The 72,089-nt window shown below is 31.7% G+C and overlaps 5 protein-coding genes across 5 annotated transcripts; 4 read left to right on the top strand and 1 right to left on the bottom strand.

The window, feature by feature from the left end:
• Positions 1-3,321: 3,321 nt before the first annotated feature.
• Positions 3,322-4,757, top strand: LOC122589942 (heat stress transcription factor B-4-like). Its single transcript, XM_043762274.1, has 2 exons — positions 3,322-3,579; positions 3,731-4,757. The coding sequence occupies exons 1-2, from the start codon at positions 3,322-3,324 to the stop codon at positions 4,586-4,588; spliced, it is 1,116 nt and encodes a 371-aa protein (XP_043618209.1). The 3' UTR covers positions 4,589-4,757.
• A 17,030-nt stretch (positions 4,758-21,787) lies between these two features.
• On the top strand, positions 21,788-24,368 carry LOC122587121 (probable serine/threonine-protein kinase At1g01540). Its single transcript, XM_043759205.1, has 7 exons — positions 21,788-22,485; positions 22,748-22,852; positions 23,089-23,211; positions 23,295-23,465; positions 23,563-23,692; positions 23,766-23,975; positions 24,053-24,368. Exons 1-7 carry the CDS (start codon positions 21,824-21,826, stop codon positions 24,164-24,166), a joined length of 1,515 nt encoding a protein of 504 aa, XP_043615140.1. The 5' UTR covers positions 21,788-21,823; the 3' UTR covers positions 24,167-24,368.
• A 9,669-nt stretch (positions 24,369-34,037) lies between these two features.
• LOC122588579 (E3 ubiquitin-protein ligase MBR2-like) lies at positions 34,038-38,317 on the top strand. The gene is made up of 6 exons (XM_043760718.1): positions 34,038-34,308; positions 35,692-37,226; positions 37,325-37,375; positions 37,464-37,562; positions 37,654-37,791; positions 37,903-38,317. The coding sequence occupies exons 2-6, from the start codon at positions 35,760-35,762 to the stop codon at positions 38,035-38,037; spliced, it is 1,890 nt and encodes a 629-aa protein (XP_043616653.1). The 5' UTR covers positions 34,038-34,308; positions 35,692-35,759; the 3' UTR covers positions 38,038-38,317.
• A 6,213-nt stretch (positions 38,318-44,530) lies between these two features.
• Positions 44,531-47,420, top strand: LOC122589858 (transcription factor PIF3-like). Its single transcript, XM_043762178.1, has 6 exons — positions 44,531-45,068; positions 45,848-45,940; positions 46,045-46,110; positions 46,235-46,300; positions 46,689-46,973; positions 47,059-47,420. Exons 1-6 carry the CDS (start codon positions 44,832-44,834, stop codon positions 47,119-47,121), a joined length of 810 nt encoding a protein of 269 aa, XP_043618113.1. The 5' UTR covers positions 44,531-44,831; the 3' UTR covers positions 47,122-47,420.
• A 7,694-nt stretch (positions 47,421-55,114) lies between these two features.
• On the bottom strand, positions 55,115-56,706 carry LOC122589439 (WUSCHEL-related homeobox 4-like). The gene is made up of 3 exons (XM_043761730.1): positions 56,293-56,706; positions 55,613-55,906; positions 55,115-55,468 (listed from the first exon to the last, which is right to left on the bottom strand). Exons 1-3 carry the CDS (start codon positions 56,626-56,628, stop codon positions 55,334-55,336), a joined length of 765 nt encoding a protein of 254 aa, XP_043617665.1. The 5' UTR covers positions 56,629-56,706; the 3' UTR covers positions 55,115-55,333.
• Positions 56,707-72,089: the final 15,383 nt, after the last annotated feature.

Below are 72,089 nucleotides of genomic sequence, written 5' to 3'. Positions count from 1 at the left end.
AAAGTTTGCTTTGACAATGAGATGGTTAATAAAAAAAATATATATTTGATCTTGTATTGTTTTGTTTGTTGATCGGCAGAAAAAGAGAAACCAAAAAGGGTTTTAGTTTTTTTTTTTATTTAGGGTATAGTTATTATATATATATGGAGATAAGTGTTTTAGTTAGTTTATGATTAGACTTAATGCATCATAAGAATTCTAATGGAATTAAAATTTCTTGCTCACCATAAATTGTTGTAATATATATATGACTAAAATTTTTTTTTACTAAACATATGATATTTTACTATTACTATTACCATCTTACTACTTATACTAATTATATATTATTTTTATAATTATTGATTTCGTTCACCACTAAATAGCGTATACTAATTTATCAATGTCTAGAAATAAATATGACTAACAACTACAAGTCTAGAAATTACGGGGATAGTTATAGTCATCTACGTTTAGGAAGATCAAATATCTCAACCCTAAACTATTGGAATCCAAATAATGATAGTAGCCACATATTGGAATAATCACCACATTTTTATGCTGGCTATACTATATAGGCACATTGACTAGTCAAGAAATTTGAAATGTAAGTTAGAGACTATAATAAATTACCAGCTTGGGTGACGGATGTCACACATATACACCACATGGCTCGAAAAACTTCGTATCCGTACAAAAAATTCTAAGCCTAGCCCATACGTACATATTGAATACTTGTTAAAATTAAATTTATATTCACAATGAAGAATAGTGGACAAATTGTTAGTAAGAAAATGACTTATGAGTAGGGATGAGCAAAAAAATCGTTGACCCACGCTTAACCCGGAACCGGCTCGAAGCCCTAACGGGCCGGGTCACGGGTCAAAATTTTGGTGTTTTCGCGGGTCACGGGTTGAACGGGTCGGGTGAAGGCAAAAACCGAAAAAGTGTGAAGGAAAGCCGTGACCGGTCCGAACCGACCCGTGTCTTCACGGGCCGGGTCACGGTTCACGTTTTCATGCTCTCGCGGGTTGCGGGTCGGGCCAGGTTTCGACCCGTGCTCATCCCTACTTATGAGTATATATATGTCCAAATGCTAGATGTTACTGTACATAGAAGTTAGAGATATTACAGTATATATAGGGAAAGCAAATATATAGTAGAAGAAGAAGTAGAAGATATATAAAGAAACGAAAGAAAAAAGTATATATATGTTGTCACCTTGGCATTTTATGTAAATTACTACTCCGTATAACACAGGCTTTTTAATCTTAGTACATTCATCGATGAATCCTCACCCAGCATATTTTATACATGTATGTCAGTTTAATTTTTGTATGTGTGTGATCGAGAGGGCATAGCATTATATTATATATATATATATAGATATATATATTGTAGAAATGATTCGCTTTTAGTTAATTAGATGGATATATATAGAGAGAGAGATGAGAGAGTGAATTTGTATTGGTTAATACATGGTTATCATATAACAACAAAGGGAAACTTACAACAAAACGGAAAGAAAGTAAGAAAGAGGACGCTCTGTTCGACAAGAACCTAGCTTTTTTCTTTTCTCAATCTCTTGTTTGATAGTATAATACATTAACATATCTTAATAATTAATCCAAATTTTGGTGTAGCTTTATCTATTCTATTTGTACTTCTATTTCAATTTTTACACCGTCTTTTACTTTTACTTTTCACCTACATAAGTAATTTTCTTGCTTTTTTTTTTTTACCTCAGCAATGTTAAATTTATACTTTACGGTTGATCAGATTAATGCTACTTCTGTTATACACAACTATATTATCTTATACAGCATTTTGCCCTTTATGAAAATCTCAATTCATGATTTGAATTACCCAAAATACCCCTATTCTTTATACACTAATTTAAACATTTCTACCTAATATATCTATAATAACCATAAATCTCAACCACTTATTTTTCTTCTCTCTCCTCAAATCTCAACCACTCATTTTTTATCTCTCCTCCATAAATCATTTTATTTATCTAATTTATTCAAAATCTTTTATTTCAAAAACCGTATATCGATAAATTATAAAAATTATATATGCTCTTTCATTAGAGATGTCATTTGATGTACTTTTGACGAATTTTTAAATCTAAGTACGGAGCCCATACGGCCAAGACATTTGGCTATCACACTCTATGACTTATCATCTCTTATGACCTATCATCCATACCATCTCACCGCTGCAATGCGCGGACATTTTTTCCTCTACATTTTTAGAAACAATATGGAGTTAATGATTTAAATCAAATTCTATATTATTGTTTTATAGACTGGATATAAACTGGCCAATCCATTAATATATCCTTCATCATTAATTAACCGTTCTCACTATTGAAAGTAATCATGCTGCAAAACATTTTAATTACAACATGACCATGACAAAAATTACATATAATATACTCTATATTTATAACTTTTAATTAAAAAAAAAAGTGAATATTATAAGTCTTATAATAACCATATATATATATATAGCTGGTACTACACTACTACTCAATATGTTGTCATTGCATGCAAACAGGCTAAATCTATAGTCATATATACAAAAGTTTTGACTGGTCAACGGTAGTCAAATATTCCAAAAGAGAACGAATATAAACAAAAGAGGAATGCAAAATTTTTTAAGTTTTCTCCCAGATCGTATGACACCTATGGCTAGCTAGCTGTACGTTTGTGGAAGGGAATTCACTATTCCTATAGTCTTAATTTTTGCTACTAACTTAGCATATTCTTCTGGTCACACTTAAATAACCAGTACATCAAATGTTATGCTAAAAGTTATTGTGTTTGAGGAGGATATATATATAGTGTGTGTACAACGTGTCACGGGTTTTTCTTGAAAAGCTCTTATTTTTCACAGTCCTAGACAGAGACACTCAGACACATATTCTCTCTTGTTTCTTGAATATATATATATATATGGAACTCTTCATTTGTATAATTAAAAAGTACATATTACCACAAGTATCACCATATATCTATTAATACTTTAATTAAATACTCTTAGATCTCCATCATAGTATCTTTTTGTATGTTCTTTTTTACGTAATTTTTTTTAGTTTAATAAAAAGAACGTACTTTTTGTGTTTATAAACAAGTGTTTAAACTTGAAGATTTAACCTTCCTTTTTCATACCTTCTTCCAACAACCCTCATCTCTCTTTCAATTCTCTTCTTCTCTTTCTAGAATCATACTATCATAAACATTAACACAAACAAACCAGATTTGAAAGAAGATATATACTCAATATAGCTATTGACTTTATTAACTACTGTACGTTGTCATATATATATATATATATATGGCTTTGATGATAGATCATAACTCGTGTAGTGAAGGAATGTTTTTATCATTAGACTCTCATAAATCAATGCCTGCTCCTTTCCTTACTAAAACCTACCAATTAGTTGATGATCCAACCACTGATCATATAGTCTCATGGGGTGACGACGATACCACTTTCGTCGTGTGGCGGCCACCAGATTTTGCTCGTGATCTCCTTCCGAATTACTTCAAACACAACAACTTCTCCTCCTTTGTCCGCCAACTCAACACTTATGTGTGTAACTGTTTCCTTTTTTTTTTGTTTATAGTTAAGCGTGCTTTAACGAAAGTATATCTTTTATAGAAAGTATGTACTATATTATCCAATTACTTACATATATTTTTTTTTATCTGATATTGATTTTGTTATATACTCTACATTTTAGGGTTTTAGGAAAATTGTACCGGATAGATGGGAATTTGCAAATGAGTTCTTCAAAAAAGGCGAAAAACATTTGTTATGTGAGATCCACCGCCGGAAAACAACACAACCACATGTCGGGACAAACCACCACAACTTCACCGGCGGAGTAGGAAATGGTTTATTCTCATACTCATCATCATCAACATCTACACTTGTACGTGACAGCATCTCACCACCAAACTCCGATGACGATCTTCATCATCTATTTGGTGACCATGATAACTCGCCACCACTCATCTCTCCTTCACCAACTACCAACACAACAAAAGGCGGCTTATTCGGAATATTTCCGAACGTCGTTATTAATAATAGTAACAACAACAACATCAGGCCGGGTAATACGGTGACGGCTTTATCAGAAGATAATGAAAGGCTACGACGAAGCAATAACATGTTGATGTCTGAGCTTGCACACATGAGAAAGCTTTACAATGATGTTATTTACTTTGTACAAAACCATGTGAAACCAGTAAAATATCCTAGTAATATCTTACCTCCTCCCCCGCCGTTAATGGTTCATCAACAACACAAGCCACATCATCATCAACAACCAACATCATCTATCTTTAACAGTCCAACTGTTGTGTACCCTACTCCTGCAAGTAAGCAGCTAGAGTCTCATGATGATAATTCAACAACGATGAGGATCACCAACAACAATATCGCTACTACAAGAGCAAAGCTATTTGGTGTTCCGTTAATGTTGTCTAAAAAGAGACTTCATCCTGAATATGGGACTACTAATACTACTCATAAGGCAAGGTTGGTTTTAGAAAATGATGATTTAGGTTTGAAACTTATGCCTCCTTCTCCTTGCTAGCTAGCTGCTCTCTTTTTTATGACTTTTTAAAGTTTGCTAGCTAGACTGAGTATTAGTAATTATTTTACTACTACTTACTAATCAAAAACCGGCCAGTAGTTATTTACCATATCATTCTGGGCCGGATTTCTGTTTCAAAATATATCTGAATGATTCAGATTAATTAGTCTTATTGATGGCCGGGGTGTTATTTATTAGTGATCATGGCTAGCTAGCTTCTCATGAGACATCTATTAATAATTAGCTAGTGTGTTCAAAGTTCGTATAGTTCCTGTATTACAATGGATTGGCCCTAGCTAGCTCTTGATTTTGTTATATAAATGTTATTTGCAGTATATATAGCACCTCTTTTTGGAGTATTACACAATTTACAAATTTGGTTAATTTGAGGATTTCTACTATCTTCTGGCCGGTTTCTACAAGAAATGCTTATGTAAATATGGTTAAAGTGTTTTATTTTTAGAATCCCTGAATAAGTTTATTTTTGAAATTAGATTCTAGTAATAATTGTAACACCATTGATATCTAGATTCAAGATTAAAATGATTACCCATGGAAAAGCAAGTGACATCTAAGAATAAAAAGAAGAAAAGATTAGAAAGAGCATGAATGCTGCATCATCATCATGATCAAATCTTTGTGATTAAGGTTATGATCTCAAAAAAATTAATTAATGATGTATGTATTATGGAAAAGTAATTTTACATCCTTTGGTGATTCGATGAAAGGGATATTGGGGGTGATCTAGCTAAAAAACATACTAGAAAACGTTGTGTTTCAAACGTTCCAATCAATCGAATCTCCCTTTCCACCTCCTTAATTCTTGCTTCTGACCACGTACTAAAGATAAATTTATTAAAGAAAAAGGTAAAAAAATTTAAAAACAAATAAAGAAAAAACTTTCTTCATTTCCCTTTAACTTACTTTTATTTTCTTGTTCTTTGGATCCTCTTCCTTTACATCCCTTTAATTAACCAAATTCTTCCTTTTATTTATATACTTCTTCCGATACATGCATCAAGAAAATATATCTATTATAAATTAACAGATGCCATATATATATATATATATATATAGTCAATGGTATGTATCCTTATGCTGGCTATATATGTTTCCTCTTGGATTAGGGGTAAACCCTTCGTTCTCTTGAATTCAAACCTAAGTCTCTCCGGTCAAGTTTTCATTGAGGGTCTTGGGATATCACTTAGCTATTGCCACATTGGTATATATTCCGGATATATGTAAATTTGGTGATCTTATAAAAACCATGGTCGATCATATTGTGGACTAGCTAGTTACGTATAAATAATATTGATAGGCAAAATTAAGTAATTAACTATACTAGCTCGCTTATAATTAAAATAATAATAAGATAATATGATGATACTTTGTATTTCCTTGATTCATATGCCAGCTTTAGCTAAATAAATATATAAATAAATAAAAGTTCCTACAAGTTAAATGTTAGTTTATATGCACACGCATAGCTAAACGTACGTCTTTCAGCAAGCGTGTTGTAGACTTTGTATATAATCGAAAAAAAAATGTCTCCACGGGTATCATAAAGTAACATTCGTCTGCTTTGACTATTCTCTACTTCTAACAAAGTTATAATGTCAACCTCTTTTTACTCACGTACGTACGTTTCTTGCTTTTGATAAGAGAGAGTGACTGTACGTACGTACATATATGTTCTTTACGTGCTACTAATAATAAAAATAGGGAGGGAATTGAAATGCAATTTATTCAATTACGTACTACTAATAATATAATTAAGTGCTCACTATATTTTTGTTTGTGTATGTCACAAAAAAAGTTTGTGTGTCACTACTCAACTATAATGTATATCCATGTCAATATAATTTTGTTATATTTTTTATTTTTGTCCAATTCTAATAATTTATATACTTTAAAGGTTGTTAGAATAAGAATATAAGATGATTGTTATATTAGAACACAATATGATAAAGAAAAAATGTGTAAAACAATTTGGTTTAATAATTCACAAGATTTTCGTACGTACACCAATATTAGAACAAACAAACATACACTCTCTTTCTCTCATTTTTATTAGATTTATAGATTATAAGGAGTATATATATGCTACCCTAGTTGATATTGATTGATAATTCACAAGATTTTCAGTACACCCATCTTATTTTAATTAAGTTGTCCGTATCAATATGTATAAAATAATGCAAAAGAGAATCGAGAAGAAGTTAGACTATTCTAGCTTGTAGTCTTTTAAGGCATGCAGAGGTGGAAGAAACGAGGGGAATCTTGGTCGTCAAGTATAAAAATGTAATGATTTCTATTTTAATTAAGAAAAACCTTAACACCCTATAGCGCAGTTCACAGACACACCTACCTTCTTCTCTTGTTTGTATTATGTTTGTCACCTTCTGCCTACTTACAGATGCGGCACGTGGCTATTGCACGTGCATGGTAGCAGGATGCGTCTCTTCAAAACCAGAATAGCTTTTTATTTTAAGAAGTTTAGATTCGATCGATCAATTGGAAGATGATGACTACTCACTTTAGGTTAATTAGGAGCATCTTAATTAATTGTTGCATGTATAGTTAATTAAGATGATGACTCACTTTAGGATACTAGTTAACGGCAAAAGAAAGAGTCTGTTTGGTTGGACGGTATGAAAAAAAAAAAATATGCATCTAATATATATAGGCGCCTACATAAATATAGGGGAACGTTTGGGAATGACATGGAAAGAAAGAGGCATCACGCGCCTACATGAATATTGTCCCGGAAGAGATATTAGACCACTAAAATAATTTTTTAAAATTTCGATTGTTGTTTATAAAGCACACAAAGCTTTTCCCTCGTAGATTCATAGGCACAGATCCATCATTCCATCATACAACCCAACCCTCATTTATGGCCCAATGGCCCTAATAGAAGCTTTTCTATATTTTGATTATCTTTCAAATTAAGCCCAGTCCAATGTGGTGTTGGCCCATTTTCCAATCTTGACAACTTACCAAGCCGCCTTTGCTGCACTTCTTCTACACTAAACAAATTTGCGCACTAATTTGGTATCCATCTTTAATTTTACCCTTACTTTCTAAATTAGTTTAATTTTTGAAACAAAACTGTCGATATTTAATAGAGGTAAAATAGTAAAACTAACCATTGTGTAATGAAAATTTTATAGGATAAAAAAATACAGAATGGAAGAAATTATGAAAGAGATACAGGGACTAAAAAATAGCTACAACTATCAGGTGTAATTTAAGCTTGAGTGTTTCTACACCGAACCGGGGTCCTAGAACGGAGAGGATGAGGGGTTTGCGATTGTATGTTGGCGATTCCCTTGTATGAGAACCTTTTGTACGCCAACTATGTATAGTATGTGTATTGTGAGTGTAGAGAGAATGATCGTGAACCGTATGTTGTGTCCCTTTTTATAGGGTAAAAGTGTCTTGTCCTCCAACTAGGGTTTTCCCCTATTGCCTTCTTTTGAGGAAATTCGTAGCTATCCTCCGTGTAACCAACTGCATTAGAGATAATTGCAGATCTTCATATTGGAAGAATGTATATCCTTTCCATAATAGTCGGATGTAGGGTAGTCTGCGTGTAGGCTCCGTAGTAATGTTGGGTGGGTAACACCAACATTGAGAATCCTAAAGTTTATAAATTTGTCCTATCTAAAACTATTTACAGCTTCAGTTTTATTTATTTGCATTCGTTTGTATGAATTATAAATTTTGTTTTGACAGTGCATTAAATTTAAAAACTTCAGAATTATTTTTTCAAAAATTACTAGTGTTTAAATTATCACCACATAAAACAATTAACGTACCTCTTTATATAACTAAGAGAAGATATGAAATAGCTTACATGGCACTATTTTTTAAATGACAAGTGAGATTTTTGCTTACTTGTCAATATGTTAGAGCTTTTGCTTATTTTTAGTTATTTTAAAATTCAATTCAATTTTATTTCATGCCTAATATTAAAAATTGTTAAATATTATTTAAGAATATCGTGTATTTAGTATTTAATTTAATTAATGTTAACAATATCTATCTACTTTATATGTTTGATTTACATAATATTATATATATACACTAGATATTTTACCTCGCGCGATGCGTGGCTAGTTAAAAAGGTTATTTTATGCATTAATAAATAGCTATTCTATAGGCTTATTATGTTGAAATTGATTATGTTGTAGTTAATAGTTAATTCCTGGATTACTCTGGTCATCTTTTGTCTTTTCGGACATGTCGATATCACATTCACTAAACCTACTATAGTGATTACACACCAACATTTAACCTAAGATATTTTGATATCATCAACAAATCAAACGTAAATCAATAATGTAGCATGATATTTATATATTCATCAAACGAAATAATATATACAAAGTAAAAAAACTAAACATGACAAAAATTTAGTCATATAAAATACACATAAATACAATACGAATAAGTAAAAAACTAATAAGATAAATAAGAGAAAATCATTATAGTTTTTGTTTTCAGTTATGTTGAAAAGATGGAGAAAAAACCTTATGTAGTGACGAAAAAAATAATCCTAAACACAATTAGGAAATAAAGTATTTTATCTCCAACAATCAAGAAATTCATTCGTAAAACTCAAAATAACTATTATTATCATTATAAAATAGACTTTTTTTTGTGGCTAAAATAACCAATTTTGGTTAAGGTTTCGGCCAAGAGAATGAAGGAGAAACAACAAAATTGTTTGGTTGTGTATAACCTAATAATATTTTTAAATAAATTTTAAAATTTGATATAGTCTTCAAAGTTGTATATATTTTAATAAATAATATCATTTATGTCAAATATCGTTGCCAAATTAATAGATATATTGGACGTCTTCTTATATCTTAATATGGGTTTTGAGGTTTTTTTTTTAATTTTGTGTATATAGTTTTGATTTAATAATTTATGTTATATTTAATAAAATAAATTACATTGGTTTGAGAATAAATTTAGGTTATAAGATAAATATTGTAAAAAAAAGTACGGAGATGCCACGTAGGATACAATCCTATGTGGCAATGTTTAAAGCTAGCTTTAGGTTGAAAGAGGGGTTTAAAAGGCTAGGATTTTTACTGTTTTAATATATATATATAGATTGGTATACGGCAGAAGAATAATTTTATAAATTAAAAACCAATTGAAAAATACTTCATGATTATGATAAATTAACAACGAAGAAAACTGTGAAACATAATATATTTATAGATAGATTATTAAGAATAACTTTATAAATTAAAACTAATTGAAAAATACTTCATGATTATGATAAATTAATAACGAAGAAAACTGTGAAATATAATATATGTATAGATAGATTATTATAAAGGACTATGTAATTTGGGGTGTACGTGGTCAACGTAATATATATAGTTTAATTATGAAGTGTACATAGTAAATAGAAAATGAAAAAAAAAAAAAAAAGGTAATAAAATATCATGGATTATAAGTCATCAATTATGAAGTGTTTATAGTTAAAATAAAAAAGTTAAAAAATGTCATGCAATATTAGTCGTGATTTTCTATATATGTTTGATTTATATAAATATAAATTATATATATATGTGCTTTTTCTATATGTCATATTTAAAATATATGTATAATTATATTATATCATTTAATGAAAATCTATTAGTGTGAAAAAAATATGAAGGTGCCACGTAGGATAAATCTTATGTGGCATGTTTAAAGATAATTTTAATTTGAGGTGGATGCCTTTAAAAAGTCAGGATAACTATTATTTTATTATGTATATAGATAATAATAATAATAATATTTATAAATTATATATTATATTATATTTATTTATAATTATATTATGTTCACACTTATATGTTGTTTAATTATATTTATATAGCAACCTATCTTATTAAATATATATTATAAAAAATATTTTTATAATTTATAATAAACTTATGTTTTTTAATCATGCCATATTTGATGAATATCATATATTAATAAACCATAATTTTATTATTCACATCATTTTTTGACAGTTTTTTATATTATCATATGAATAATAATAAAGCTATCAATTATTATATTTTTTATTCTCATGTCAATGAAGCAAAATTATGAATAATAATAAAGCTATCAATTGTTATATTTTATATTATCATATGAATAATAATAAAGCTATCAATTAAAAAAAATTAGCACATTGATAAATTGAAGAGATAAAAATACACAACATAACATTAACCAGTTTTTACCAGCGGTAATAATCACAATTTACATAATTTGAAAATAACGTTTTTAATCTATACTATCTATATAAATAAACTACCACATCCCCCATTTAACTTTCTACCTTTAAATTACCTAATATACCTTATACATGCAAACTAACACCACACACCTTATCCTTGAAATTCTGAAATTACCCTTAATAAAAACCCCACAATTACCTAAAACCCATATTGTTATAAAATCTCCATTAACTCTAAAATTATTGCTGAAGGTATTGCTACGGATAAGAAAAAACATCTTAATTATCATAGATTATATTACAAAATGTTTAAACAATAATTACCTTTTCATAATTCACGAAATTACGAACCAATTATGTCATTTGTATATTTATATTAAATTTTAATATTTGAATATTTATTTTTTTTAATTGCTTTGGTCTCCTCCCCTACAATTGTAAGTGGTTATTTTTCATGGTTAGTGTTTGCACTTCATTATTTTTTTGCACCTAATCCGTGACTTATTTTTAGAATGATATATATGGTTAGATCATGCATTGGCGCATCTCATGAAAGTAAACTGAACGCTATAACCGACGGTGTCTAAAGCGTTATAGACCGTCGCCGCTGCAACACGCGGGCACCACTCTAGTCTTCCTAATACTTATAGTAGGTTTGCCTTTCATTTATTTTTTATTTTTTTATTTTTAATTTCTTTTTTTACCTTTTTTTGCCTTTTCCATATATAGTTCGGCCTCAAGAATTATCTTGGATTCGCTGTCGTTGTTTCTATTATAGATAAATATGGAATGGATGTTCATATTCCTTAATAGATTAATTAGAGAGATATTGTACTAGATTATGAGATTTATTGCTTGGAGAACAAGCCAGTATTGTATTATAAATATGAGCCTATGTATGAGATGAATAATAGAATTCTCCATTCTCTCTATTTTCTCTTGTCTTCTTTATTGTTTCTTCTTTATAGTTTTACAACACGTTATCAGCACGAGTCTCTAACCTAATAATAAAAAAAAAATTTCTTTCTAGCCGACCATGTTTTTGATCTGAGTTATGAATTTGATCGGTAGTAAAAACTTTCACTCATAATGATAATATATCTTGATCATTAGATTCACACTTGATTGATTATTTATTAATCTATGGTGCTTTAAATCTTTTGGGACTTTTTTTTTCTGCATCCATACTTTAACCGTATTGATTTTACAATTGGTTTTGAAAAAAAAAAGAAAAAGAAAAATCGATTAATTGAAATTGTTACATACATTCTTTATTTAAATAGTAAAGGCAATATATTAAATTCAGTACTTGTGTATCTAATTATATCAGCCATGTACCAATGATAATATTTAGTAATCCATGTTTCTTTCGTTTCGTATTTACGATTTAAGATGGTTGGTGGATCAGTTATTTTTATTAGAGTTATACAGGTAGCTTAAAAAGTAATGGAGACAAACTGACAAAGACGTGATCAAGATTTGATTTTGGTAAGTTTTCGGAAACTATAACCATTGGGGTAAAGCTATGGCCAATAAGCTTTGAGGTACGTACGATCTCGATCTTCTATATATTTATTTATTCCATGAATCGATAGAAGTTTTTTGATTTTAAACTTGATTGAGGTAAATTATTTTCTTTTAAATTAAGAATAAATATTTATAGATATATGCATGATTTTATTATAATTTATACTATAAAACTTAGTTGCAATGAATCATGATTATTGTGTTACATGGATCGAAACATATGCATATAGACTAATAGATTTGATCATAATTTTTATGATAACAAATGTTTTTGTAAAGATGGCTAACACTCGATGTTGATGTTATAGTTGTATGACTTGATCTAATATATACATAATCAAGAAGTATGTGCATGATTCTTTATATGAGAATGAACTTAAACAACATAAGAGAACAGTGGATATACGCCGTGGCCTTAGACACGTATAGTAGGTGTTGGTTAATTTTTAGTTCGTTTTGAGTACTTCGTTTCCTTTTTGCTACGAGGCTTGTATTGTTTCTTCTGCGGCGGTATATTTGGTCAACCTATTTGAATATCAATCCTGTATATATTGTTTATGCTAAGTGTCGCTGGTTCGTTTTTATTATTAAAGGAAATAAGCCTTAATGTTCAATTCACAAGGTTTAATACCAAAACAGAATTTTACGAGTTTGATTATTAGTACTATCTTTGAAAAGTTTTGAAAACTTTCGAACATGATGTGACTATTTGCAATACTTGACCAGCGAACGTTTTCCGAAAATTGCCGATTATATATAGGTATAATTGCCGATTATATATAGGTATCATTTATATTGAGTATAACATCTACCTGACTATCTTTATGAAAAGTTTCACAGGTACTAGTTTCACAACCACTTATATATACGTTAGCCGCTTAGTTTTTCTTTTTCTTTTCAAGTGCCCTGTGCTTGTGAATCGTGTATCTAAGTATCTTGCCTTGATTGTTTATGAAGGAGGTTGTTTATGTATATCTAGTCCAGTGATTGCCTAACTAAGTTGCATTTAAAAGGAACAGAATTGGTATTAGAAGTTTACCGGCGTTACATTTTTATATGTCATTTGTTTGAGAACTTAGTTTCTTAACCAAAGTTGGTAAAATGGATGGGTCACAACTCTTTAAATATTGTTGGCTTTATAACCAAATTATACACATATATTCTAAAGGTTATCATCCATAGATAATAATAATTTTTTTTAATATAAATTACTTAATATTATTGTTAGCTTATAAGAAGGTTATAAAAGGCTATTAAATATTGTTTTGCATGATCTTTTCGAATCTTGAATTTGCGATTTGGTTAGAGATCGCTTGATTCTCGGGATATATTATTTGTAGTGCTTTTGCTAAGAGATTACAAAATGATCGATGAAACTTTTAAGACTTTGTTGTATATTATGTGATAAAAAAAATAATAAATAAATATACGGTTTTTTTTTATATGAGACTTGATAACTAAACATGCTATTTTGGTTGGAATTGTTTAAACAGTTTATAAGTTGGTATTTGGCTATTGGTTGTGTTGACTAATTAGCCAAAAGTTTCCCTTGCCTGTATTATATGTTTTTATGGCGACAGACTTCATAGGTGATCGATGATAAATTATTTGCAAACTGAATTGTATACTAAATGACTATTGGTCAATTGTAATGTTATATTTGTGTATATTAAATTATGTGAAAGCTCTTGAAGAGCTATTATCATGAGAAATTTTATTTTTTTATGGTAATACATGTATCTTGTACTAATGTACATGTGAGTCTAAACGAAAGTTTATAGACATTGATTGGTTGATTAATTAATTGGCAAGACCGGTTGGACCATCTCGGGTCAATGATGATGCGAAATATGTAAAAGAACAAAAAGGTTCTTCAATTGATTATTGGATTGTGCCTATTTGCTTTATAACAAAGTATATGCCAAGTACAATAAGGATTGAATTCCTTAAATTAATGGAACACATGCAAAGGAGATGTAAGTAGGCCTATACATCGTCCATAAAGACCATTTAGTGTTTAAAATCGATGCATCGTCTAAATGGGTCATTAAAGTCGCAACATGAAGTTTGCGTAATTAATTGCTCATCTTGTAAGATTGAGAGCATGTTCCATATTGTATTGGCAATAATGATTGATTTGGTAATGATTATTTAGAGCAAAATGAATATGATTTGGGGCCATGTTATTTAACATGCAATAATATGAACCCGCATCATGCCAATAGTGTTCCTCCCCATTGAAATTGGTTTATGGTCAGAAACTACATATGTCTCATAAGAGTTTTGAATGTGCAATTGCTCCACCAGAATGTACAAAGATGAGACTGTGAAGAATATGTTGGAAATAATGTTGGGAAAATAGACGTGCCTTGGAAGTGTGTAGGCTCATGCTTTGATTCAGTTCGAAATGGTCTAATTACACTAGACATTAGTATGACTGTTTTGGGTATGAGTTGAAACATGAAAGGGATGTACGTATTAAATAAAGCCATCGTTGAGATATTTGTTTATGGCTTAAATTTTCATTGACATGATTTAGTTTTCCCAACATTAGGGGGAGATGTTCCTAACATTAGGGAAAGTGGAAAGCAGCTAAGAATGAATTATCAAAGATCCTCACACCAATGAATATAGGCTTAAAGTTTGTGGGATAATTCATTCAGAATATTTAGTAATTGCCAGCAATGTTAACTGACCAAAAAGCTGCTTATGCTCCGATTGATAATGAGTGATAGAAAAGTCGATTCCAAAATAAAAGCCTCAAATTAAAAGGAGCATAAAATTTAGATGGTCAAAATCGAGGTAGAAAGACCCCAAAAGAGATTGATGATGAAAAACTAGACATGAAGGTTTTTGAGAACCCCGGGTACCTGGAAATAATGAGATCTCAATGAGTTGTGACATGTCTAGAGACTTAAATGGAATAGAAAATAAAAACGACGTCGAGATTGATTGAATATGATAGCGCTAAGAGTATGAAAAATGTGAGGATCTTGAAAGTATGAATGCACATAAAGTGATATGATATGAATGATTTGGCCAAGATGAAAAGACGCTAGTAGTTTGGGACTTGGAGTCCAAGCACTTGAAAGTGCAGGAAGTATATGGTGGAAACAACTAAATTAAAAGTCTGGCAAAAATGAGAAAGTATTGATTCACGTCTAGAGTATAAAAATAGAGCTAATTTGATATTGAGATTGCATGAGGGAGAAAAAATGAATGAAGCGTGTCTCATGATTTAGAATGTTTGAAACACGTGTGAAAAGTTCTCGAGAATAGAAAATATTATGTTTGAAACTTATAAAGAAATCCGGATATGAATATGATATAAATTTTATGTATTTTGATGATTTGAATATTAATGTACTATGAGAAAGTGTTCAATGATGATTGAATAATTAAATGTGAAATAAAAGACAAAGTTTGTCTTGTTTATAAATCTTAGTGATAAATGACGTTCATGCTTATGAGGTCAAATGATACTGTAATGCCCCCTTTGACTTTCAAGATAATGATCACAAGGTTGAATTGAAAGTGTCACTGAATAACTGAAATTGAAGCAAAGAGATTTAGTCTATTAGACACTTAATATGTCAAACATCGAATATGTTTGGGAATGATAAGTATTTTAAGTGATGTGATCATGAGGGGGAGAAGATACGCGTTGCACTCTTTTTCCCTTGAGCAAGGCTTTGTCCCACTGGGTTTTCCTGTCAAGGTTTTTAATGAGGCAACATCCCCAAGCGTATTAAAAGAATTATGTACTCTTTTCCTTCACTAGAATTTTGTCCCATTGGGTTTTATCTAGTAAGGTTTTAACGAGGCATAATGTCTTTAGTCAATGGACATCCAAGGGGGAGTATTATAGATAAATATGAAATGGATGTCCATATTTCTTAATAGATTAATTAGAGAGATATTGTACTAAATTATGAGATTTATTGCTTGGAGAACAAGCCAGTATTGTATTATAAATATGAGCCTCTGTATGAGATGAATAATAGAATTCTCTATTCTCTCTATTTTCTCTTGTCTTCTTTATTGTTTTTTCTTTATAGTTTTACAACAGTTTCATGTTTATTTTCTAAATAAATAGATAATGTAACTGTAATATTAATTTGTAACTCTATTTGCGCATCAAATGTGCTCAAGGTTTTCTTTTTTCATAAAAATATGTTGTCGTTTAAGAAAAAAACCTTTGCCAAAAGCATCTCTACTTTTTGCCCTTTTTATAAGACAAACAAAATTATATAATCACATACTAGCAAAGAGCTAGTTAAAGAATACACCTGTCAATTTACAAAGCAAATTTTCGTCATAAAAAAACAGACACCAAAATTATAAGTTGATGTTAGCTATATTAAAGTTATTTCATGATCTCATATTCTCATGTCAATGAAGCAAAATTTGTTCTATTCTTAATGCTTGATTGTCTGCATGACTTTTTGCCTCTTAGTAGACAACGACAAATTTACCAAATTTATGAATTTGGTCTTACTATCATGTGTTAAGGGGAGGCTTAGAAGTGTGGAAACTCGATTTCCGGCCAGGTCATAGTTATACATGGGTATAAGCCTTTAAAACTTCTTACATATATTATTATATAATATATATAATGTATAATATGATAAAAAAATATGTTATAATATAAATATATATTTGATTCCATTTTAATTAATGTCTAAAATGTAAATAAGTAAGTACTATATTATGTAGTTTTAAAATTATGATCTTATTATACACATATAACTTTTTGTTATAATGCTAGTTATCATTTAACAATCACATGACAAATTACACCACTGTCATTAGTTTCTTTTTAAAAGGCATGAATCATTTACTTGCAATAGAATATCTAGCTCGCTAGTGGTCAAAAGAAATCTTTGCAAAGTTTCATATGTCACAGATGAACCAATATTTCCGCTTGAATTACGTATTTAACTTGTGTACTTTTATTCTCTGTGAGTATTTTTATTTTTTAGTTCAAGAACGAGATACGTTACTCGGGTGTTGCCCTGAGAGACATTATATTTATTGTGTTCCGTACTATTTAAAAAATTACAACATACTTTTAGTAACATTATATTGCTCAAAACCTGAGTTGATATTGATTTTTTTAATAAGTAACCAATTATAAATTAAAAAAATAGATAGTATAATTTTATAATAGATAAATATTATATATAAATTCTAAAAGATAATAAGTATGAAAGTAGAATATTTAAAATAAAAATACAAAATAATAATACAAACATAATTAAAGCTAATTTCCCAAATCATTGAAAATAGAAACTGAAACAAAATAATCCATAATAATAAAACATCAACCGAAATAACATTGAAACTAATAAGTGTTGCAAACAAATTTTTCGGAGATAGTTAGTGTATATATTCAAAACATACACCCTACTGTTATATGTATATATATGTAATAGTTCACTTATAATAGGATGAGATAATCTTAAAAATGTTACAAACTTAAAAAAAAAAATATGCAATTAAAATAAGTGATCATTGTAAACAAACTGGAAACAATTTAAAAGATCAAAACATAATTTGTCAAGCCCAAAATTATGAATATAAGATGAGTGCAAAAAGAAATAAAGTTCACCCATTAAGAAAGTAAAAACGGGCCCAAAGAAATAAAATCGCCCGTTACTATTCTTTGTACGCATTTCCGTATATTTGTTTTTAATATATATATTAACGAGATATATCACCCGGGAGTTGCCCCGGGGAACATTACATTTATTAACGGTTTAATAAAAAATATCTATTCAAGAGATAAGGTGCCATAAACTTTTTGAAGAAAATATGTATTATTCAAATTATTAAAAACTGACATTTGTCATTTAAAAAATGAAATGTAAAAGTTTTATGTGAAAGTGAAAGTCGTTCGCATAAAAGTTTAGTGCTAAAAGTGTAAGAGACTTAAATGTTGTGGTGAAAATAAAAGAAAATCAAAAAGTATAAAAATTTAGTGCTAAAAGTATAAGGGGTTAAAATGTTGTGGTGAAAATAAAATGAATAGAAAGTTTATTATTTTTTACAAGTCTTCCCATACATTTTTTTCTAATATATGTGTTATAAAGTTTGTTACTAAAGTATAAGAGGTTAAAATGTTGTAGTTAAAATAAAAGATTATCAAAAAGTAGAAAAATTTAGTGTTAAAAGTGTAAGTAGTTAAGATATTGTGGTGAAAATAAAAAGATTAAAAAGTTTACTAAGAATTATAAAAGTTTTGTTTTAAAAGTGTAAAGAGTGAAACTATTGTGGTGAAAATAAAAAATAAAAAAAAGGATACTATTCTATACACGCTTTCCCGTACCTTAAAATAAAAGAAAATTAAAAACTATGAAAATTTAGTGCTAAAAGTGTAAAGAGTTAAATTATTGTGGTGAAAATAAAAAGAATACAAAGTTTACTAAAAAATATTGTAAGTTAGTGCTAAAAGTGTAAAGATTGAAAGTTTTGTGTTGAAAATAAAAAGAATAAAAAGTTTATTAAAATGTACTATTATAGTTTAGTGTTAAAAGTGTAAAGATTGAAACTTCTGTGGTGAAAGTAAAAAGAATAAAAAGTATACTATTACTAAAAAATATTATAGTTTAGTGCTAAAAGTGTAAAGATTGAAAGTTTTGTGGTGAAAATAAATAGAACAAAAAGTTTACTAAAAAGTATTATAGTTTAGTGCTAAAAATGTAAAGATTGAAACTTATGTGGTGAAAATAAAAAAAATAAAAAAATATACTATTCTTTACGCGCTAAAAAGTTTACTAAAAAGTATTATAGTTTAGTGCTAAAAGTGTAAAGATTGAAACTTCTGTGATGAAAGTAAAAATAATAAAAAGTATACTATTACTTAAAAGTATTATAGTTTAGTGCTAAAAGTGTAAAGATTGAAACTTATGTGGTGAAAATAAATAGAACAAAAAGTTTACTAAAAAGTGTTATAGTTTAGTGTTAAAAATGTAAATATTGAAACTTATGTGGTAAAAATAAAAAAATGAAAAATATACTATTCTTTACACGTTTTTTGATATTTTGTTTTTAATATATACTCGTATATTATAATGTACTTTCAAATTATAAAATTTGAATTTCTCAACAAATGATCATTGATGCAAGGATAGGCCTATTGGGCTGGGACAATTCTGCTGGAGAATTAACGGTCCAACCCGGCAACCCATGGTAAAGGGAAGGTACCTGCTTTCTTGGAAAATAATCAAATAATTTATTTTTATATTTTTTTTAGACTTTATTTTTGTTATGTTTCCTAATTTGTTTAGGCTGCTTTTTATTTATATATTGTAAGTTCTTCATTGTAAGCCACTTGAATTATTATTGAGTTTTATAAGAATATTGACGTTTTGTCAATGGTTTCAGTCTTTAATTAATCCATAGTTCTTTAATCATTTAAATGCACTTCTAACTGCATTCTACTATCACTTCTCACTAAGGAAATAACAGGTGCGCTTGAGTATGAAAGTACACATATGTCGAAGGAAAAGGAGTTAGTCACTTTTTAAAGCAGATTGGTTTTGGTTGGGAAAAGTTATTTTCTACAACGGTGATGATTCTTTGAATTTATGGTGGTCTTACAATCCTAGACATATTAGATAAATCTCATTGTGCCAACTCCGAGTTCATTTGAGCATGGAGAAGTACAGAACTAATAAGTTTGGCATGTTTACATGACGAATGTTGGACTTTGTTGGGTTTCATTTCCTTTGTTATGTGGTTACTTGTGTTTCTATACTAGTTTATAAAAACTAGACGACATCCCACGCGATGAGGAGAGAACGATGGTAGCCGTGGTGGTAGTAGCGGTGTGGTATCGGTGGCGATTGGTGGTGGTGGCGGCGCGGTATAAAGGTAATTGATATAAAACCAGTAGTGTAGTTTTATCAAGAGTTGAGAGATATATTTAGTAAGTTATTTAATTAAGGGTATTTAAAAAGTAAAAGTATTATAGGTCTTTTAAAAACATAAAAGCTTAAAAAAAAAAAACTTTTTTAAGTAGTATAGAAAACTACCCATTTTTTAAGATTTTAATCATCAAAATATTCCCTCTATTTAGTTCTTATTTAATCCTAATTTTCTTTGGGGTTTGCTAAATACAGCCCTTAAGGCTGTGTTTAAGGTACATAAATTATTTGTACATTTATCATGAAAATCAGGGGATGAACTTTTAATATAGAAGGTACAAGTTGTTTTATGCAAGTTAATACAGCCATTTAATAGCCCTTAGGGCTGTATTTAGTATTTTCCATTTTCTTTTATACTTATACTTTTAATTAATGAACACTAAATTAGTCAGAACTTTTCAATTTTAACATGATTTTTTGTAGTTCTTATAAAAATGTATAACTTCATTAACCATTTTATTAAGGGTGAGGATAAAGTTTTTCAATTTGACTACTTAAGTTGGAGAAATTTTAACCCTTAAATTAAAATCAAAAGTCAAAATTAAAAAATTAACTTTAAATCTTAACCTTTGATTTTCATCTAAAGGTTAAATTTTTTTTAACTTTGACTTCTCAAATTAATTTTAACTTAGGGAATCATCATACTTTATAAAAATGCATATAAGGCACTAGTTAGAACAAAACCCTTTAACAAATGATTACAAACTTAGTTTTTCTTTTTTCTAGTAATGACGATTCTACTTTATTTTTTTAATCTTTTGATAAAACTTTTTAAAAAGTTCTTCTAAATATAATTATGACCCTTTGATATTATCAAAGAGTAAGAGTAGATAAAAAAAATAAAAATAAATTACATTTGACATGTAAGTATACATTAAAAAATTTTATCACTCTTCTTTGAAAGTATATCTTTATCAAGTTGAAAATTGTGAAGAGAAAAAACAAATAATGTAACATGAATAAAGTAGTCACATGTCAATATACTTAAGCATTTCAATGCCTATAAAGCAAAACTCCAAAGAGTCTCATGAAAAAAGCAGGTCGATAGCTAATTGCCAAAACAAAAAAAATACCAACTGTATTTAATCTTATTTTTCAAGAAAATTAAGAACAATCTTATTTTTATCTCATATTTAAAAAAGTTTGTTTCTAAATGAATTACTAGCCATCTTGTAGAGAGAATAAGAATCGAATTATTTAATTTCCATAGACTAAAGAATCCTATTTGTTGAAAAGAATATTTTTTTTGTCAAAGCAGAATATGAAGAAAAATAATAAATATACATGTAAGTTTAATAATCATGTTTAGATCCAATGTAAATATCAGTATTTAAAATGATACTACGCAACATTAAATAATTTCGAATACAAATACTTTAATCACAAATAGTAGTAGATTTTTTCATCTCATCATTGATAAATTTTGTCCCCACTCATTTCTGTCCTTTTCTTCTTCTTTCTTAAATACACTTTTATCCTTTTTTTTTTTCACTGATAATAAAAAACTTCAACTCTTTAGCTCAAACACAAACAAAAACAAAAATGTCTGGTTTTTTAAAAGACAAACTTTCAAGTAAGACCTCAATCTTCGGTCTAAGATTCTGGGTTGTTCTTGGAATTTGCCTTGGTGCCACCATTGTTATTATCATCTTGTTACTTTCCCTTTATTTCACCAAAAGAAACAAATATTTAAAAAAGCCCAAACCTTCACCTCAAAAACCCACCATTATTTCACACACCACCGACGAAATCCAGTCAAACCCGGTCGGGTTGACCCGACCCGAAACCCAACAAACCAACCCACCCGACAAGATTCAGTACCAGGCAGAAAACCCAGTAACAGATTCGGAATCTTTAGCTATAGTAACACCCCATGCAGGTGAAACTGATGCTAGTAATTTAAATGGGTATGAAAAGATCCAGATTGAGATCGGAAAACTTAAAGCGAACCGGATTGCTTATCCGGGTTATGGTGGCGGGTCAAGTTATGGAAGTGGGTCGGGTGAACAGTCTTCAGTTGTTTCGGTTCAACCCGAAGTTTCGCATTTGGGTTGGGGACATTGGTATACTTTGAGAGAACTTGAGGTTGCAACAAATGGATTTTCAGATGAGAATGTGATTGGTGAAGGAGGATATGGAATTGTTTATTCTGGTGTGTTGACTGATAATACAATGGTTGCTGTTAAGAATTTGCTTAATAACAGGTTAGATTCTTTTGCATGTGTGTATAATACTATCATTAACTTGCTCATAAACTTTGGTTGGTTGCCAAATATATATGTTTTGTTTGTATGCATAATGTATATTTGTTGAGATATATTTATTTGTTACTTTTTGAGTAGTTAAGGTTAAGGAAATTGAGTGTATTTTGGCTTTAGGAGTTTAGGGAAGTAATTGGGGTTTATAATGTTGATAAACTATAAATGGGAAATGAGTTAAGTTGTTGTTTATGAAATCTTTTGATAGAGGACAAGCCGAGAGAGAGTTTAAGGTTGAAGTCGAAGCGATAGGGCGTGTTCGTCACAAGAATCTAGTGAGGCTGCTTGGATATTGTGCTGAAGGAGCTCAAAGGTATATTTATCATTTTAGTGTTAAATGATTAATTCCCTGTACTACTAATGCCCTATGAGTAGAGTAAAATGCAATGAGTTAATGATGTATAAAACAGTGAACGACCCTAAAGTCCGTCTATACATATGGGTTAATTGAGCTGGGTATCTGGCTATGCTAATCTGTATTACTGTCATCTCAGTGACTTGACTTTGAATTTGTGCTGCTTTCTTATATAATTTGATTATTGTGTTTAGGATACTTGTTTATGAGTATGTAAACAATGGAAACTTAGAACAATGGCTTCACGGGGATGTTGGACCAACTAGTCCTCTTACATGGGAGATCCGTATGAACATTATACTTGGAACGGCTAAAGGGTACTTGTAGAATCCAAAATTTGAATTATTCTTTTTATAATATGAATTGTCTTCGTGATTTTTACATTCATGGAAACTTGTAGGTTGACTTATCTACACGAAGGACTCGAGCCCAAAGTGGTTCACCGTGATATTAAGTCTAGTAATATTTTACTTAATAGACAATGGCACCCTAAAGTTTCAGACTTTGGCTTAGCCAAACTTTTGGGCTCAGAAAAGAGCTATGTCACGACTCGAGTCATGGGAACGTTTGGGTTAGTCAATTGTCTACTTTAGTTATTTCTTTTATCGTTTAGCATATTGTTTGGAAGTATATACAAGTTGCTGACATTCTTGATTTTTGCTTGTTAGATACGTTGCTCCTGAATATGCTAGCACAGGCATGTTGAATGAAAGAAGTGACGTTTACAGCTTTGGGATTCTTATTATGGAGATTATTAGCGGTAGAAACCCTGTAGATTATAGTCGGCCTCCAGATGAGGTTAGTAATATTGACTATTTCATTTTTTGAAGGAATTGACTGTCTAAAAACAGAAAAGCTTAACTTTCTGTAGGTGAATCTTGTGGATTGGCTCAAAGCGATGGTGACAAATAGGACCGCAGAAGGGGTTTTAGATCCTAAATTACCCGAAAGACCATCTTCTAGAGCTTTGAAGCGGGCCTTATTAGTGGCGTTACGCTGTGTGGATCCCAGTGCTCAAAAGAGGCCTAAAATGGGTCATGTGATTCATATGCTAGAGGCTGATGATTTTCCATTTAGAGATGTAAGACACTTCCTAATTAACATTTTCACTCATGAACTTTCGTATTTTAATGTTTTTATCGTCTATATCTTGCACAGGAACACAGAGGAAACCGGGAAAACGGTAGAGAGCGGTTGATGGAAAAAAGATACATCGAGTCTGGTGACAGTAGCGGTTACGAGAGCAGTAGAGCCCCCACGACATCTAATTAGCACTTAGATTAAACCCATGGTTAGGAAGCTTACATCTGTAGATATCGTTGTTCATTCATTCAATTTGTGTAAGTTTAGTAGTTTGCCTTTTTAACCCATTCGCAACACCATTTTGTTTTTGTAGTTCAGTGTTTGTGTTTAACTGTTGTAAGAAAAGAATGAAGATGGGAACTAAAACCGGCCATGTTATTGTTATTTTGTATCAGATTAGCTCAACATTTGCTATAATAACTTGTATAGTAGTAACAGATGCAAAGTTTTATATTCTAAGACCAATATAACCAAGCTATATTGGGTCTGGTATTCGGTTCTTATAATCGCTAGAAGCCAAAAACACGGGTTCGTGCTTGGTCGTGCCCAGAACACATAGAAGTATAGAACGAGTTGAAGAAGTTTGAAAAGGCCAAAGGATTAAAAATGAGGGACAAAGTACAATTCCATAAGCACATCTGCACATAGAAGTCTGGCTTAAAACTACTGAACAATACATTCCCCAAAATTGATATGCAGGAGATTTTATGCCTTCAGTTTTAGTACATGTGAGTTGGAGCCAGCTTATGGGTAACACAGTAACAGACAACAAAATCAATTTTATTTGTGGACCAGTAATTAGTTAACGTGACATTTGATGCAATGAGAAATAAATGTGACATATGGTAAAAGAGCAAACATAACGGAGTGTACCACATTGAAGCTGTGGTTGTCAATCATGGCGGACGACGGTGTGGACCACTACAAACCGATATGGTTTGGGATGACGTTGTGTGTTTGTTTTCACTTTCTTTTCTTTTTCAGTTTTTCGTTTTCATCCATTCAGTTCTAAAACGTCCAAAGCAACTTCACTAATGGGCTCATTTCTAGCAAAGTATCTTCACAAATAAGTAAATAACTTCACAAATGGGCTCGCTTTTACTAAAGCAACTTATACCAAAGCAACTACACAAATGGGCTCACTTATATCAAAACAAATTCACAATTGTTTAGTATTAAACTATTAGTAATACTAATTTTAATTTTCTTTTTTTAAACAGCGAACTATTTTACCCATACTCTTAAATTACACGAATGCATGAGATATGACTCAAGACTCTCGAAAAACGTATCGTAATCCATCCCTAGAAATGTAAGGATGAATATGTTGAAGATGCGTGGATTATAATAACCGTTCATGTTTGAATATTAATCCAGAAGAAATAGATTGCATTGAGGTAATTCAATTTTGTTTGGAATTGAAACAGTGCTTTTGTTGCTTTGAACTTCAATTTGTTTCGGTGTAAAAATTTTTATTAATTACAAATGGAATGATATTATCAATTAATGGTCTAATGGCCACAGGTATTATATATTATCCACGTATCTCTATTATTAATACAGGAAGATTGTTTTTAGAAAAAAAAATCTTATGTGTGATATTGTAATTCTTCTCTACATTCTATATAATTAAAGATAATGTCACATTACAAAAATATAATTATTCTAATCTAACATTTTCTTTATTTAGTCATCATAGTTTAGAATTTCCACTTAAGTTTTGATAAAATATTTATAAATTAAAATTAAGGATATCTTCTATATATCTACCTCTAAGTAACAGTTTATTTTGAAATTAAAATACATAACTACATATCTATTAGTCTACCTCGCTGGTGTATTGAATTTATGGTTATAAATACGTAAATTATGTTTTGTTTTTATAGGTTGTAGGTTATATTATTATTACATAATGATGGTGCTAATATTATTATACTTTGAAGTTTGTATAGTCTAATTAATGTCCACCTATAACAATTTTTATTAATTACAAATTTATAGTTATGATATTTTGTTCATTATTGAATTCAATATTTGATAATGTTAAGATCAATGTCTAAATTTTATAACAAATTTTATTTTTGTATTTATTATAACAAAATATATTTGTAACTTCTTGGATTGCATCCAGGTTGATTAAGATTTTTTAAAAATTGTATTAATACACATCCTTTTAATTTAATTATGACATCATTATACTTTTTTATTTAAAATTTAAAATATTATTTTCTTAAATATGTATCATTAATATAGATATTTATTAAATGTCCACATTATTATGTAAATTTTAATCACCCTATTTTTTTTGTTATAATACACTGAAAACTATGGTTTTTTTTTTCTTTCTAGATAACGTTTTTGTTTTTGCCAACTGAATGTGTTTTAACGTGTGTTCACAATTACAATACTATTGTTTCCGGTTAGTTTCGTTTTTTACATAATAATTTATTACAACTTTCAACTTATTTAAAGTTGTTTTTTATACAATTTAAAATGACAATATATTTTAAAGTTATCCGGGTATCATTCGGTTTATTTGCAAAGCGTTTATCAGTTAACCCAGGTTGAACCCGGGTTGATTAGCTAGTTGTGGTAATGAATGAGAATCTCTTCAGATATGTGGGTGATAGAATTTCTTATTAAGTGGTTTAAATTTTAAAATCTTTTTAATACGGGGACTTTGTAACGATCCCGATTAAAACAATATATGTTAAATTTCATTATATTCGCGGACAACTTTCATTTTTATAAAATGAAAAGTTACAAATGGAATGAATCCCCACATTACTTTAAACTGGCTATTTTAATTAATCAGTTTAGGTGGTCCAATGAGTAGTGATTTATAGACTTTCTACTATACGTTGATATATATGATTTTTGGTCGAACCGTGTATAAAGAATGTATATTATATTGTATACATACACTATATTTTGATGATATTGTTATTTTTATTGAAAGAGTTAAATTTCATTGATCAGGCAAACTTTAATTATTGTCTTGTATCTTTGGAGCTTATTATGTTCCTTATTTTTGTTTTTCAGTTGGATCGATTCGCGTGTATCTTACTTGCTAGATTCTTACTAGCTTTTTCTAATAAAATTTTAAATGTCGTTTAAAAAAAAAAAACTATAATTATTAATGTGTTATGTTAGAAAAGGGAAATGCTAAATACAGCCCTTAGGGCTGTATTTAATGTGCATAAAAAAACTTGTACCTTTCATATTAAAAGTCTGCCCCCTGATTTTCATGGTAAATGTACAAACAATCTATACACCTTAAACACAGTCCTAAGAGTTGTATTTAACAAACCCCAATAGAAAATTTTTGTTCAAACTTCTATCATCATTAAATAAAAGTTTTTAAACCGATGAATTAAAAGCATTTGATAAATATTGGTGAAGCCTGAAATTTAATATTTCAAATGAGTAATCTTAATTATCTATACTATATTATAAAAATAATAGCCATTTTTATTTTTGGTAATGTTAAAAATATGTAATATTTTTACTTGGCACCCCTTAAAATACTTTCACATACACTATCATCTTAACATTAATAATTAAATTACACTATCAAACCTTTATGCTTTAAAATACGTCCATTAACCCTTTACATTAATTATATACACAACTCAACGTTGCTCCATCACCAACCGTCGCCCAACCATCACACCGTCGCGATCACAACTACCGCCGCATCGCGCAGGTACCGTGCTAGTTTCATTAACTGAATTTACTACTCCTAATATGCTATAAGGTGTGTTTTGTAAAAACATTTTGAAAAATAGTCTGAACTAAAATTTCAGATTAGAAAACAAGTTTGAAGTACCTAAATATCTATACTTGTTCAATTGATAACCTTATAGATTGTGATTAACAAAATTTGCAAGTATAAATTGATAACCTTATAGATCGTGATTAACAAAATTTGCAAGTATATTTCCTCTTCTTTTTCTTTATCGTGGTCAAATAAATAAATTTCCTTAGCATTGATCCAAATGAATATGAGTTGACAAAGTGAGCCGTATTAAATTTTGTAAGGTGTATACTTAGCATAGTAATAAATGCATTAAAATATGCGGATGACATAAAGTAATGGATGATCCATCCATTGACCCAATATGGGAACATTAAAACTTGATATGTTCGTATCTTTGAGAGTCCAAGAAACCGTACATGAGGCATTGTTGATATCATAATTATTTATTGATATTGTGTTTTCTATTAACATATGCAACTAGCTAGGAAACTTAAGAAAAGTGAGAGTTTTAGAAAAGATAAACACACATTATATTATCATATTAATATACAATTTAGCATGCATTAATTTAGAATGGAAATGCTCGTCGATATCTATGTTCTTAAAAAGTACCGATGAAGTAACCAAACAAATTGGGTATGGTCTTACGATATTGCATCCATTCAAGTTGATCGTTTACATAATGTGCCTATAATTTTGATAAGACCAATTAAAGTTTCCTGGAATGTAACTATCTTTAACCGAATGTAATTAGTTTATAGTAAGAATTTCATTTCAACCAATTACAATCTGACAAGTGACACCTGTATATGGTTGTCACGTATGTTTTCTTACATACAATAAACATTTTTTCAAGTTGCTTACATACAATACACATAACTTTAGTTTTTTCTTACTATAAACATTCGGTCAAATATAGTTACATTCCAGGAAACTAATCCCTTAATTAAAACTAGCCTCGTATTAACTTAATGTGGTGGCTTCGATGATTTATCATATCTTTAAGCATGTTTTGACTTTTATAACGATTTTATATTGCGTTATCGATATAGATATAATTAACACATTTCTCACATATTCAAAGTGTATTTCTTCTTTTTTAAGTTTTTTTTTTAACCTACTAGTAATTGTTATCGAAGACGATATGTTACACTCACTGTCTAGATGAGGTTATTTTTGGATATCCATTGGCAGAGTTTTGGTCGAGTTTGGAGCTCCTTGCCAACCCTGTGTTGATAAGTTCATTTCTTAATAAACACAGAAAATAATACTCAAAATTAGTTAAATTGAGAAAACATTTAGGCCGGAAAGACCTTTTGATAGAAAGATTTGAGCTTCAAGAAAGGGTTAAATCCATAAAAAGGTAACCTATTTACACGAATTTCGTAATAAAGGTAACCTATTTTGTTTTCGTCTATTTAAAGGATCCTATTTTCAAAAAATTCCTAATCAAGGTAATCTCGTGAGTTTTTGACAGACGGAACTCGTTAAGTGCCACATCATCGATGCCACGTCATCAGTTTTGCTGACGTGACACTTGACTTTGACTGGTCAAAGTCAAGTCAAGTGCCACGTTAGCAAAAATGATGACGTGACACTTAACGAGCTCCGTCTGTCAAAAACTAACGAGATACTTTTTGTTAGGAATTTTTTAAAAATAGGATCATTTAAATAGACGAAAATAAAATAGGTTATCTTTAATAAAAAATTAATATAAATAGGTTATTTTTTATGGAGTTTTCCATAAAGAAATGGTAGGCTCTGGCCGAAGAGGCAATGAATTTTCTGCCAATTTTAGGTGCTTTTGGCTTTTGCAATTATACCTCCACTTGTCCTTTCTTTGGCAAATATGTATGATATCTAGTCATCTGTCATGGATGGATTCCCTTCTAGTATTGTCTTTGTTGCAGTTATTATGCTTTTTGAGTTGTTCGGTTGTTAATTCTTAAAATTATCTATGGCCTGATTGTTTATTTTTTTTAAAAACAACATATGTTTATACAAGACAGAATAAATTCTTATAAGAAAGAGGGAAGGAACTTATCACCATTAAACCAACATTAGCGGTTTACATGAGATTAGCCAATGACTTCGAATGTGCGTGATAATTAACAAGATTGTGAACGCATTTCTTTTTATTGATTTTCTTACTTTTATTTCCATTAACCATTGATAAATAACAATCTAGAATTTGTAGCTGAATTTGAAAAATACATGCAAAGTTATTTCTACAAAAGCTCACGTTTTTGTTATTAACATGCATCATTTACGAATGTAGATGGTGTTTGAAACCTTTTTTTAAAGAACACATGATCCAAATAACTACTAAAATAATGTTTAATGAGTAGTGAATAAGAGACTCTTTTGACTTTAAATGAGTAGTTTACAACATTATGATGAATCTTCAAAAAATAACTTTGACCACAAACAATATAAATCAAATATTCTTTGTATTGGTGTTGGGGAGTAGAGGCGGTGGCTCAACGTGACACAAAAATATTGTTGCACACGGTGCAAATATGCACACGTCTCCTACTCTACAAGTTCCATTTACGCTTTATTAGAACACAAGTTTAGCTTAATAATAATTAGTTAATTGTAGAGTATCCTCTTTGTTAATAATTATAATTATAATTATAAATTACAATATAAGATTAAGTTTTTTTAAAGACAAAAGCGGCTTTTGATTTCACACCATTGGAGACAGGAGTTATCTTTAGAGGTGTTCATTAAACCGTTAGACCGTTAAAATCGGGATACTTAGATTGGTTTGGTCGGTCGGATTAAGTTGCTAAAGTCTGGTCTAACGGTTTAAGTTTTGAAAAACCGGGAACTTTGGTCCGGTTAGAGTTTGAGCAAATAACAAACCGTCAAAAATGGACCGGACCAAAATATACGTGTATGTATTAATATATATATATATATACACACATATATCACAACGAGCATTAATTTGGCATTTGGAGGTTTGTTTATAGTTACGCATTATGTCGTGTATAATTGGAGGAACGTTTACATTCAAGAAAGCTCGCAATGGATATAATATAGAAACAAATTGGAAGGCATAATGGTGACCCTATTGCAATTCTTTTAAATGAGATATATATAACTTGAATAGTCTCTCCAATATATAAAGTTTAGTTGTCTTAGAAACCGTCTAACCGACCAAACTGGACCGGCTTACGTGGTTTGGTTTGGTCCGGTTAGAAAATACACTTGGTCTAGTTTGGTTTGATACATGTAAAAACCGGATATGTCGGTTTAGTTTGAGATTTAGTTAAAACCGGACCACGAACACCCCTAGTTATCTTGATGTGGTACCTTCGTGCTCTTTAGCCCATCCATTGCCATTTTGATGTTTGTGATCAGTGGCGGCCCTGAGAAATCAAGTGCCCAGTCCGAGCCGAGAAAAAAAAGTGCCTCCAACTCTAAGGAATCCAACTATATAAGCAAAATTTTTTTATATAATTGACACATTATACATTAACAAAATAATAAACATTATAATATTATACTTTTACAGATATTGTTTATTTGTTTACCCTAATAGTTGTTTTACCTAAAACCTTAACATATATAATATAATATATAAAAATTTTGTGCCCCTTCAAAGTTGTGCCCCAGACGGATGTCTTGCTTGCACCCTTCCGGGCCTCCCATGTTTGTGACTCATCAAGTCATCATAATCATAGTAAAATCTTTAAGCACAACAAAAAAAAAGAAGTTAAAAGCAATATGAACTGCTAAAATGTGGACGCACCTTTTTAGAAAAAAAAATGATTAATTTTTCAAACAAAATGATCTAAAATTCTTCTAATCACAAAATCATGTCACATGAAAAAAAAAATCAAAGGAAGAGATTAAGAAAAAAAAATGAATTACACTTGTTATAATTTAAGATTTTTAAAAACTATTTTAAACTATTTTTTTAATATGACTAATCATTTCCTTTTTTAAGAAAGATGTACAACACGTCACATATTATGTGTACTTGTTAAGTTGTTATGAACAATTATGGAATTACTCCACCAAAAATTTGAAGAATAGTAGGTTGGACTCACCATTTACCAAATAATAAGAAATTAGTCGTAGTATTTAGTTGGTGAAAAATAATTATAAGGTAAAAACATAGAAAGAGAAGAGGTTAGTGAAAAAGGATTAGAAGATAGAGGCACATGTGAAAGTCGTGAAACAAGAAACCAAAAGTGATGGTGGTGGTCTCATCGGTGCGCATTGGAAAACGCAATTTATTTTTCTACAACACCATTTGGTACGAAACTACTCCCACACCCTCCTTCCGACTTTGTGACTTTGTGTGTATCTATATCTATAGTAGGCTAATTAGATAGGTACTCCGTATATTATATTGTTAGGTTTAATTACAATAAAGGTCCATGTAGTTTGTAGGAATTTTATCTTGAGTTTCTAATTTTCAATAGATACAAAGATAACCTTAATTTTAAAAACTAACAGTTACATACTTTAGTTCCTTTAAGTGAAATAGGCCCTAAGGTTATCAATAAAAAGGCACTTAGTATGAAACTATGAAACCATGGTTGGATTTTTGATTGGGCCCGAGTTCAAATATAGAAAATTTAGTTGACTCGATAAATAAATAAGCATTCATCACGTAGGCTTGAGTTTAACTTGACTATGGTTTAAACGTGATTAGCAAGCTCAACATTATGTCAGTTAAGAATATATGTCATATTTTCAGAAATAACATCCATTTAAAATCTCAAACACTTCCCTCAAGTATAATGTTAAGATAAAACATAAAAAGTCAACTGATACATATTATTGATTAAGTTCGGATATCACATATACTTTAGCAAAATGCTTTATACTAGACGTACATTATGAGCTTTAAACCTTCAAAAGCTCCAAGCTTAAGTTCCAAAGCTCGAATACTATTTAAGCTAAGCCACTAAAAACTCAAATGTAACTATTATGGTATTCCAAACTTCAATATAAAACCCTAATTTGGGCTCGAGCTTGATAGTAGCTCATATTGTCACATAATTGGCCACTTGAACTCCTAAGTAAAAGAAGAAGAAAGTGATAATATCTTAATTCGGCTATAGACCTATGTATAAGGAGTGGTATTATTGATTTTCAGTATTGTTAACACATTAATTGAGACGTAACCAAAATTGTGGTATGTTTTCGAGGGAGGGTTAATGATTTGTGTTTTAAATGTTTATAGGCTTATATGTGTCTAATGTACGCATGTGTGTAAATAGATTATTAAATAACACTCAATGTCGTTTTCTATCCGTTTTAAATAACCCCGATGGTGTACATAGACTACTTTCAGATTTTATCTAAATGATAGAACCCCAACATTTGCATGGGTGATAATCAAACTTATGACCTTTGTCTTCGGAGTTAAATATGCGAATTGAACCACTTGATCCAACGGCCATGCTACATTATCATACATATATATGTTTGTATATTATATAAACCTCGCTCCTGTTTTGCTACCATCTTCACACATATAGATGGTTTGTTTTTCTTATATTTTGTGTGAAGTTGATTTTAAAAGGACTAGTTTTATTTAGTTTATATCTTATTCTCTTTAAATTTTGTTTATGATAGAAATTAAAAAGAAAGAAAAAAAAAGAATTTTTGCTTTTTACTTTAGAGGTGACAACATCACGATAAGTTAGAAGACTAACCCTGTGTTCTTGAGTTTTTTGTTGGAAAGAAAGGAAAATATTGTAAAGAATTTTAAAATTGGTTGTGTTCTTGAGTTTTATTTAAGAGAAAAAGAGAAAAGAATGTGAAGGATTTAGAAGGAGAATCTAATACATTTTGTTTAAATTTATTTCTTTCCATTTTTGGGATGATTCGAAAGGAAGAAAAATCTAGCCTTTTCTTCCATTCATTTTTTTTCTCCTCTTTCCCTTTCCTTTAAAATATATCTCGAGAACACACTGTAAGGCGTTAAAGGGAAGAGGTGTGATAATCGGCGAGCATGTCAAGCTCGTTGAAGGCCACTCCAAGACTGTTTCTCGCATCTCAAGTTTGACTAGTTTAAAATTGAGGCTGTCGGTAATTGTAGACGAAACTGAAACCTTACACAAATCACAAGGACCAATTTTGTAACCAACTCATATTTGTAATTATGCTAGTATATTATTTCATTAACTAATTTAAAAGATTACTATTACGGAGTATTAATCTATTTTCTAATTCTGTTCCAACTTCCCATATCTCTCTCTTTCTTTCAATTAAATTAAATTCATTCATTTTCATTCACCCAACAAAACACATACAATTTCGTCTTTGATTTCTCTCCTTCTCCAAAACCCTTTTTTCTCATTCTTCTTTGTTTTCCTTGGAAACAAACACACTTTGCTTCTAGATTTCATAATTTTGATTATTTCATTGATTCATTTTTTATGTTTCATTTCGTCAAATAGATACACACAAAACACAAGATAATAATAATTTGATAAAGCTGTAGTCTTTTTGATTATATTATTCACAGAAAACAATCTCAAGATCTTTATATACTTGTTAGGGATAGATCCATTGCGTATTATCTGTTTTTTTCATTCTTAAGGTATGTTCTTTGAAACCCATTAATATTTGATCATCTTTTACAATACCCACTTTTTGTTTTTCATTGATTTTTTCATATGGGCTGTCACGTTTTTTGATAAAGTTTTGTTCTTTATTGTGTTCTTGGTACAGATGCAGAAAGATTGTGTCTTTGTTAAAAAAAGCTTGTCTTTTTCATATGTTCCCTTGTGTGTTTGTATAGATTTATGTCTTCTTGTTTGAATCTCTATAATTTATATCTATATGTAAATTACTATGTGTCTTTATTCTTGCTTGTTTGACTGTTTCAAATTCTTTTACATTTCTACAAATCATTTTAACACATGTTAGTAAAATAATACTTTATATATTGAAAGGATATGAGTGGTAGATTCATTGTTTTTGTATGCATGTTCAAATTGAGCTGAAAGTTATTTGAAGATTCAAAATTTGGTGATGTTTTTTGGTTTTGGTGTTTGTTTGCTTTAGTTAGAGGTTAAGATTATTATGGTGTACACCTATATATATATATATATATATATATATATATTTTTTTTTTTTGGTTGCTTGAAGTTTTAACATGTATCCACCTAATTTAGGTCAGAAGATTGACTTTGGTACACACCATTACACATGGTTTGGTGCTTGACCACTAGAGTAATCAATAAACTAGTTCATTTAGAATTGATGATTGTGAAACCCCATGAGTTAATTGCTGTTTTTTATATTGACAATATGGTTACTTACACAACATAATCTTTGCAAATGTGATTGCTTACCCAACATTATCTTTGATAATATACAGTTGAAGTTAGTGATTGATCACCACATGTTTGTTGAAAAAAGTAATTTTTATACATGTTTGCTGAAAAAAGTAATTTTTATATACACTGTGAAAATCCCTTTAAGAACAAAAGTTTAACAGTTTTTTGTGGTGAGATGGAGCTAAAATATTTGTTTACATAATTGTAAGATAAGCTATATAAGTGAATCTGCTATTTGATTCGTAGCTACCTTGCAGCTGGTTTCAAAAGGATTTTTTAAAACTAATTATGTGTTGACTAAATATTTATAGCAACTTAGCGAGCAGAAATTGATTTCCTGAATGCTATAAACTTATTCTCGAGGCTTGTAGTTATGGCAACGGATATTGTCTTCTAAATTGTCTATAGTTTAGGGTGTAGTACATTAAGAAATAAGAAGTGCGGGTTGTTTGTTTTTTAAAAATTACCATATTGTACATTGATTTCTTAATAAGTTTTTTGTTTTTATTGATTATAATGTTTGTTGCATATATGTTTCCGAGAGCTATAACTTTTGTTGTTTTATTCTCCTAGTCATTAATCTACGTTTTTTGTGTGTTAGCTTTTCTAATGCTGCGATATGCTGATTTCTGATGTTTCAGGGTTTTGGAAGAATTTGTATTAATATATATTTGGCGGGTGCCATCTTCAAAAACTATTGTAATTCTTAATGCAAGGGCAGAAGGGTGTTATTGGTTCTTTACCAGAAAGCTTAGCCTTGGAACAAGGTTCATCTTCAAGTGATTCAGGTCCTGTAGAACAGCAAATTTGTTGGACTGACTTCATGCGGCATCCTCCAGCCAATACAAGTCAAGAAAGGCAAAATCGAAGCATGTGGACTATGGGTGAATCTAGTTCGAGTTCTATGCCAACCCACATGAGTCAGAATCGTATTGACCCAAAAGTTGAACACGGTTGGTCAGGTCTAATGAAAGTTTACCCTGAACCACAGCAACATGAACCACTTGCAAGTATGCTTTCGTTGGGTGATGTTAGTATGAACGTAACACAGAATCATGCTAATGCTACAAATACTCGTGTGGTTCCACATAATGTCACTGTAAATCCATCAACTTTTATTGGCATGAAGCCTTCTAGTTATGCCAGTAGTTCTTCCGACCCTTTGGAAATGGTGAACCGGCCGTTAGCGCGTAAAAGAAAAGCAGCTGATTTAAGTAATTGCCAGTCGTCTTCTGGGATTGAAAGCTCAAATATTTTTCAAAGGCCTTCGGGCAGTAGTAGTGGTTGGCGGTTGGTTTCTGAAAACCCTCCATCTACTAATTTAATGCCTTCCAATCCAACCATCCCTGGACAAGGTTTGGATGTTGGAGGTATTTCTTCTGACAATCATTCAGAGAACACCCGTAGAAATGTTCGGATAAGAACTAATAATTCACGTCAACAAGATCTATTTCCTGCTACTAGTGTTAGTAATGGGCAGTTGAATTTCTTGTCTCATCATTCTTCTTTAGGACTCAACCCGGTGGATTTGAGGCCACAAACGGTTGGAATTTCGTCAAGTCAAGGTGGTCAACCTATATCGCAGGTCCCGGTATTTAGAAGAAACTTTCAAGTAACGTCTAGAAGTCGGAGTTCTAGCTTAAGAGGTAACCGTCTATCAAGTCTATATGATGGTGGTCTTGGAGATAACACAGGAACACCGCCAACAACTATTTCAGATCACCCACTGTTTGTTCATCCACGCGACAGAAGAACTGGCCCTCAACCTGCAGTTAATTGGAGTTTTAATGGAAACAATGGTAATAGTGTTGTCTCCACCTTGAACTTGGTGCCTGCTCCTACATTACCAGCTAATATGACCCCACATCGTGGTTCTGCACATCATTCTTCTAGACGACTCTCAGAGATTCTACGTCAGTCTTTAGTATCTTCAACTGATTCTGGGGCCGGTGGTGTTGTTGATGAAGGGCAAAGCAGTAATCTTTTTGCTACACTTCCACCACCTGTGGGTCCTCCACAAAGAGCAGGGGTTCCATCTGTGATTGGTATCCCCGGTCATCATCATCGTTATCATCTAGCACAGCAAAGAACATCAGATAGACAGCTTGATGGTGCATTTCGAATCCCATTGCTTGCACGGGCTCCTGGAAGTGAAGGAAGAGGCAGACTGTCTGAGGTGTGTTACATGATTACAACAAAAAATGATGGATATTAAAAATGCAGTTGTTTATCATTCAATTGTGCTTAATCGTTATGCATTTTTATTTGGTTCAGATTCACAGCGTCATGGATCTTATACGTAGGAGAGAAGGCTTGCGTTTTGAGGTTAGTTTCTAGCATATATGATATGAGCTTGTATCACATGTGGTTATGTCGGTGTATTCATCGTTAATGTGTTTTTATTGTGTTGTAGGATTTTATGATCCTAGATCAGTCAGTTTTATATCGAATGGCCGATATGCATGATCGACACAGGGACATGCGGCTTGATATAGATAACATGTCCTATGAGGTAACAACAAAATGAACTTCATTTCTTGTCATTTTTATTATTATCTGTAAGTTGGTCTCAAGTCATCCTAACATGTAATTTTGGTGTTCAGGAGCTATTGGCTTTAGAAGAGCGAATGGGAAATGTGAGCACGGGATTAACAGAAGAGAACATCGTTTGTTGTCTGAAGCTGAAAACATACACGTCTTTTGCAGGTCAGCCAGATGTCGAACCTTGCTGCATTTGTCAGGTACTAATCCATTACTTTATATCTTTACTTTACTAGATTATTAATCTAGTCTTATATTATTGAAAAGATCCGTGTATCAAATCTTTGTAAATTATTTTTACGATTTATCAGGAAGAATACAAGAATGGAGATGATCTTGGGTCGTTGAAATGTGGGCATGATTTCCACACAAGCTGTATTAAACAGTGGCTGCTTCAGAAGAACTTGTGCCCGGTTTGCAAGTCTGCGGCACATCTAAGTGAGTGAGCTTTAGAGGAGGTTTTTGTTGAAGATGACAATTACTTCATCTTTGGATCAAGAATACATGAACACAAGTAAAGTGGATTTGGTAAAAAGTTGCCGAGGCAAATAATATTCTTTTGTTATTGCACCCTCACCCCCTAGAGAATATCATTAAAGTATCTGTACCTTTTTTTAATCCCTTTTTTCCCATTTATTTAAGATTCTTTTTCTTTGATTTTGGTCTCCATATGGAGAGGATTATATGAAATTAATTAAAGGTAGTACTAATGCCCCATTTTTCCCATTTACATATGAGTTGAGTTTTATCAAATGTTATGTTAATTTTTGTTGCTTGAATGATCTTCATAAGATAGATATGCGATAAATATTGTGGGTTGACACTCCATCTTGATGCTTTGCGTTTAAACGTTTAAACATGGATTACGGGTTGAATGTAATATTTTGTATATCTATAGTTCTATGCATACAACTTTATTTGGCTGGAGTTTTCAATACTAACTATTTATCATCTATACATATAACATTATAACATAAAATTCAACATTTGATTAAAAAATAAAACTATTAAAAAGGTTATATTTTGTATCATTCATTGTTTATGATTTATTTTCTAGTTTCGTAATAGTAATGGAGAAGGTAATAGCTAAAATAATCGATTGACATTATACGTTCCTAAATGTCCTCGAATCAGGTGTATAGCCAAACCGATGATACTTATGAATTTTGATAGTGTTATAAATTCGTGATTTTTTTTTTCTATTTTTCATTAATGAACTCAAGATTTGACTACTAATAGTCTTGTACATATGTTTTTTGGTCGTGATATTTGAGTCGGTATCCATCAACCAAAAAATTGTAAGTTTTAATTATACGATAAAAACGTGTTGATTTGTTAATTGTAAAGCCTATTGTAGTTTTATATTCTCTATAATTCGGTAAGCCTTTTCAAACTTCTATGATTTGGTACAAAACCACTAGTCCATATCGAAGTGTTCTTGTTAGCTTTTGTCGGCCTAGACTCAAAATACTGCTATAGTAAATAACAATACCTTTTCTTAGCTACTTGAGACGAAGCGTTTCTTTTATCCTTTCACAACTTGGTAGAGAAAAGTTGGGCTTTGGACTTCGGAGGAAGCATAAAACCCACTTGATTGTGCAACTTTTATAAAAAGATAATATTAAATATCTTTATTTTGACCTTTTTTAATTGACAAAACAATAGAAACAAACAATTGCAATTTGTTCAAGACAGTTAGAAAATTTTGAATTTGATGTGTAATATTTTTCAACGTGTTGATGCGTTTAGTTGTTTATTTGCTTGAGATGTAGAGACCCTTATTATTCTAAGTTAATTTTCAAGTGTGTAATAGTAAAAGTGAACTTTCAAGTTTAGGAAAACTATAATATTGGTTTCGGTTAGAATCTTAGTGCCTATTTGTTTTTGTTTTTTCTAATCATTAAATGACTGAATTGATAAGTGACTGAATGAATAAATAACATCTATATAAATTAAGTCAATACAATTGATTTTTTGTTTATTACATAAAAAAACCAAATATTTTTGATAACTTAATGGATTAAGTATTTTTGATTAAATCATGACTGAGTTTATTAAGTCTCAAATAAACACCACCTTAATTTTCAAGAATCTTAACTCGATCAAATTAAGTTAAAAACAAATACTGAAAATTAAGATTTCATAACCCAACTATTCAAAACCGTCTTTTTTTTTTTATAATAGTTTCCGTTTTTTCCAAATTTTAGAAGAAACAGTTTTTATTGATTTATCGATTTTATCGTTTGCTTTACATCCCCTATAGAGTATATATCCCTATTACCTATATACCCGAATATCGAAAGCCATATAAGTGGGATGGACACTTGAAGTAGTGTTAAATCAACAATAAACTTGCATATAAAATAAGGCTTATAATCTAAAATATAAAACTAACCAATGACTAATTTTTTCCAAACATTCAGTCGATATACGACATTCAGGAGATCTCACCATATAATTTAAAACCTATCTCAAAACTGATTGGTCTAATGGTAAGGTTTATTACCAAACGTCATCCACATGACCGAAACAAATTTTAGGCTTTTTTGTTTTTAGTTTTTAAAATGACATTCTAATCTACTCCTACTCTTAAAGTGCATGCATGATTGAGATGAAACGCAAGATTCTCGAAACAAATCTTAGGCTTTCATAGTGTGTTACGTTGTACAAATTAGCATAGACCAAAAAATTTGATAACTATCTCAATAGAAGTCAACTATAATATTTAATGCTTTTTGAAACACAAGGTTTTAGTAATTTGGCACCAACCCAATGGCCCCTTTGGTGGTTGAAAGCATAACGCTGTGTTTTACTACGTCTACGTTTAACACTTAAAGTAGCTGTAATATAATTTCCCATCTTTATGTTAAAACCTATAAATTATCTCAAGAAAGGTATTGTCATTGAGTTGAAATCTTAGTAGCAAGACAGAACCTCAATAAAAGAGTTTGGGCCTGATAGTTACATGTTTGAATTTTGGAGGAGGTAAGAATTTACCCACGTTAATTATCATGCCTTCGGGCGGATTAGTATGAGGTTTTTCTCCCATCAAATATTTGAAATAGACATTTCTACTATGCTAGACCTCCCGCTGTCGAACCGCGACACAAAGTTTCAAACAAAACTTTTTTTTGACAAGTGAATTTTACCTTAAACGCGTATAATGTGTAACGAAAGGGTCCCACAATAAGCGGATCTTAAATAGTCTTTCTCACCATACCACCTCCTTAACTAGAAAATACCGTCGAGGAGAACCTACCAAGGTTCGAACTCGAGACTTTGGAGTAAACTCCCTCGGGGCCCCGCATAGCAGATTTAGTGAAACACCCATGATCACTGGGGTTTAACCTAGTGGTTAAGTTTCAAACGAAACTCACCTTTAAAAAAAATGTACCAATTAAAAAACTTAATTAATGTTTGATAATGTCTTAATTAAAAAGTCATGATTTAATCTTGAATATGTTTGTTATTGACTTAATAAGAAAAAAAACAATTATATTAACTTAATCCATATAGACATTATGTTTTAATTAAGTCACTTTCTACAATCAGTCACTTAATGACTAAATAAAGAAACAAGTATAATTATAAAACCACAAGGTCATTTCATTTTATCAAATAACATGATCATGTAGCCAATGAGGTTGCTGAGTCATTGATAAGGTCTTTGACTTTGAAAAAACCATTTGGGTTCGAGTTCTACTTTTTACATTTGTGGGGTAGATTAATAGAGGTTTTTCAAAAGTCTTGGATTATGACTTCCCAGACATTCATGTAACTTATAAATAATAGGAGGATAATATACCGTTCTATTAAAAAAGCATCGTTTGGCTGAAAGTTTTTTTGAAAGCAGTCTATTTATCTTTGGGTAAAGACAAAACAATCTACATCTCATCTCCTCATACTCCATTTATACAGGTATTAGATACTGGTGTTGCTGAAAAAAGTGTCGTGATCATGTTAAAAGCCAAATGGATTAGTAGTAGTTCACTTTTTTTTTTTTAAAGGTGAATTTCGTTGGAAACTTCGCGTCGCGATTCGACAGCGGAAGGTCTAGCATACGTTGTCTTAACCGATGGGGAAAACCCCTACTAATCCGCCCGAAGGCACGACGATTAATAGGGGTAAACCCTGTTCTCTCAGACTTGAACCTGAGTATACCAAAGTCAAGCCCTCATAAAAAAATTTAATTCTTAAGTCCTTCCCAAAACTTAAACTCAAAAACTTATGCAAGGGGGATGAATGGATGATTATACAACCATTGAGATAAAGTTCAAGGACATGATCACATTCTTTTAAAAACAGCCAGTGATAAAATTAAAACAGGAAGTGTTTGGCTTAAGGATATGGTGAATAACATTTCCTTAACCTTGCTTGGTTAGTTAATTATCAAACTTATTAGCTTAGGTAATTTCAAAACCCATCAGGATAGTGGGTTTGAAAACCAATTTTCGATTTTTTTTTTCTATGCCATTCCAAATAAACACCGCTAAGTTTTCAAACTGAAATGCAATATAAAAAAGAAGGCCTAGGGAATAGCAATTTGTCTGATAGATGATGAATTAATAAATAAATGAAAAGTTGGTTTGAAGAGGAAGAGTGATTGGTTGGATAACAGCATTCAATTCAGCGGTCGTGGTCACACTTTGTGTACTAGAAGCTATATATATTTATGTCGTTACATCAAATTACAAGCTTTCTTTTGTCATCCAAATCCTACTTAATCATGGATCTATAACCCGGTATGAACCAATCATAATGATTATCCCAACTCTTTGTTTGGGTGTTTGGTACATGAAATCAAAGAGGATGAAAATGTAATGGAGTTCGAAAATAATGAGAAAGTAATGAATATTTAAAAAGAGAATAGATTCTGTCATTTGATACAAGCATACAATGAATATAAAAAAACATTTTAATTAATAATTAAATTTAATATATATAATATCATTAAAACAATTTTTTTTCCATTTTCATACCTTGTTTTACCATTTATAAAGAATAGAAGAAATAAAATTGATTCCCACTTTTTCATTCTCTATTGGAACTAAACAAAATAAGTCTTTCTCGTTCACTTTCTTTCTTTTCCGTTTCATTGCAACAAACACCCCATTACTTTCTTCTACATTTTCTAATGATTCATTAGTGTTCGTTATAATTTTCGTTTGTCAAAGTAACTACTATTTCGTAACAAGAAGAGAAATGTTTTCTTACCTACATTATATGTTTATAACTTTTATTACTCAATGAAATTATCACAAGTTTGTGTGATTTTACTAAAACATGTGTGTCAATTAGAGGTGAAAGAAAACCAGGTTATAAAATGGCTTTTTACCCGGTCAATTTTAGATTTGACCAAAACTAGTTTGGGTATTTAGATAGGGCAGTGATAATCGTACCATAACATTTGATACATCTACCACACTGTACATATATTATAGCAAATTGTACAAGTAAGTAATGCATAGAAAATGGTAGATTAATTAAATTTTATGGTACGAATATCAGTTCCTATTTAGATAAGGTAGGTACCGGGTCAGTTTCGGTTCAAAAGAAAAAAAAAAATCCCGAAAAAAACCAATCCACGATTGATGAAAAAACTGTTAGAATGTGTTTGGGTTGGGTTTTGGTTTGACCAAAACCCGGTTTTTTGGCATCAAAGACTACTGTCAATGATAGATGTCATTACCTCATTACAAAAATGTAACATATAGACAAATAATTATTATTCTTTTCTTTTTCTTTTTGTTAAAAACGAGAAAAGAAATACAAGTATTGAAGATGCCCAGTAGTAATACCGTGGGTTCCACATTGATTTCTTTTCTATTTATAGCAACAATTCCTTATCTTAAAAATACAAATACGTCCCTGTGATGATAAGGTTCAAACATGATTCTATTAATAACGAAATAATTACAATTACGTATATAACCTAACCCTTATTTACTTTTGAGTTTTGTTAAACGAAGCCCTAAGGGTTTTCGTTAAGGTGTATTAATTACTTGTATACTTGCTATAAAATTAGGGGCGAACTTTTAATACGAAAATGTAAAAACTTTTTATGCACGTTAAGTGAAACCCTAAAGATTATTGTTTTTTACTTTTTACTTTTGACATGTCTTTTTAAAGAAAACTAGAACAAGACTATTGACATTAATGTAAGTATGGCAATGACGGTTTTAGCTTTTTGGGTCATAAGTTTCAATGTAGTGGCAGAGGGTAAAAACAGACAACATAAATAAACTTGGTGAAAATATTATGTTGTAAAACAGAATACGTACATACAAAAGTCATTCTATTTTATTTGAACCTGTATTAACATCATGATTTGAGTAACTCTTATTGATAGTATACAGTTATATATCAGGTTAATTAAACATGTCATCATCACTAATTATCAAATATTTTGTGAAAATCAAATGGCTCTAATATAAACGTGTCATATCACATTTTTCGTCAATCCATAACAACGTGACATAATTTTTCCTTCTTTTAATCTTACGTGAGTTACACACAATCATCAACCATCATTAATCAGAGTCTGTGTACGTCGTTAGAAGAGCTATAAAAGTTAGCAGAAATACGTACACTATACGTTCAATATGTTAGTCTTTTACACACTTTTTAGTCTTAAATCATCAAAAATAATTCGTAGTATCATTTTTTTAACCTTACAACATCAAATGTTTTTTTTTTTTATTATTATTTTATAATATAACACTTTAAAGCATCTTTGGTAATGTATATATAAAAAAAAGTTGGTTCATACCGATCATGGAAATAAAAAACATAAATAAATCACGGTTCGAACCACTAAACAGTTAACTCGTAGTTTTATAACATAAATAAATAAAAGAAACACACAATTAAGGCGGGAGAAGGAATCAAGTTAGTTAAGAACAAGTATTTAATTAATCAAAACCAGCTAGCCCTCTAAACTCAAACATCCTTATAAAACCCAAAGATTTTGTACAAACACACACACATTGAAACACACACTACAAATCCAGCACAAACACACACCAAAAGAACCTCAAAACCCAACTTTGCAAAAACAGGAAAAATCATTCCTTTTACTACTGTCACATATAGAATTCTCTCATCATATATCATAAATCATTATAATATCTATATATATATATTTGGTTAGCATTATTTTGTACGTTATCTCTACAATCATTACTGTCTCGCTTGTGTGGTGGTGGTGGTTGTTGTTGTTTATTACTTAATAATAATAATAATGTATGGAAACAACAACAATGATCCTTCCTTTTCTTCATCATCTTCACTTGAATCTGAAGACATGTCTTCTTTTCTCCAAACTTTTCTCAGTAATTCCAACACAAACACTAATAACAGTAAGCCGCTGAAATATGACCAGTTTACGCCTTCTCCGTCTCAGATTTCTAATGAATTTGTTGATTATGATAAGAGATTTTCTGATCTCAGCTCCTTTTATTCGCCCGAAACGGATCAGGTGAGTTCTGTTTCATGTTTTCTTGTAAAATTATTCATGAACTTTTAGTTTACATTTATTTAAGGGAAAACGATAAACATGGCTACATATGTTTGACGTGTTATTACATGCATAAATGACTTGCACATTAAACATAACAATTATATGTCACAAGTACAATCTTTTATGTATATAATAAATTGTTAAACATAACCCGGGAGCTATGTTATGAAATCCCTAAATTTAAGTATAGATTTTAGTTAGCTTAATTGTTGTTTGTATGCTTTTAAATTGTGATTTTCTTTTTTTTTTCTGCTTCTGACTCTGTTTTATCTCTTCTAGAAAATGAAATGTGTTTTTATCTACTAAAAACTTTTAAAAGTGAATTTTTTTCAGAGTCTTAGTTATAAATCTGAAAAGCTGAGGTTTTTTTTTTTATGAAAATCTTTCACTATAAAAGTCCAATTTAAAAACAAATTTCTGTCTATAGAAAAATGTCTTTTTTTTTTTCTAGAGAAAATCAAGTGCGTTTTCTAAAAAAAAAATTTCTTCAATCTTTTTTAAAATACACGTTAATAAAGACCGGTTTCAAACTTTTGATAATGACAGCTCTTAATTGAGAACAGTAAATTTCATTTTTTAAACCTTAGGCTGTAAAATTGAAAAGTAACTTTTCCCCCTTTTGTGAAATTTCTTCATTACCAATTAATCCAATATGTACACTTTTTTTTATTTTTCAAGTTTTGTTTATTTTTTTTGTTTTGATTTATGTGTTATTGACAACTAACTGGGATTTAAAGGTGCAAAAGATGGGGGAGGGGAGTCGAAATTCAGGCGGTTCACGTTCTACAAAGAGGACACGGGCAGCAGAGATTCATAATCTATCTGAGAAGGTTTGTATTCTGTTTTGAATATAGTTGGCTGCTTTGAGTCGAGTTTTAAGCTGTTTGATTGCATGTATGTCGATATATGCATTAAGATATGGTTTTCTATACAGAGGAGGAGAAGTAGGATTAATGAGAAGTTGAAAGCATTGCAGACCTTGGTTCCAAATTCTAACAAGGTAACAGCTTAGTTTAAAATTCTATATAAAATTTTCATGGATATAGATACGATTTTGGTCATGGACATAGTAACATATAACTATGGTTTTTTATTTGATTTCACTATGTTGTCTTGTGAAATAGACGGATAAGGCGTCAATGTTGGATGAGGCAATTGAATATCTAAAGCAGCTTCAACTTAAAGTGCAGGTATATTTTCTCTGTTTTTAATATATGTTGAATGACCTAGATGAGGTTCATTAATTTGACATGTGTGAAGTGCAGCATGATGGTCTTTTTTGTGAACTTAAACTCATTGTCGCTTTAGTTTGATGTTAATGTTGCATTAGTATTCCATCTGATAATTTATATCTATTTTGAAACCAGGCAACTGAGTTACTGATCTAACAAGATTTCACTTGTAAGCAGTATAGTTGATTTGTTACCTATTTATTCAACCATGTGTATATTTGATACCAATATATGCAAAAATGTGAAACTTGGTTGCATTAGGAAACTTTGTCCGTCTTTTGTGAGGTTAAATTTCACTTTGTAATCCCACTGAAATTTGAAATATTTATAATCATTGCTTTTGTAGACGCTTACTATGAGAAATGGGTACTGTTTGCCTCCTGTATATTCACAAGAACATGAAATGCAGAGGGGAATAGGAATGGGATACAATGAAGGATACAGATTGCAAAATCCAAGTGAAGGGGTTGCGGCTTTTCCCCAAAACCAAGGGTTCTCAATGCGAAGGGACTTTGGTATGCCCAGCCACATTGGTGTGCAACCAAACATAATGAAACCGAATCCTGTTTTTGGTTCAGAACTAGCAAATGAGAATCAATATGGATTCACCAATCATTCTACATCTATAAAGGTAACTTTGATGTATGAATTTCATGTTATATAAATATACACTTTGGTCCAACGATCTGTTAACATACGTTTTCTCCCTGTATCAGGACATCAGTATGTCATCCAAGACAGTATCAGGAAAACTTCCTTCACCTGGCGTTTCGTCATAACCCTTGTGTCTAGATTGGAGGAGTATATATGAGATGACAGATGGCTATGTTTACTAGTAACATTCACTTGACTATGTCGGTATCCTTACAGCTGCAAAGACATTAATCTCTGATTCCTGACCTTTGTTAGTAATTTAGTATAATAATTAAGATGATGGCATTTGTAACTTAATACAATTAATCTCCACGCAGAAGCATAGAGAAGACTGTTTGGAGCTTAATGATTCAACATTCCTTGATGATTTAATCTTTATGACTATTTGGCTGACTTTGCATAAAGCTTGCTTATTCTATGTTAACTGTTTTTGGATAATATGGAATCGGTAGGACATGTTTGCGTTCTTAAATAGTACTAGTAGTATATAAGTTCAAGTTTTTTCTCATGATATACTTGGGACATAACTTGGATTTTGGAATGCTATGTAGAATTAGTGTTTTAATTTGTCCCGTTCAAATCCAGGAGTAAGGGACTGGAGCCTGATAAGAACATTATGCCTGATAAATATCCTAATTTGGCCCCATGTTTCTTTTGTTCTTCCATCCCGTTGAAGCCTGGTTAGGACCAGGACTAGTAGAGTTCTGAAACTCAGTTGAAGATTGAGCCCGGGCCCATTTTAAATCAAGACCATAAAAGTTGACAATGAACTTAATGGCCAAGCTTTACAGGTAGCCGTGCACATTTGTCAGGTTGTACCGGAACTGGACCTGACCCGGAACAGAACTGGGTAAAGTCAACGAAAACGAAACCGGGTTTGACCAAAACCCGAACCGGTTTCTACCCGGTTTTTCGAGCGAAATACCTACCCACCAAACCCAATTTAGGGTTGGGTGGAAACCGGGTTCTTGAAATTCTTTTCCTTTATAAATTTGTTTTGGGAAGGCAAATGTTCCTAGAATTATATTTTAAATGAAACATCTGTAAAAGAGTATTGTTGCTAAAGTGTACACAAAACCATCGTTGCTTAAGCAAAAAGATTTTACCGTGTTTAATTTTTTGTAGTCTCTTAGAAAACTGATTCGTAATTCATCCTTGCATTTTACTTGAGTCACAACCAATATTGATCATAATCATATAGTACTTACCAGCTAAAAAAGTGACCAACAATCGGAAACAAAAACATGATCTGGTCAATGAACCACAAGAAGCAAATACCATCAAGAGAATGACTCTTATGAGTGATGGTCCTTGATCCAATCATTTTGCATTTAGATCAGCCAAAACCGCTTGATGATATTTTGGCGAAGTGAGGACCAGGGAATCAACAAAGTTTTAAGTTGGCTCAGTAATAAACGACAGGTCCCAGCCCTGAGGACGATACATGGTCCAAAAAGTTCAAATAGCAATCAGTAGTGCAACAAAATTTACAAAAAGGGACGGATTAAAATTTGCTTTATAAAACTCTTTTAACCAAGAAAAGAAAGTACATCAATATGTACAAAGATAGTACATGAGACCGGAGGATTCCCACTCATTTTTTTTTTCTAATAAAGTACCAATATTTCAAACAAAATCTTCAAAGTATAGGCCGCAAAAGCTAAATCTTCAAAAAAAAATTCCTAAGATTTGATAACATAAAGCCCATCTCACCATTCAAGAGCAACCTAAGGCATCTTAAAGAAGTTTTAAAATTTGGTAATATTTCTAAAAAGGTTCCTCCATAAGAAAATATATTCTATGTTCACTAGCTAACCACTGCTTAATAAGCATGAGTGTCCTTATAAGAGAGTAATAAGAGCTCAGCTGCAAGGCTGTTGGTTTGCTGCTGGATATTCGTTATCATTTCCATTGCTCTCGAAACCTTTGCTTGCAAATCTTGCAAGTGCAATGCCTTCATTGCATTCATCTCTGGAGTCAAGCTTGTCACCTCAGTTGTATTTTCATGCCCTGGTTGATCCACCACTATGTACACATATTCATCATTCATCAAGTATATTGTCATTGTGAGATGACACTGTAGTATCAGTTGCCGGATTGTTGGCTTGGTTTTTGACATTCTGTAATACTTCCATGGTTTTTGAAACCTTTGCTTTCAATTCTTCCGCCGTATCCAGCAAGATTAAGAAGGGCAGGGTCAGGGTGGAACTAGCTTTTCGAGAAATTTTGTGAAACTGAGCTTCTGAAAAAATGCATACATTATCATATTGTCAAAAGGACAAATTAGACTGATAAATGTACATCACACATGTGCGATGGGTATTTGAGCACCACACAACCATCTATCCACCCTATGAAACCGAAAATCAGCCTAAAGCCACAATGACTTTTGGAAGACAGAAATGAGAAGACGTCACGGACTGTGATAAACATAATGTCACAAAAGAGGTGCAGCCAATGACGAGCCTATGGTACCCCATCGGCAGTTAATAGCAAGATATACTCAAAAACCACATATATAAGCGTCACAAAGATTATGCACCTATAAAAGTATGCAATGATGCATGAACTTGTTTTGTAAGGAGAAAATTTGTGTGTATATATATATGTATATATATCTCACATATAAAAATCATTATAAAGTCGATATGTTTTGAAGTTATTGTAAATATGAATTTGAGCTTGATTTACAAATGTGTTTGTAAGGGGTATTTATACAATGTAATCTATTAACACTAATACCCCTCACAATATTTATATTAGAAATTTACAATTTAACACCATAATTCTAATTCTAACAGTTTTCAAGTTGTAGGATACAATTAGAATATACCTTTTCTAGTATGTTTACGAGCCAATGCTGAGGAAACAAGCTAGCAGCCAGTTCTCATTAGAACGACACTTTAAAGCATGCAGATCTGCAAGGTTGCGTTCTACAATGAACAGTTTATCTAAAGCTTTAAAAACCTCTGCTTTCAAAGCATCTGGTGACTCGAGCAAGTGCAACACCTCTGATTCATCCATTTCTAGAATCATTTCAGTCACTATATCAACATTCTCATGGTTTAGCTTATTCACCAATGGGTGCAGATATTTACCCAAAATCTACGTAATAAACATGAACACCATAAACAATTTTTAGACCTATATATATCTTCATACAATAAGGAATATCTGATAACATTATTATAAGAAAAAAAAAAAACTTAAACATATATACCGTCTTGCGTTGCTCTAAAGGTGCCGCAACAAGGGCAGAAGCCAAATCTTTAACTGAATTTGGCTCATGATCCATTGCACTAGTTTGCTGATGAAATATTTATCTCAAGTAGCTGCTCGTTTTGTTAGGGAATGGCGCGCCTTGAGTTAACCTAAATACAGGTGGTCGATTCAGTTGATCAGTGTTGCAGATATAAGTCATCGTACATGGAAAAAGGTTGTTAAAATGCTTGTTCAATCAATCTCAAGTGACAAAAGTAATGTTAACAAATTAATACAATTGGTTCCAATCCAAGCACTTTGATTATATTATAAAGCGTTCATAACTGTGGTTCTGTTGGAAATCAGGCCCCAATCAACACACACACTGCTATATGTATATTATGTATGTAAACTTGCTTGGTGAAAATGAGAACATGACTTGCTACTGAACTTTCTGTACTCAATAATGAAAAAGTGCATACAAAATAGAGGAACATGCATGTCAATATATATAGACTTACATGAAAACAAAATCAAACTAAAATATTAACTTCTACCCTAAATAATCGGACCACTTCTATCCTACATATTAACTTACATGAAGCCTTGGATTGATTAATACCCCTTAACTGGGGTTAATACTAAATTACTCTCATACTTAGTTTCGAGTGTCTAGTCAATTACACCCAATCTATAAACTAAAATTCTAATAGACCCCGAATTGTTGAGAGCGTGAAACGTGTTTATTGTATCATGTCAACTTCAGGGACGAAAAGTGTAATTTACTCTAAAAAGTTATATAAATGAAACTTATATCTATATTTTCTTACGAAAATTCATATAGGATCTTATAAATGCAGTTCACAAAAATATGATCAAGTTGAAATAATCCGTACAGATAAAAAGACACAACTTCAACACTTCAGATCGATCTCCTAATTTTTCTTGGTGAATTTCTTCAACTTTGGAGCATTTCTAATTGCTTTCACATCAATTTCATCACATTGATAAAACAAAATCTAAATTTTTTTAAAAAATTGTGAGGGGAGAAGCATCCAATGTCATTGGATGCTCTGTTGGATGTTTCTAGGAGCATATATATTATAAACTTGAATTGACTTTAAATTGACGTCGCTTTAAGTAATGTTTTGAAACCAAACTAGTCATTGAATCGCTAATTGGGCCAATTGGCCCATATACTGGTTGGACCGTATCACCATACAACATGATATAAAAGTGTAGCCCATTTACTGGTTTGATCGTATCACCATATGATTTAGTACATTTTTGAAAATAATTTGAGAATTCCATATTGTTTTCATGCAATTTTAACCTTTTTTTCTCTCTTTGGAATTGATTTTTAACATATTTTCACATGTAATTCACCCATGTTCTCATGATAGCTAAAACGTACATAATTTAATGGTTATCACTATTCTCAAGCTTTAGTGATTTTCATTTGAATGAGAATGACATCGTATGTATAGATATAAAATTTGAGGTCTTCTAATACTCGAAGCCTAAAATCCTTGTTTTAATTATTTTACTCTCGATACATCATTATACATGTTGATCAATTAATTAATTGCTAAACTTAATGAACATCGGTTATGCTGATCCATGCACAAATAATTAAGTTAGCGGGTTTGCTTTTTGCTTAGTTGGATTAATTGGTTAATACCTTTGCTCATAAAGACAAAAGTCAGGGGTTCGATTCTCACCCCATACAAAGGTTGGGGTTCCTTTTCAATCATTTTGGAACCTAGAGCAGCCTCTTTACTTAATTATGTAGAGGTAAGATTGTCTACATTTCAATCCTCCCTACACACCGTCGAGATATTGTGACACAAAATTCGCAGAAGACGACATTAAGTGTTTACTTACTTTTACTTACCCCCGCTTAGTTGGATGTTGAAGCTGAGATTCACATTTGAACTTTCGCGTAAAAAATATCAAAACACTGTTATCAAACTCGCACCTAAGTAGCATAAACGAACGATTGTATATATGATAGCATTTGTTAATTATTCAAGGTGTTTATAATCTTACTTTTTCCCCTGTTTTATACGAGTATGATAGGAAATAAATAAAGACATAAACAAACGTTTATGTTCGCAGTGTAGCGAAAACATCATTTTACAAATACTTGGTAGACGATTATGCTTTTTGAGATGAAGAACAAAGTTCAAACTTTGACATAAACATATTTGGGTTATTTATAAGAGTATATAAATTTGGTGTAGTATTTAACGTTAGAAAAAAAGCAATTAACAAATCGAAACTTGGGTACAAGTTGACTCAATCCGTCTTTTATTTTTTTTATTTTTAATATCATTTTTTTATTTTTATTTTTATATTTTTGTCTTTTACATGAAATCAAAACAAACATTGTCTAATAATGATTAATGATCTTACGTTGTCTTAACTATATCATCAAAATAAACACTTACCTTGAATTCAAAAGCTACTATTTTGAATTCTGAGTGTCAAAGCTATCAAACAGAGTTCTGAGTTCTGACCCCACACAAACCACCACTTCACTTACAATTATTTATTTTTTATTTTATTTTTACATGTTTTAATGTTATGTAATTTTTTTTTTTTTTTTTTTTTTTTTTGAAAGACCAGCATATATGATTTTCTTGAATAACCTCAAACATGAAGGAGCTATCAGCTCTGTGAACAAGAGTTCAAAATATGCGCTATGTAATGTCTATCTACCGGTAAAGTAATTATTTAAGAGAAAAATGTTGTAATATAATTATAAACTCAACAGATTCTAAAGATATAATGTGTCATGAATATATATATATATTTTTCTATCGGTAACATATATACTTTTTTTAATTGTAATAGCTTGTGTGAATGAATTTCCAAAATACAAAATTATAAGTTAGTTATTCATCCAATATACAGTGACCCACTATCTATACTTTATATTACTATACAAAAATTATTGACTCCTATGTTAAAAATTACCCTTTTGAAGTATCCAAAATGACTAATATACCTCTACCTTTCACCTATAGCTCTTGAAATACATGCATAACCACCACCACTATTGTATCACCACAACATTACGCAGATACCCCGCTAATACATGTTATAGATTAACTTTACGTTAATAAAGTTATCCACAAAGCTTACGTTAATAAACTTACTTTGTTGTTTTCTTATATTTAATAATAAAATAATTAAAGAAATAATAAAAAACCTGCAATATATGAGTTATTGACAATAATGTGTTATGAGGTGTCAAATGAAAAAAAGGTGATTGACATTTTTTTTCGAAAAATTTAAGTTTGACGATATGTCTCTTCGTATACGTACTTAATAGTGGGGACTCTGAGAATTTAAGTGTTCATGCCGAGTCGGGGGAAAATGTGTCCTTATCACTTAGGAAATTAAAATATATAAGTCATTTCTTTTATAATTGGAACTTTATAACCATAATAAGATCATAATACTTATAATCCAGTTATTAACTAGCTATTGAAAGCAAATATATCTATATAGAAAAGTAACTGCTCAGTGTCTTCTTCCGCGAGTTTTGAGCCCCAATACCTTGACGGTGTATGAGGGAGGTTTAAGATGTAGGCAGACCTTACCTCTACCTAAGTAGAGAGGCTGCTTCCAGTTTCTACCTAAATGGTAGAAAAGGCCCTCCAACCTTTGCATGGGGTGAGGATCGAACGCATGACCTCTGTCTCCAGAGGCAATGGTGTTTACCACTGATCCAACCATGTTGCTTTATACTCCCTCCGTCCCATTTTAATTGTCACGTTGACCAACTTTGACCGTAAATAAATTTGTTTTTTTCATGTAATATTTGGTATAAAATATATGAATGGATTGGATTTTTAATGTACTTTTCGTCCATATAAGTTTTATCAACTAACATATAGTACAAACAAAGTTATTTACGGTCAAAGTTGGTCAACGTGACAATTAAAATGGGACGGAGGATTATTATATTTATATAACATATATTATATTTATACATATGCAATGTATGTAGAAAACTTATAATATTTATGTGTCCCATCAAATATGTGTTTAGGCTAGATGCCGGGTTTTTGCCCCCTTTTGAGCCTCCCCTGGTACTGAACTAACTCTAATTTCAAAAAATTCTTTTTCATGTACCCAACTTCAATTATAAACAAAATTATTATTGGAAAACCTATGACGATAACAACATTTTCTTATATTATCATTTGAACTGAGATCTAAGTCTTTAAGTCTTACGAGTATAAATTACTACCAGTTTATGTTGGTAAAAATTAAAAAAAAAAATAGAGAAGGCGGTGAGTTATTTTCCATTCACATAGGCTTTACAACTACTCCATCTGTCCCAATTTAAATGTATTATTTTGACTTTTGAAAAAAAATTTCCCGCAACTTTGATTGTAATTTTTATTTATTTGTGTTATACAATACTTATATTTAATATAAAATATATAGATAGAATTAAGTATATTTTTCATTGATATATAGCTTTCAATAGGTATTATGTTATAAATAAAAATACTCACGTTCAAAGTTAAAAAAACAAACAAATCAAATTTAAACATTTTAATCGGGAGGAAGGGAGTAATAATATTTTACTAAACTCAAGCTACCACGTACTACACGTTCAGTAATGTCACCCACCACAACATCCGGCCGTCCTGCATCCGTCATCAAATCTACTTTCTATTAGTTATATTAATAATATATATTGATTTTTGTGAACAATTAATTATATATTATCGTTATCATGTATTTATATTTTAGCAATATTTTTGTGAAAGAATGGTATGATCCTAGTGTTCAGGACATTTAAAACTTTCATGCAAAAAGATGAAAATTTGGCAAATTTAATAAAGAGAAGCACCGATCGCTAGCAAGCAACATTTTCCAAGATAAAGCACGCTTTGGTTTCCAAAGTCAAAATAAATATAAGAGACATAAAAGATCTTGATTGAGAAGGGTAGTACAAGGATACAACAAGTTGCATTATGTCTTTCTTCTTTCCCGAAACAAAAGAAGAAGAAGAAAAAAAAGCTAATTAAAGAAAGTGAAAGTTGTTTAACTAAAAAGTGCGTCCCATACCATACAATTTCACCATTGATTGATAAATTAACATGCCCTTAATTTTCATGAAGATCTTGATCTTCCTTCAGGATGTAATGGAAATAGCTCTAGTGTTTTATTATCTTCTTGATCATCTTTCTCCAAGCACTCAAATGACCAACTTCTACACTTCTTGTATGGACTCTCCACTACTTCTCCCTTTATAAAAAAAAAAAAAAAGAATTATTATTCTCTATACGTGCAAGCTATAAGTTATAACTTTTTGAAAACACTCATACATATGAGTAGAAGAATGATTGTATATATATAAGTCAAGAAATTAATTAAGTAATTGAAACATACTCTAGGGTTTAATGATGAGATGGAGTTGATCATGGTGGAGGGTGGTGTTGATCTTGGCGAATGAGTGAGGCCGAGGTTGTTGCGCTTTTGCTTCTGTCGTTCGCGTGCTTTGTGATTCTGAAACCAGTAAAACACATTCTTGCCTTCTATCTTGCCATACTTGCTTAGTTGAGAAGTTATTTGTTCGATTTGTTGCGCGTTTGGAGTCCGCATTCCCCCTCTATATAACATCTCCAAGATCCCAATCTGCTCTTGTGTTGGATTCCATCTTGTTCCTCCCGGATGTGTTTCAACCTTTACAAAGTTCACCATTATCATATCATCAAATTAATTAAAAAACTTCTAGTAGTTACGGACGTACACTAAATGAATTTACAAATAATGAAGCTAGCTGATGTCCCTCTTTAATTTTTTTTTCTTTGTTTATGAGGATAATATCTTTAAAAGAGAAATATATATTCCATATATCATGTCATGTTTGTTGATGTTAAACAGTGAAGATCCTTGGCAACTGTCGGGACATGTACAATGGAATTTCAATTATTCTTGACTAATTAAAATGTACGTACGTATATAACTCGATTTGCATTATTACACACCAAGCTTGTCTACTAGTGTACATGTCATACTATATGCATGAAATAATAATAATGCATAAACTAATTAATAGATATATATACCTGAGGAGAATCTTTCTTGTGGTCTGGAGAAGAAAGTTGAATGGGACAACTCTCGGGTCGAATGAAGCTCCTAAGATCGAAAGCGGCAGTAGTTACATGGCTATTACTACTACTACTACTATTATTATTATTGCTAACTACACTAACATTGTTCATGGTGAAATAAGGGTCGGCGGTACTATGATCACTACTACCAGTAGCTAACTTAGGCGGGTTAAGAAGGCGCAAACGCTTGCAAGCGCTGAGGGACGTCGATGAGGATTCATGATCGTCATGACTACCCCAGAACCCACCACCACGTGTGAACTGATGCACCTTCATGCTACTAAGTCCCATGGATGGGTAAAAACATTTTTAGTTGAGAGTGTCAATTATATAGACAAATTAAGAAAGGAAGAAAAGGGTACGTTTTGTCATCATTTCATGGTGAATTATGCAAAATGTAGAGGAAAAAGAAAAGCAAGAAAAAAGAAAGTGGGTGCCCCATGAAGAACCGAGACCAAATGATGAGGTGAGGTTGACTTGGGTAATCATCCCCGGCCCTTTTTTAAAAGGAAATATAACCTCTTATCAATCTATAGAGGGAAGAATAATGTATGGACGTGTGGTTCAATAATATAGGTACATTGAAATAATTCTTTCTGTCATATACATTGATTTTAAATATAAACACAGTGTTTCCACAAAAAACAGCTAATCACCATGACTTTTAATAAAATACAGCTTAAGATTATGTATATATGCTCGATCAAGATTGTATTCACGATTTGACTAATTGAGCAAGTTCAAAACAGCTAATTAAGCATCAAAGTCCCACCGAAATACAAACACTAGTGTTGGAAATGGATTCGCTGGAATATATAACTTGTTAATTGCTCACGTCAATCGTCATCACTCGCCAGAAGAAGATATCAGCGAGCTATCAATAAGTATAGGTCAAAATAATTTCGATTACTCATCACCCATATTGTAAGTTAAATATGGGTGGGAAAAAGAAAAATAATATTTGAACCCAAAGGGTCACATGATGTCACTTATTTTATCCTCTTTAAGAAAGATCCAGGTCTCTGTAAGGACGTACACGGTTTTTTTTTTCATCCAAAATGAAAGACAAACAAGAAGGCCCAATTGTAAAGATTTTTGTCAATAAATGATTGACAACCTTCTACGCGTCAACATCCTTAATTATCTCGAAGAGTTCTTCTATAAAATACAACACTTGTTAATACCATTGGTTAAGAATTTCTATGTGAAATTTTTGTTGTCTTACATTTTGCATTAAAAACCCATTTAAGTTTTTAGCTAGTCTAGACTCCATTAAGCTTTTGTGTCAAACTCATTTACATATATCAAAATATATCATACAATTGCTTAACTCTTGTCTTCTTACTTTATGTTCGTTATCTTCACTTATATATATCCAAAGTAAATTCACGAGCATGAGAATTAACAACACCATATTGGAGAATAAAAATAATTATTAAGGTTAAGTCGATCTTTCCTTAACGGGTAAATGATGCACTTAAATTCACGAGCCTTGTGCCCTTGCACTTGTAGTTGTACAATTAGTAATTTGTTAAACTTTGTTATGCAATCTCCCGATAAATCATTTGGTTAATAGCTTAGTGGTAAAAGAAGTCTTTCGGTGAAGAGTTGGATTTGGAGAGATTTAGGTTCGAGTTTTAGAGCACAAAGTTTTCTCTAATTAATATGTTGTCGTACCTTAGTGTACTATTAGGGATTTTTCCTCGTATTAGATATTGGGTAAGGGGAAAATCTACTATAGACCCGTTTAAGACAACATAATCCAAATTAACCTTTCATTGTGATATTCGACCTGCATATGTAAAACAAAATGTAACCTCCCGATAAATTAAGAAAACTCGATAGTTATTAATTACCTATACTTCAAATCGGATTCCAAAAAGATGAAGGTCTAAAACTGGATTCACAAGGTGCAACTATATATGAAGAAAACGAATTGGGGGCTTGATTCGTTATAATATTCGATCTGCATTAGTAAAAAAAAATGTGATGCAGTATCTCGATAAATTAAGAAAACTAGCTAGTTATTACTAATAATTACCTCTATTTCAAATCGGATTCCAAAAAAAATGAAGGTTAAACGCTAATTTGATACATGTGTGCACTGTATAGTGTAAATTAATTTGAAGAGAATTAAAATGCGTGTGCGTTGGGTAGTCTAATCAGGGGGTTGGGTTTGGTTCACTTTTCTTGCTTTCATGATAAGGTGTGTATGCTTTTCGGTGGCCTCTTTGGGTGTATTGTGACTTTATTTGCTATAAAGTGAGTGAGAGATGAGATGAGAGGGAATGAAAAAAGATTCCTCCAATCCCAAAACTTGAAAATGGGAATTGAACAACCTTTTCTTTTCCATTCATTTTCAAGATACGGATATGGGAATTGTCTATGTTTTTATTTTTCTTTCCCTCCCATCCCAATCTGTGTTTTTTTTTTGGGTGGGAAGTGAATGCAGCCTTAAAGTGGTAGAGAATGTTGAAAAAGCAACCAAATATAATCAAGTAATAACAACAAAAAGGGAACCCCAAATCTATTTGATATCTCTTGCTTTGTGTAAAATACTAAAATAGAATAAAATTCCCTTGTTTTTCTTTTTCTTTGGAAACTGTAGCCAGTTTTTTTTTTTTTATATTATAAATAGATATAGATAAGAGTATTTCCCAACCCACTATATGTCTTTCCATAAAAGGCTTTGTAGCTAATTATTCCAAGTATGCTTTATAATTAAGAGTTTGAGAATTTATTATTAATTAGTGTCATGCAAGTCAATTTGGCATTTAAAGAAAAAGAAGACAAGTTCACCTTGCCTCGCCAATGATCGTTTTTGCATGATCGATCATATAAAGTTTCAAACTAAACCAATAATAGAATATGAGTCCAAAGTATACTTACATGTACTCAGTGTAAACATCTTAAAATAAGATGCAAATCATATAACAATCATTTTGGTACACACCCTAAAGTTGGTATAACATAAACACCATATTATATCTTTCAAGACTGTATTTTGACATTATTAAATTAAGTTAGTTTGAAATTGAGAGATTGAATTAGTTGAAATTTTTATTTAGAGTTTGAAGCTGGAATTTTTTATTTTTATAAAATTATTATTTAGCGAATAGTACGTTAGTGTTGAAACTTATCATGTAAAATGATATAAAAAGAGGAATATACAACTACTAACTAGTCCCAAGTTGTACATGTGTAATTTGTAAATAGTCCCAATTAAGTTGTGTGAAATAGAATTTGCATAAATTAACAAACATTATTTATTTATATGGAGAACCTTAAATGTTCTTGCTGCTTAGTTGTTTTTTAAGGTAGTTATTTGTGAGGCTTAAGACAACGGTTCATACTTCTTTTGTTGTTTATTTAGATAACATACATTTAAAAAACAAATCGTAGATCTTTTAACGGCATTGAATTGATCTATAAATCTTTGACATTTAACTTCATATTTGTAAAACTTGAAATCACTAAACCACCTCAGTCCAAAAATTAAGAATCGAAATAGAGTTTTACCAAGTTAGGACATCCACGATGGTGGATCATCTAAAGATTTATAAAATAACTAGCTAGAAAAGATGTCAATATGTTAACATGTCAACATGTCATAATTATAAATCAACCTTCATTACAACCAATAATACAAAGATTATTATCCAGTATGCTTTTTTATATGTTACTCCGTATATAATTTACATTAATTAATTGACGATCAATTCACATACATAAATAACTTAAAATGTTTTTTTAGTTAGGGGCAAATGTGTAGTACCAAAAGATTGGCAAATTGTTAAGTTTTGACAAAAAAATTAGCCAATGGTATCTTGACATGTGGTTTAGCCAAAAACAAGTCAAAAGTAGTCAAAATGTTGCCAAAACTAGTGGTGTAGTATAAAACTTGCCAATTTTGTGGCTAGAAATTGAGGGGGAAATTTTTAAAAAACAAAAACAAAAGTACACGCTCCCACATGCCAAAAATGGCCAGGTGGTCTTGCCCAACGTTCACTTTCATCGGCCAAAACTAGCCGATGGTTCTTGCCACTGTTTGCCGATACAAGCTAGCCGATGGAGATGCTATAGTGTAGCCAAAATGCCAATGTTTGCCTTTTTGTCGATAAAACAAACCGACTACACCCTTGCCCTTATACTAGAATCGATATAACCACCCTTCATAAAATAATCAAAGATGTTTCTCATTTGATAAAAAAAATGTTTAATTAATATAATAAAAATAAAGATAAAAATACTCGTAATAAATAAAATGATTTGTTTTGGCGGGGCGGGGTTGCTTTTTCGTGTACCGAGTGAGGGGAAGTGAAGGGAAGGGAATGTCGGTCAAATGTAAAAAAACATACAGGGGACCCGCACAGTGGATCAATCGGTGGGAAGCCCTTCATCATCATCCTTTCTGATATTTTTGAATTTCTTTTAATTACTTTGCTGATGCCAGCTATCATTAGCACGTGACAATGATATACCACCATCAACGATTAATTAAACCTCCCCGCACGTACATTTTCTGGCCCTTATATAGTTACACACATGTATCTACGATTGGGACTGAAAACTAATTAATACGCAAACGCTGAAATTTAAAGGCCCAAACATAATTAAGTGACTCTGTAGTCGTCTGTACAATATATATGGATAGGTGGGCACTTTGACTAATCGGAATAGTTATGGAAATGCATTGGAAAATAGATTGGCCTAGGCTAAGTGACTAAATCTTTTGTGGTTTTCCACATCCTTGTAATTGTAACGATTATCATATGTTATAGAATTTACCGAATTAAAATTCTTTTTCTCTGTTTTCGATCCTTGTAACTGATCTCTGATCCATTGCCTAGCTGTCTACTCAGCTCAATTTACCTAGCACGTACGGTTCCAAACAACCAGGCTACACATTTGTAACTACAAATATATATATACTGGTTCATGATAATTGGAACATCTTTCTAGCTAATACTCGTAATTAATTGTGGATTATGATGATCACACCAATATAATCAAATACATATCCATTATATTGTGTACATTCATGAATGTATCTTAATTTGTGTGGGCAACTGGCAAGATTAAAACATTAATGTTCTGTTAGGCTACATTGCGCGCTTCATGCATGAATTAATGCATACAAAAGTCCTTTGTCATGAATCCTTGGAATAGATCGAGTGATCACCAAATTGATAAACAAAAAGGGAGTCAAATAATTAATTACTCGTAGTAAATTAATGCAGTATGTGCATTATTTTTGAATAACTTACCCTGTATCAGTTACTAATTAATTTGTAATGGCCGGAAAATTAGCTTGATATAAAAATCAAAGTTCAAAACAGAAAAAAAGACTTAATGTAAAATGCGTGATGCTAAAAACTTTATTTTAGGTCACAAAAAGTATTAAGAAACCCCCAATTAATGAGTACATGCATGTATGATTGTGTAAATTCTAACATGCATGTATTTCATGTATTAGTTATTTAACTGATTAATTATTATGATTGTTACCTGTTATCAAGAGCATTTGTTAGATTAACTACAGTAATCATTAATAAGTACTTACCATTTGTCATTATGTTAATCGTGTACGGTTTTTGATAGCAAGGGAATGGAAATGGTGCTAGATTTGCATCATCTAGTCAGTCACTCATACTCGTGCACGTGTCCAAATAATATGCCAATTAAACTTAAGGACTTTGATTGTGGGTTAGGTTTCTCTTGATTCAAACTCAGTACAGTATTATTTACCTCCACCAACTTCATCATGAAAATCTTGGAAGTATATCTAGCTTTAGCTATTAACTTTATTTATACTTTCATTTTAGACATGTTCTTTACAGGTTATCACTAGTTTTTTTGGTACGTACATGCCGTTCAACCACCGGGTTAAACCTCATTGACAAGGGATGTTTCACTAAACCTGCTACGCGGAGCCACGGGGATCGAGTTTACTATAAGGTCTTAAGTTCGAGCCTTGATAGGTTCTAATCGACGGTATTTTCTAATAAAGGAGGTGGTATAGTGAGAAAGGCTATTTACGATCTGCTTAGTGCGTGACCCTTTCATTGTGCGATTAGCACACATCATACGCGTCTAAGGTAAAATTCACTTGTAAAAAAAAAAAAAACCGTTCATGCCGTTCAATAGAACTAAAAATTAAATATTAATCCCGTACACCATTACAAATTAAGTTTATATATACTTCTATCCAGTATTTTAAAAATTTATAGTGTATCAAAGGTCTTGTATATATCTGATGACACACTCACCCAGACTCTGGACGCAGGATACGCCCAGAATAAACTTAATCTTCGATAAAGAAGGAAATGATACGTGCTTATTATAAAACCCTACATGTAAGGGAAAAGATAACACAGTATCATCTATTCTCGGAAATGATATACTCATATCGAAAAATCCTACTTGGGGACTAAGTCCAGAACTCCCTATAAATAGGGGAAAGATGGCTAATTAAAACAAGTTATATGCACATACATATTTGGTGTACAAAAGACATCACCTTACCGCAAGGGAATCCCCAGTTATAAACCACATTCAACCTCCATTTTCTCGTTGTAGGCAATCGGATTGGCTGTACAAACAATATCAATATGTCATCGATCATGCTAGCTAAGGCCGTTTTTACCAAAAGGCTACCAACGGATTTAAGCCCTGAGTTTTAGAAGATCGATCCTATAAAATTTCATATACAAGTATAGTTATAGTAGTCATATACATGTTAAAAATGACAAGTACGACTTACAGAGTAAAAGTCATGATATTCAAAATTGCATAGTAAAATGATTAAATTAGGAGCTCTTTAATTAAATAGTCATGAATCAATACGAATCTTAAAATAGTTGAAGAATCATTTTTTTCGGTTAGAAACATAATTCTCGCATAAATTAAGTATTAAAGTTCTATTTAACGATTTTGCATCAAATTAATAAGTAAAACTACTAAAAGAACTTATAACAAAATTCAAAACTTTAAGTATACGTATACAATTTCATTTAGTCACGACTATTACATATATGAAAGATTATTATTTCCAACAAATGTCAAATCGTAATCCCCACCTTCGGACCAACTATTCTACAATCATGAATAACATAATATAATGTTTTGCATTAAACAATCGATTGGGGGGGCATGGTGAGTAAAACGTCAAAAATGTTGTAAGGAAAAAGTAGGTTCAAAATGTGGGTATGAAAAAAGGAATTTTGTAGGGAAATGGATGACAGAAGATATATTTGATGAATTGAGGGCACTCACAATGAAAATCCTTCTTGGATTTTTGCAAATGGCATATCTTTTTCTGTTTGCCTTTATTAACCTTCCTCTTTGTGTTAAAAAAAGGTTTAGCTTTAGGTCTTGTCATAACAAGTCAAACATTTGTATCTCTGTTACTTTGGTATGTATATGAAATGATCCGTACACAACACTTTTTACTCATACACAACACTGTATACATTATACAGTTGCAGAGTACAACCACATAATGCATATATTAGTCGACTTCTTCACATTATGAATACATTATGGACAGCAGGAAGAATGAATGTCTATGTCACATTCGGTTAACAAGGCTAGACCCGTTGAGGAGGAGTCTTCATGACTTTATATTTACCTTAAATCCTTAATTGGTGCAATTCTGTTCCATCTGAGAGGAAAGGTGGAGTTGCATGTCGTAGAGACAGTTTTTAAGCTCATTCCCCATACGGTTTACAGAGAAGGAACTTTTATTGATATCAAAATAGACAATAATCCGGCCAGGAGTGTAGATGATCAAAAGCAGGTTAAAAAGGATGATATGTACGAATTGGTGAGTGATTCGGTCATTTATGCAGCAAATTTAATCGGCCGGATCTAAGGAGAAAAGTCTAGGAAATGGGTTTAGGAAAGTGAACCTAGGCCCAAGCCTATCCCGTATGACCAAAAAGGGATGAGATTGCCCGATCCAAGTTTCCAACAAAAAGGGTCATTTAAATTAAGGTTATTTTACCCCAAATCTGCGAGTTGATATTGAAACGCCACCGCCACTTAGCAAGCATAGCATGTTTGATGCCAAAAGATCACTGTAGGTGTATGTTCCAACTTTTCCTTAAGTTTTTGGCTAACTTTCGTCATTGGAAAGTTTGTGTTTTTTACAGAAAAACCGGTTTGTTTTTGTTATAGATTATTTCAAACAATCTTTACTTTTGTCTTCCATTGAAAAGTTTTTAACTTGGAAGTAGTAAAGAATATAGAGGTAATTAAATCCTTCACGATGTAAAGTGAGTTAAATTAGTGAAGTGATGGCCTTTCATATTGATCTCCACATTCTCTTTGCTTTTTCACTTTCTATTCGCCTTTCAATCATTTAGTAGTGTTTCAAAAGAAGTTTAATTGTTGACTTCCCTCAAAAGTCTAAACTTTTCTTTTCAATTCATCTTTCCACTTATATGGTAAAGAAGAAACTAAACATTTAACAATTTCCATGACTTTTCAATATGAGCAGAGTATGTTGCATTGTTATGGAGTCATTAAAAAGTCTATTAATTGTTGTTTATAAGTAATCTAACCATATTTGAATTAAAATCACTGGTTAAAAATGGAAATTATACGATGCTCTCGTTACATGCTACCCTCCACAATATCTCTCACCTTGGTCTAACATTGGGGATGGGTGATGACAAATGGTCGACGACTCGACACAATGAAACGGATCGGGTTATAGTTCTGGACTTTTGGCGAAACGAGTTGGCATGAGCAAGTGTACATTTGAATAGTTAAGCCAAACTTATCAAATACTAATCCTATAAAAATAAATGGTTGGAAATATCATATTGAGATTATTTATTTGATAAAATTTGGCATGGGATGAACCGCATATGTTGACCATGTTTCAAACCACCGAACAAAGTGCTACTGTATTTATATACAAAACTTAATAGATGCACTTCTTTTCCACTTTGTTCAAAATTTTAAAAAGCTTTTGGGCCGGCCTTGTGTCTACAAGTTATACTTAAAGAGATATTGGGCCGGCCTTGACCATCTACCTACGTTTGATATGGATATTGATGACGTTTTGTTTGTTAGCTTTATATTTTGTAGTGCATGTTTTGTAATTAAATAATTATATTGTTTTTTGAGTTTATTATGTTTTATATAAGAGTTTATCATGTAATTAGCCATGTAATTATTTGTAATTATGAGAGGGGGTTTAAGTGCAATTTATATGCCTATATAAACCTCCCACATGAAATAATACTTAACCTTTTTGCACCTAATCAATAATAGTTCTAATATCTACATTCTCTTAATTACCTACATTCTATTATTTCCCTTAAAGGTTCACTACACAATTTGCATACATTACACTTGGTATCAGAGCAAAATCACAACTTGTGAATGATCCATGGATTGATTTTGTTCATTTTGTGTTTTTATCCAAAAACCGAAAGCTTTGATCTTTATCCTCTATACTTGTTAAAGTAAACGAATTTCTTACTTTAATCCACTCCTTACCTTCCTAAAATATCACCCATAAAGTTTCAAATCCTAACTCAAATCACAATGTCTTGAAATCGAAAATCAAACATTCTGTGTAGAATATCGGATTTCATACCGGTTTTCAAGTTTCTTGATTGGTAGGTCTAATACCGGGTTTCTTCTGTGTGTTTCATTGTTCTAATACCGGGTTTAATACCGGAATTCATACCGTATTTCTTTCGTAATTTTCATTTTTCTTATACTCAATACCTGGTTTACACCAAAACCGGTATTAGTTTACTTATTCATAAATTCAATAACTCGTCATAATTTTAGATTTTCGCCTTGAAAACCGGTTTTTCTACTTCCATTGTAGAAAACCGGCATTAGTACTTTATTTCATACCTCTTAATAGTTTGACTGTTATAATACCTGGTTTATTCCAAAACCGGTATTTGTTCCTCTAAACTTCAATTTTCATACCCGTTATAATCTTCAAGGTTTTCCAAGAAACCGGTTTTAGTGAATACTTCACTGAATACCGGTATTTGTAAAGGATTGCTGTGTGGTTGTGTTTGTATGCTTTAATACCTGGTTTCCACCAAAACCGGTATTTGTTCTTCTATTGAACATTTCTTAAGCTGAAATTCTGCTCCTCTTTAACTGAAAACCGGTTTTTGTTCTTCCAATACGAAAACCGGTATTAGTTCATCTATTGTGAAAAATCGATTTCTGTTTGAGTTTGACTGTGTGGTTGTTGTTTAAATACCTGGTTTACATCAAAACCGGTATTTGCACTTTAATTCACTGCTTTTGTGAAAACGTTACTCTGCTCGTCTTCTATCCTCAAAACCGGTTTTTGTATTACCAATGACTAGTTTGGACTCTTTGATCAAGTGTTCTGAGACGCGCCAACCGGTTTTGTACCGTGACTGTTATCCACAATGGAGAAACCGTTTTATGAACTGGGTCTCTAAACAACCTCTCGGAGCTCAAGTAAAGGAATCATACAAGAATGGGCCTGCTGAACACACTAATCCTGTTACCAAGGAACCTCTACCGCCAGAAAGCTGGAGCGCTTCTCAGAAAAACCGCTCGCAAGCTGATGATTTTGCTGTGTCCTATCTCTACCATGCTCTTCCAAATGAAATCTATCGAAATGTTGACTCCTATGTCACTGGTAAAGAGATATGGGATGAGCTAGAAAAACAATTTCAAGGTTCAGAGGTCTCCACTGCCATTCGTCTGTCATTTGTTCTTGACTTGTATGAAACCTTTAAGCAAGAAAAAGGTGAATCTCTTGAAAGTGCCTATGACCGTTTTTGCAATGTCATCAATGATCTGAGAAAGGAAAAAGTCAAGAAAACACAAATGGAACTAAATATCAAGTTCATCAGAAGCCTAGAAGATGTTTGGCAAACTTTTGGTACTCAGATCAACACCCAGTCAGATTTTCACAAACTTGACATCCACAGTTTGTATGAAAAGTTGAAATTGAATGCAAGGGAAGTGATGAAGAAACAACAATCCAAGGCTCCTGAGAATTCTAGCACAGACCCACTTGCTTTACTTGCTGAAAGAAAGTCTTATCGTTCTACCAATATTTCCATTGATGAAAAGCACTCTGATGAAGAACCATTTGTTGACAGTGATCCAGAATTGGATGATACTGAGAAACAAATGTCTCGTGATTTGGCATACTTTACCCAATCCTTCAAACGCATGTACTTCAAACGTCGACCAACAAACAATCAACTCCGCACTTCATCTGTGTCTTCATATGCTAGAAGTTCCAATGCTCCAAAGATTGAATCCAATGACAACTCTGCTCCCACCAACAACAAGAAGATTGAGAATCCCAGAAAATTTGAGAAGAAGGTTTCTGATCCAAAGCCCGAGTCAAAGAAATGCTATAACTGCGGTGCTCCTGGTCACTTTGCCATTCACTGCCCAAAGCCCACTCTGAAGAACAAAGAATATTATCAGAATAAGCTGATGCTTGTCAAACAACAAGAGTGTGGCATGGCTCTTCTTGCAGAGAATGAACAATGGCTCCATTTGACTGATGAAGAAACTGAAGAGTTGAAGGCGAATGTCTGCTTCATGACAAAGATAAAGAAATCCAAGGCTCTTGATGAAGGATATGCCAGCTCAGAGACAGAAGATGACGAGGTAAATTCTAATCTCCATTCTGATATTCCTCTCTTTGAAATCACTCATCTACTGTCTGAATGTGATAAAACTGTTGCTCATAACAACTCTTTAACATTAGACATCTCTTTGTTAAATGAAGTTTTGATTGAAAAAGACAACCTTTTAAAGGATTTTCAACTTCAAATTGAAAAACTTCAAATGGATTTCGATGTTCTTCAGAAAACAAAAGCTTCAGTTTCTTTTACTCCTTCATCTGAATTACTTCTTGAAAAACAAAACCTTGAATTAAAAGTTCATGAGCTAACTCAGACGGTTAAAAAAGCACAAATTGCCAAATCTAATGAGTCATTCCGTGCTGACGCATTGTCTGAGGATCTTGTTACCTTGCAACAAAGACTTCTCGAAACCAAACCTACACTCAAAGAGTTTGAAGATAAAATCTCTGATTTAAATTATGCTTGTCGTATCAAAGACTCTTTAAACCAAAAACTTGAAAGTAAAATCGATGAATTAAACGAACAAATCAAATTTTACCAAGTCAAGGGTTTCGAGAAACCCAAAAACCTATTCAGTGGCAGAACTGAAGTCCCCTCACTATACGATGCTGATCTTATGCGATATGGCCTAACCATTCAATATGTTCGACCAAGTTATGGTGATTTTGAGACTGATGAGCATCTATCCAAAGGTTGTAGAATTAACTTGAATTATGATCAAATCAATGATTCTTTCGATCTTTTCAATCCTCCACTTCATTCTAAAAACAACCCAAAATCTATCATCATTGAGGAAATTGATGAAAAGTCTGAGGATAACAAAGTTGCTATCATTTCGAGTACTCAAACACCCAAGGTCGACATTCCTGTTCCTAAACCAGCTCCAACAAGACCTTATATTCCTCAAGTAGTTTTAGAAAACCAAGTGGCTGACTTGAAACAAACCATTTTGGAACTACAACGTGTGATAGATGCTCTGGTGTCTCAAGGTCATTGTAACTCAAGAATGCATGACAACCTTCCTACCTCTTTTGATAGTTCTTCTGATTGTACTGATCCTAATTGTCTTGTCTGTGATGTGCTGAAAACCTCTTCTACTTTCTCTTCTACAATCAAATCTGTTTGTGAATTTGTTGATGTTACTTTAGCAACGGATAGTGATTCTGATCCTCTGTCTGATGTGGATAGTCCCACAACGTCTCGAAGTGTATCCATCCATACTGACCATGATAATGAATCTGTTGAACCAAAAAGTGAAACCAATGACCTATTTTCTGATGTTGGTAACCCCATTGAGACTCGTAGCATTGCCATTCAAACTGACAATGACAATGACTACAATGAATTCTACAGTGAGACCCTTGATCCTTTGGTTGAGGTTGAGTCAGAGAAGAGTGTCAATCAAACTGATTCATATGATCATTTCTTTCCAAATAATGATGAACCAGTCAAGTTTTCTGAAGAAACTCAAGCCCATTTCAGTGAACTTGATACCTTAACAAAGAAATTTGAAAATGAAAGAGATAAACGATTGACATTGCTTTTAGATTTCAACAAACTTAAATTGGAAATGGAGTATAAAAACATCATACTTCAAGCTTTTGTTAACAATAACTTTGAAAAAGCTTTCAATTTGCTCAAATCATGCAACTTTCCAATAAAGCAAAATGTTGTAACTAAACCAATGTCTTCAAGTCCGTCAAACTCAACCAAAGCTTCTCCTTCCCCTTCTATACCAATAATCACAACCACTGACACGTTTTGTCCTTCTACCTCTGTTGTCCCCACTGTAAACTTGGAATCAAAGTCTGCGTCTAAATCTGTCAAAATGGATTTTTCGACCTTACCAAATCTGAATAACTTTCTTGAGGAAGACCTTGTTTTCGATCCATTTTTTGAAAAACACTTTGAACAAACAAAAGAAAAGGTTCATTCTCTCAAACAAGAGCAACCTTCTGTCTCAAAACCAAAGCAATCCCCTGTCTCAAAACAAGGTACTAAGAAATATCAGAAAGTTTTTCAAAAGAAAAAGGTTTCTTCAACTGTTAAATCCTCAAGACCAAAGAACAACAATTCTCCATCTGTTGTTCAAGATTCCAAGTTCGTTAGACCTTCCACTAAGACCACTCCCAAATCTCCATTACATAGCCCACCTCTAAAAGGCAGTAATTTCTCTCATCAAAGACCTAAGGTTCCACTTGATCATTCTGCTTCTACCCAACTTAAGTATCACAAGTACTCTAGCTTCTCTAAGGAATCGTTTGTCATCCCTAAATACACTTTGACTGTTGTTAGAGATAAGACCTTAGGATCAGCTAGATACCATGATCAATATGGTTGGTTTACAACTACTTCGAAGAAACCCGTTAGAAAGACACATGTGGCTACTTCTCATAAGAAAACCCCTACTAATAACAAACATTTTCATGTTTCAGGTGACTTGCGCCTAGACACTATGAGTAGGTGGCTTCCTAAGGATAGATTTTTGCATGCTACTAGGACTGTCAAGACTAATGGGAAAACCACCTCTGTGAAACAAGAATGGATTGCTCGTGGACCTTATGTTTCTAGTTCTAGATCTGATAGGACTAGTTTTTCTAAACAATAAGTACTTTGGATGACTGTAATTTGTCTTTTATGTTTGACCTTGTCTGTGTGATGTTTCCTTTATTCTCAATAACTGTACTTTTATGCTTAAGTGTTTTATCGTTTCTTGTTTGTGTGTGCTTAACTGTACTTTTATGTTTGACCTTGTCTGTGTGACCTTGTCTTAATAAATGCTCTGCATGTGCTTCTCTAACCCTCATGGACCCAATTTACCATGGGTACCTAAAACCATATTCTCAAACCGTTCAGGAATAATTTATATGTGTTTGGTACGTCGATTCCGGATGTTCGAGGCACATGACTGGAAACCGATCTATTCTAAGGAACTTTGTTGAGAAATTTTTAGGAAATGTTCGATTTGGTAATGATAACATTGCTCCTATTCTTGGGTATGGAGATATTGTTCAAAATGGGATTACCATCAAACATGTTTCTTATGTTGAAGGACTTGGACATAACTTGTTTAGTGTTGGTCAATTCTGTGATAATGATCTTCAAGTTCTCTTCCGTCGATATGAATGCAAAGTTCAAACAGAAGACGGTGTTGATATCCTTACCGGAACCCGTGATGACAATTTGTTCACCATTGATCTTAACTCACTCCCCACTCCTTCATCCGAAATCTGTCTTGTGTCCAAAGCTTCTGCTCAACAAACCTGGTTATGGCACCGTCGTTTATCTCATCTCAATTTTCACACCATTAATGTTCTCGCAAGTAAACAATTGGTTGATGGTCTTCCTGATGCTAAGTTTGAGACAAACACAGTTTGTTCCGCCTGTGCCATTGGTAAGATGAAGAAAGCATCGCATCGTCCAAAGAAACACCTAAGTACTGAAGCCCCCTTACATCACCTAAGTACTGAAGCCCCCTTACATATTCTTCATATGGATTTGTGTGGCCCGATGCGTATTCAGAGCATTCATGCAAAACGTTACATTCTTGTCATTGCCGATGATTATTCTCGTTATACTTGGGTTTTCTTCCTTCGAGAAAAGAGTGAAACTCCTCAAGTTATCATCGATTTCATCAAAAAGACTCAAGTCAACATCCAATCAAACGTTAGAATCATCCGCTCTGACAATGGTACTGAATTCAAGAATGCCACTCTTGAAGCTTACTGTTCCTCCGTTGGCATTACTCATCAGTTTTCTGCCACCAGAACTCCACAACAAAACAGGGTTGTTGAAAGACGTAATCGGACTCTTGTCGAAGTTGCACGCACTATGGTTGCTTACTCTAAGTTACCACAAAATCTATGGGCTGAAGCAATTGCTACCGCGTGTTTTACACAAAATCGCTCAATCATCAACAAGCGGTTCGACAAAACTCCTTACGAGGTGATCAACAAAAGGAAGCCCAACGTGAATTTTCTGCATATTTTTGGTTGTGTTTGCTACGTTTTGAATGATCGTAAAAATCTTGGTAAATTTGAACCCAAAGGGAACGAGGTCGACTTCATTGGGTATTCAAAAGAATCCATTGCATACCGCGTCTACTTTCGTCAAACAAAACATATCATG

This window comes from Erigeron canadensis, chromosome 2 (assembly GCF_010389155.1).
Source record: "Erigeron canadensis isolate Cc75 chromosome 2, C_canadensis_v1, whole genome shotgun sequence".
NCBI lineage: Eukaryota > Viridiplantae > Streptophyta > Magnoliopsida > Asterales > Asteraceae > Erigeron > Erigeron canadensis.
The sequence above is the reverse complement of the archived record's forward strand: the minus strand, read 5'-3'. Positions and strand labels throughout refer to the sequence as shown.

Coding starts and splice junctions, on each gene's coding strand:
- LOC122589942 (XM_043762274.1), top strand. CDS start 3,322: ATGGCTTTGATGATAGATCATAACTCGTGTAGTGAAGGAATGTTTTTA. Junction 3,580..3,730: donor TCCGCCAACTCAACACTTAT/GTGTGTAACTGT, acceptor TCTACATTTTAG/GGTTTTAGGAAAATTGTACC.
- LOC122587121 (XM_043759205.1), top strand. CDS start 21,824: ATGTCTGGTTTTTTAAAAGACAAACTTTCAAGTAAGACCTCAATCTTC. Junction 22,853..23,088: donor TGTGCTGAAGGAGCTCAAAG/GTATATTTATCA, acceptor TATTGTGTTTAG/GATACTTGTTTATGAGTATG. Junction 23,466..23,562: donor CGAGTCATGGGAACGTTTGG/GTTAGTCAATTG, acceptor TTTGCTTGTTAG/ATACGTTGCTCCTGAATATG.
- LOC122588579 (XM_043760718.1), top strand. CDS start 35,760: ATGCAAGGGCAGAAGGGTGTTATTGGTTCTTTACCAGAAAGCTTAGCC. Junction 37,227..37,324: donor GAAGAGGCAGACTGTCTGAG/GTGTGTTACATG, acceptor TATTTGGTTCAG/ATTCACAGCGTCATGGATCT. Junction 37,376..37,463: donor GAGAAGGCTTGCGTTTTGAG/GTTAGTTTCTAG, acceptor ATTGTGTTGTAG/GATTTTATGATCCTAGATCA.
- LOC122589858 (XM_043762178.1), top strand. CDS start 44,832: ATGTATGGAAACAACAACAATGATCCTTCCTTTTCTTCATCATCTTCA. Junction 45,941..46,044: donor TTCATAATCTATCTGAGAAG/GTTTGTATTCTG, acceptor TTTTCTATACAG/AGGAGGAGAAGTAGGATTAA. Junction 46,301..46,688: donor AGCTTCAACTTAAAGTGCAG/GTATATTTTCTC, acceptor TTGCTTTTGTAG/ACGCTTACTATGAGAAATGG.
- LOC122589439 (XM_043761730.1), bottom strand. CDS start 56,628: ATGGGACTTAGTAGCATGAAGGTGCATCAGTTCACACGTGGTGGTGGG. Junction 55,907..56,292: donor ACAAGAAAGATTCTCCTCAG/GTATATATATCT, acceptor AACTTTGTAAAG/GTTGAAACACATCCGGGAGG. Junction 55,469..55,612: donor TCTCATCATTAAACCCTAGA/GTATGTTTCAAT, acceptor TTTTTTATAAAG/GGAGAAGTAGTGGAGAGTCC.